This window comes from Lolium perenne, chromosome 7 (assembly GCF_019359855.2).
Source record: "Lolium perenne isolate Kyuss_39 chromosome 7, Kyuss_2.0, whole genome shotgun sequence".
NCBI lineage: Eukaryota > Viridiplantae > Streptophyta > Magnoliopsida > Poales > Poaceae > Lolium > Lolium perenne.
In genome coordinates this window covers 274,444,407-274,516,495 of record NC_067250.2, presented here as the reverse complement: position 1 = coordinate 274,516,495, position 72,089 = coordinate 274,444,407, and the positions used below count along the sequence as shown (strand labels likewise).

General features: G+C 44.7%; 1 protein-coding gene and 1 long non-coding RNA gene across 7 annotated transcripts; both read left to right on the top strand.

Annotated features, from left to right (window-relative positions):
- Positions 1–31,590: 31,590 nt before the first annotated feature.
- LOC127312666 (F-box protein SKIP31) lies at positions 31,591–35,124 on the top strand. 2 transcript variants are annotated; one of them, XM_051343205.2, is made up of 8 exons: positions 31,591–31,892; positions 31,975–32,276; positions 32,375–32,459; positions 32,783–32,893; positions 33,435–33,609; positions 33,693–33,817; positions 34,014–34,074; positions 34,708–35,124. In XM_051343205.2, the coding sequence occupies exons 1-8, from the start codon at positions 31,671–31,673 to the stop codon at positions 34,776–34,778; spliced, it is 1,152 nt and encodes a 383-aa protein (XP_051199165.1). In that variant the 5' UTR covers positions 31,591–31,670; the 3' UTR covers positions 34,779–35,124. The 2 variants fall into 2 exon arrangements, with proteins under 2 accessions (XP_051199165.1, XP_051199164.1); XM_051343204.2 differs by having other exon boundaries at positions 31,593–31,892; positions 31,969–32,276.
- Positions 35,125–35,936: 812 nt separating this feature from the next.
- LOC127312667 (uncharacterized) lies at positions 35,937–59,976 on the top strand. Of its 5 annotated transcripts, none has more exons than XR_007858499.2 (6): positions 35,939–36,718; positions 36,819–36,927; positions 37,447–37,519; positions 37,645–37,787; positions 37,856–37,996; positions 59,729–59,976. It is a non-coding gene; the product is annotated as an uncharacterized lncRNA (long non-coding RNA). The 5 variants fall into 5 exon arrangements; XR_007858500.2 differs by having other exon boundaries at positions 35,940–36,718; positions 37,454–37,519; XR_007858497.2 differs by having other exon boundaries at positions 35,941–36,718; positions 37,617–37,787.
- Positions 59,977–72,089: the final 12,113 nt, after the last annotated feature.

Below are 72,089 nucleotides of genomic sequence, written 5' to 3'. Positions count from 1 at the left end.
TGGCCACATATTCCTTCGTGTACATCCTTCAGAATTATTCTTCCTTCTTCGGGTGTAACACACCTTTGCAGGATGCCTGAAATACTTCGCTTGTATAATTCTCCTTTGATCACCGTGAAAGCTTTAGAGCGTCGAATTACTCGCCTTGCCTCAACTGGATCATCGGGTATTTCTTTCCTGAGGATGTATGATATATATGCTTGCATCCAAGGAACTTGTACCATCATTACAAGCTCTTGGTCCTCTACATCCTCCGTGGTTTCTGTGAGGGGTGTCGAAGTTTTCTCTTCTTTTGCTTTTTTCTGCACCTTTTTTGGCTTCGTGGATCTTTCCGCTATTTCTTCCCAAAATACTCCTGGCGGGATTGGGAGGCACTGCGACCCGATGTTTGCGAGGACGTCAGCTTCATCGTTGCTCAATCTACTGATGTGATTTACCTCGCATCCATCAAATAGCTTCTCGAGCTCATTATACACCTCCTTGTATGCTACCATGCTATCATTGACTGCGTCGCATTGGTTCATAACTTGCTGAGCCACCAATTGTGAGTCGCCAAAGATTTTTAGTCGAGTTGCACCGCAAGCTTTCGCCATCTTCATCCCGTGTATGAGGGCTTCATATTCTGCTTCATTGTTAGATGCGTTAGGGAACGTCATCCGAAGGATGTACTTCAACTTGTCGCCTTCAGGTGATATAAGTATTACTCCTGCGCCAGCTCCTTCTACTCTCTTGGACCCGTCAAAATTCATGGTCCAGGTTCTCGACAAGTCTGGGGGTCCTGTGTTTTGCAGCTCCATCCACTCTGCGATGAAGTCTGGCAGAACTTGCGATTTGATTGCTTTTCTTTTTTCATACGTGATGTCCCGAGGGGAAAGTTCTATTCCCCAAAGGGAGACACGACCCGTAGCTTCTGGATTGTTTAATATATTTGACAAGGGAGCTTCATTGACCACTATGATCGGGTGTGCCGAAAAATAGTGGCGCAATTTTTGTGCTGTTGTGAACACTCCATATGCTAGCTTTTGGTACTGAGGGTACCTTTGTTTTGAGGGCGATAAAACTTCGCTGACGAAGTATACTGGCCTCTGCACTCCGTGGAGTTTTCCTTCTTCCTCCCTTTCAATGACAAGGAATGTGCTTACTACCTGGGGTGTGGCCGCAATATACAGTAACAAAGGCTCCTTCTCTTTTGGCGCCACCAAGATGGGGGGTGTCGAGATTTTGCGTTTGAGGTCCTCAAAAGCTCTGTCCGCTTCTTCGTTCCACTGGAATTTATCTCCTTGCTTTATGAGGGCGTAAAATGGTAGCGCTTTTTCCCCTAGCCTGGCGACGAATCTGCTCAAGGCTGCGACTCGCTTGATTAAGCGCGTATTTCTTTCAACTTTGTTGGCTTCCTCATTGTTACGATAGCTTGTATTTTATCGGGATTTGCTTCAATCCCTCTTGCTGAAACTAGAAACCCCAGAAGTTCTCCTGCTGGGACACCGAAAGAACACTTCGTCGGGTTCAGTTTGAGGCAGAACTTGTCAAGGTTGTCGAAGGTTTCCTTGAGATCCTTGATCAACGTTGCCCCCTTTTTTGATGTTATGACGACATCATCGATGTATACTTGCACGTTTTTTCCAATCTGTGTCGCCAAACACTTCTGCATCATCCTCTGATATGTTGCTCCCGCATTTTTCAGACCAAAAGGCATTGTTCTGTAGCAAAACACGCCGTATGGTGTAATAAACGCGGTCTTTACTTCATCTTCTTCTTTCAATCTGATCTGGTTATAACCAGAGTATGCGTCCAGGAAGGAAAGACGTTCGCATCCAGCCGTGGAGTCGATAATTTGATCGATCCTCGGGAGGGGAAAGTGATCCTTTGGACAATGTTTATTGAGACACGTAAAGTCGACGTACATGCGAAGGACTGTCGTGTGTTTCTTCGGCACCATCATTTGGGTTAGCTACCCATGTGGCTTCGTAGATATCTCTTTGATAAAACCAGCATCCTTAAGTCGATTTATTTACGATAACATAGCTTTGCGGTTTGGTTCCGAAAACGCCGCAAGGGTTGTTTGATTGGTCTCGCGAGAGGATCTAAGTTGAGGTGGTGCTCGGCAAGTTCCCTGGGTACTCCTGGCATGTCAGCTGGACACCATGCGAAGATTTTCCAGTGCTCACGGAGGAACTTGACGAGCGCGCTTTCCTATGCGATATCCATATTTGTTGCAATGGACGTCGTCTTTTTCGGGTCTGTCGGGTGAATCTGCACCTCCTTAGAATTTTTCTCGGTATTGAAAGTTGATTCTTTATTTGGCCTTCCAACGTCTGGCAGCACGTCGTAATCAGTCATGCTTTTTGACGCCAAATACTCAGCTTGCATCCCGAAAGTTTCTGATAGCCGATGAAAATCCTTGTCGCACTTATCGGCTAAGGCGAAGCTTCCTTGATCGTGATTGGTCCCTTTGGTCCAGGCAATCTCCACAACAGGTATGTATAGTGTGGCACCGCCATAAATCTAGCATATGCTGGTCGTCCCAACAAAGCGTGGTATTGCGACGGAAAATCCACGACTTCAAATTCCAGCCTCTCGATTCTATAATTTTCTCGGGTTCCAAACTGAACGTCGAGATTGATCTTCCCCAATGGATAACTTGGTTTCTCTGGTGTGATGCCGTGGAACCTTGTGTCTGTTGGCTTCAAGTTTGCTAAGGATATGTTCATCTTCCTCAATGTATCTGCATACATAAGGTTTAGGCTGCTGCCGCCGTCTATGAACACTCGAGAGACATCAAATCCCGCAATAACTGCTGGCAGAATAAGTGCGGACTGCCCTGGTCGAGGAACTTGCTGCGGATGATCTGCTATGGTGAAGCCAATATCTTGTCCTGACCAATTAAGATACTCGACTGTTGGTGGAGGCATTTTTTCTGCCATAAACACCTGGCGTGAGATTACTTTCTGAGCTCTATTGGATGGCCTTCCCTTCTGAATCATCGACACCGCTCCGTTGGAGTTAGGATCGACATAAGGTGGTGGTGGAGGTGCTGCCGCTATTCTGAGCTGATGCCGATTGTCGTCTGTAATCGCGGGAGGTGGTGGCAAGTGAATCTCGCTCCTGGGTTCCCAAGGATTTCTCTGTGCTGCTCGAGCGTTAGCGTGCTCTGCATACCTTAACATTGCCTGAAAATTTCGACGAGGTCTTTTACTGCGGTGCCACATTTGTCTTTTCCGTTCTTTGTCGAGGAAAAAATGCATTTGGCACGGTCCGTTCATCATTTCTTCAGGGGACACGAAAGGCCTTGGGAACCTAGGCCCGCTATTTTGCCTGTTGTTGCGAGAATCATCCCTGTTATCACCTCGCTGTTCGCTGCTTCTCTGATAATCATCTCTGTTGTTTCCTCCTGTGTTTGCCCGAAAACCTGCCGAAATTTGCCCTGGAGCGTCATAGTTCGGCACGCCGAGGAAATCGTCGCCTCGGTTGATAATTTCGACCACGGTCCTCCTCTGGCGACCTGTGCCGTTTGTTGTGGACAGCATCTTCTCCATCTGCCCATCTGTTTGCTATCTCCATTAACGCAGACACTGTCTTTGGGTTGGTCCTTCCCAAGTCCTCGACGAAATCTCCGCGCCTGATTCCTGCGACAAACGCATCTATCGCTCTCTCGTCAGATATATTTTCTACCGAGTTTTTGATGATGTTCCACCTTTGGATGTATTTTCTCATTGGCTCGTCCGGCTTTTGTCGACATGCTCTCAACTCCTCCAACGACGCAGGTTTCTTGCATGTGGACCGGAAATTCTTGACGAACACATCCTCGAAGCTTTCCCAACTATCGATGGATCCTGGGGTAAGTTTCTTTATCCAAGATCGTGCTGCTCCACTCAGATGCACCTGGATGCTTTGCATAGCTGTTGCTCTGGTTCCTCCTGTGAGTTTCTTGTCTCGAGATAATCGATTAGCCAATCCTCTGGATCTTGAAGGCCGTCGAATTTCTTGAAGTTATCGGGTAACTTGAATCCCGAAGGGACTCGAGTTTTTCGGACTCTCCTCGTGAAACACGGCAAGCCGCACATATCTTCGTCGTTAAGCTCCGGGATTGCCGATGTTCCCTTCGCTTTGCCGCGCTCTATCGACCCTTGCTTGTGCCGCCGTGTCTCTTGCTCCGCTTGGTCCTTCGGGGGCTGCCGCCGTTGCTGCTGCAGGGTCGTGGACTATTTTGCCTTGCCGCTCCTTCGGGAGGCGTTGATACAAACGCTGTCCCCATAGCTCCAACTCCTGCTATCGCCATATTGTATAATGTTTCCCTTGGATCACCTGGAGGTGGTTTAGATGCGAGGATAAAAGCTTGTGTCGCCATATACCCAGCTTCTGGTGTCTTAGGGATAATGTTCCCTCTTGTATCTATCGACATAAAGGACATGTCGAGGTTTTGAACCAAGTGCTCTCTTTCTGCTTCGGGTATGTGTTGTAACCTTGATCTTCCTCTGTTTCGAGCCTCCCTGTGGCTATCACCCGAAGTTCTAGATTGTCGACTTAGATCTTCCCTTCTTCTGCTGGATGCAGAAGCTGCCTCCTTTCTCCTGTTTAACTCAGCTGTCTGTTTTTCCAATTCTCTGGCAGCTCGTGCGAGCCTATATTGATATGCTTGTAATTCCTCTGGTGTGGCCGTGGTAGCCATTGGTTCTGTACCGTTCATAGCTCTCGCGGCTCTGTCCCATGCTGCTTGCGAAAGTTGAACTCTGTCTCGCGGCTGTGGCCCGACGTATTTATTGCCCAGGCCTCGTCGCAGATCGGAGGGATCGACGTATGGATTTCCCAGATCATCGAAAGCCTCAGATGTTTCCTCTTGATCTTCAATAGCATAAATCTGATGATATTTTGTATTCAGATCTATGTTGGGTTTGGTGACATCATCGTTGAGATTGATGAAAACCTTGCCCACTGTAATAGATTTGTCGATGAAGTCATAACTGTCGACATCGCTTGAGCCATCGCTTATATATGAGTCCGCGGATGACTCAAACGACATGTCGCTGAAGATCTTGGCGAGTTTCTCTCTTGCCCTGGTGCTGATGTAGCGTGTCGACGAAGTTTCTTCTCCTGATTCGGTTGACGATGTATAGCTTGAAAAATCGGAATCGACCGCCGACGATCCCGACGAAATCGGAATTTCGACACGATACGATCCTTCCTTCTCGACGCGAAAGCGAAACCTTCCGAACGTCATCTCCATAGGCTCCGCCAAATACGCATATGCATCCAAACGGGAGGGTGGGTGAGGAACAAAATCGACAGGACCAGCAGCGATCTGTTTACCTCGATCCATTGCGTTGCTTGCGGTTGATGATGTCGAAGATCTTGAACGTGCCATCGAGATCAGATCCTTACGCCTCTAGTCCCCACAGACGGCGCCAATTGACAAGGTATCAACTTGTCAATGCCTATGGATTGAAGGCTAGGGTTTAGTTGGAAGTAGAGGGCAAGTAGATCTCGAAGGTTTCAGCCGAAAAGTACTCGACAATTATGAAAACTAGGGTTTGTAAACAATGATTCGATGATCTCTTCGTCCCTCGACTCCCCCTTTATATAGGAGGCGGAGCCGAGGGTTTCGTTTTATACAAGTTACAGAGTCCGGGACGGTTTCTAACTCATCCCGCCAGATTACAAATAACACTTTCTATTACAACTCTAACTTTCCTTAATATATCTTGGGCTCCCGAATCTTCTTATTCTTCGGGTAGTGGGCCTTCAGTAAACCCCGGGTACTATCTTCGGCAGGCCCATTTGGGATGCCTATGTCATCGATTGCTATATTTGTGCTAGAGCTTTGATTTTGAAAACATATAGAGAGCAATAAAAGTAAAATTTTGAGAGGTGTTTGTTGTTGTCAACGAATGGTAGTGGGCACTCTAACCCCCTTGCCAGACAAACCTTCAAAGAGCGGCTCCCATTTTATTTTTATTTTTGTGTGGCACTCCTTCCAACCTTTCTTTCACAAACCATGGCTAACCGAATCCTTCGGGTGCCTGCCAACAATCTCATACCATGAAGGAGTGCCTTTTTATTTTAGTTTTATTATGATGACATTCCTCCCCACCTTTGCTTTCACAAGCCATGGCTAACCGAATCCTTCGGGTGCCGTCCAACAATCACATACGATGGAGGAGTGTCTATTTTTATTAATTAATTTGGGACTGGGAATCCCATTGCCAGCTCTTTTTGCAAAATTATTGGATAAGCGGATGAAGCCACTAGTCCATTGGTGAAAGTTGCCCAACAAGATTGAAAGATAAACACCACATACTTCCTCATGAGCTATAAAACATTGACACAAATCAGAGGTGATAAATTTTGAATTGTTTAAAGGTAGCACTCAAGCAATATACTTTGGAATGGCGTAGAAATACCATGTAGTAGGTAGGTATGGTGGACACAGATGGCATAGTGGTTGGCTCAAGTATTTTGGATGCATGAGAAGTATTCCCTCTCGATATAAGGTTTAGGCTAGCAAGGCTATTTGAAACAAACACAAGGATGAACCGGTGCAGCAAAACTCACATAAAAGACATATTGAAAACATTATAAGACTCTACACCGTCTTCCTTGTTGTTCAAACTCAATACTAGAAATTATCTAGACCTTAGAGAGACCAATTATGCAAACCAAATTTTAGCATGCTCTATGTATTTCTTCATTAATGGGTGCAAAGTATATGATGCAAGAGCTTAAACATGAGCACAACAATTGCCAAGTATCACATTATCCAAGACATTATAGCAATTACTACATGTAGCATTTTCCGTTTCCAACCATATAACAATTAACGAAGCAGTTTCAACCTTCGCCATGAACATTAAAAGCTAAGAACACATGTGTTCATATGAACCAGCGGAGCGTGTCTCTCTCTCACACAAGCATTTATTCAAACAAAAACAAAAACAAAAACATACAGACGCTCCAAGTAAAGCACATAAGATGTGACCGAATAAAAATATAGTTTCAGGGGAGGAACCTGATAATTTGTCGATGAGGAAGGGGATGCCTTGGGCATCCCCAAGCTTAGATGCTTGAGTCTTCTTGAAATATGCAGGGATGAACCACCGGGGCATCCCCAAGCTTAGACTTTTCACTCTTCTTGATCGTAGTATATCATCCTCCTCTCTTGACCCTTGAAAACTTCCTCCACACCAAACTCGAAACAAACTCATTAGAGGGTTAGTGCATAATCAAAAACTCATATGTTCAGAGGTGACACAATCATTCTAACACTTCTGGACATTGCTCAAAGCTACTGGAAGTCAATGGAACAAAGAAATCCATCCCACATAGCAAAAGAAGCAATGCGAAATAAAAGGCAGAATCTGTCAAAACAGAACAGTCCGTAAAGACGAATTTTATTGAGGCACCAGACTTGCTCAAATGAAAATGCTCAAATTGAATGAAAGTTGCGTACATATCTGAGGATCACTCACGTAAATTGGCATAATTTTCAGAGTTACCTACAGAGAAGTTTGCCCAGATTCGTGACAGCAAAGAAATATGTTTCTGCGCAGTAATCCAAATCTAGTATGAACCTTACTATCAACGACTTTACTTGGCACAACAAAACACAAAACTAAGGTAAGGAGAGATTGCTACAGTAGTAAACAACTTCCAAGACACAAATATAAAACAAAGTACTGTAGCAAAATAACACATGGGTTATCTCCCAAAGAAGTTCTTTCTTTTTAGCCATTAAGATGGGCTCAGCAGTTTTAATGATGCACTCACAAGAAATAGTATTTGAAGCAAAAGAGAGCATCAAGAGGCAAATTCAAAACACATTTAAGTCTAACATGCTTCCTATGAAAAGGAATCTTGTACACAAATAAATTCATGAAGAGCAAAGTGACAAGATCAGGAAGATAAAACAAGTGTAGTTTCAAAAATTTCAGCACATAGAGAGGTGTTTTAGTAACATGAAAATTTCTACAACCATATTTTCCTCTCTCATAATAACTTTCAGTAGCATCATGAGCAAACTCAACAATATAACTATCACATAAAGCATTCTTATCATGAGTCTCATGCATAAAATTATTACTCTCCACATAAGCATAATCAATTTTATTAGTAATAGTGGGAGCAAATTCAACAAAGTAGCTATCATTGTTATTCTCATCATCAAATATAGGAGGCATATTGTAATCATAATCAATTTCATCCTCCATAACAGGTGGCACCATAAGACTACTATCATTATAATCATCATAAATAGGAGGCAAAGTATCATCAAAGAAAATTTCCTCCTCAATGCTTGGTGGACTAAAAAGATCATGCTCATCAAAACCAGCTTCCCCAAGCTTAGAATTTTCCATATCATTAGCAACAATGGTGTTCAATGTGTTCATGCTAATATGTTCCATGGGTTTTTTAATTTTCGGATCAAACCATCCATGTCTTCAATCAGGAAATAGAATAAGAAGCTCATTGTTGTCCATTATGCCTTACTAGTGTAAACAAGAAACAAAAAGATGCAATTACAGGATCTAAAGGAAATAGCTTCGAGCACAAACACAATGGCGCCAGAAAAGTACTGTTACCTGGAACCGGAGTATGAGTGCCTTTTACCTTTCCTCCCCGACAACGGCGCCAGAAAATAGCTTGACTGTCTACAACTGGCGCGTGGTTGACGTGGGAGGAAATCTCTGTGGTGTAGCTTTTCGTTCCCCGGCAACGGCGCCAGAAAATAGCTTGATGCCTACGCCCCCTCCTTTTCCTGTAGACAGTGTTGGGCCTCCAAGAGCAGAGGTTTGTAGAACAGCAGCAAGTTTTCCCTTAAGTGGATCACCCAAGGTTTATCGAACTCAGGGAGGAAGAGGTCAAAGATATCCCTCTCATGCAACCCTGCAACCACAAAGCAAGAAGTCTCTTGTGTCCCCAACACACCTAATAGGTGCACTAGTTCGGCGAAGAGATAGTGAAATACAGGTGGTATAAATAAGTAGTAGCAACGGCACCAGAAAAGTGCTTTGCCCAGGACAGTAAACAAGCAGTAGTAACGCAGCAGTAGTAACGCAGTGAAATAGTAAACAAGCAGCGATAGCAGTATTTAGGAACAAGGCTTAGGGATCATACTTTCACTAGTGGACACTCTCAACATTGATCACATAACAGAATAAATAAATGCATACTCTACACTCTTGTTGGATGATGAACACCATTGCGTAGGATTACACGAACCCTCAATGCCGGAGTTAACAAGCTCCACAATTAAATGTTCATATTTAAATAACCTTAGAGTGCATGAAAGATCAACACGACTAAACCAAGTACTAACATAGCATGCACACTGTCTCCTTCACACTATGTAGGAGGAATAGATCACATCAATACCATCATAGCAATAGTTAACTTCATAATCTACAAGAGATCATAATCATAGCCTACGCCAAGTACTAACACGGATGCACACACTGTCACCATTACACCGTGCAGGAGGAATAAAACTACTTTAATAACATCACTAGAGTAGCACACAGATAAATTGTGATACAAAACACATTGCAATCATAAAGAGATATAAATAAGCACTTCACTATGCCATCCATAACAGTGAATAAGTATTCTGTGAAATATAGCCTAAGAGACCCACACGGTGCACACACTGTCACCTTTACACACGTGGGACAAGGAGTCTCCGGAGATCACATAAGTAAAATTCACTTGACTAGCATAACGACATCTAGATTACAAGCATCATCATATGAATCTCAATCATGTAAGGCATCTCATGAGATTATTGTATTGAAGTACATAGGAGAGAGATGAACCACATAGCTACCGGTACAGCCCCGAGCCTCGATGGAGAACTACTCCCTCCTCTTGGGAGACAGCAGCGGTGATGAAGATGGCGGTGGAGATGGCAGCGGTGTCGATGGAGAAGCCTTCCGGGGGCACTTCCCCGTCCCGGCGGCGTGCCGGAACAGAGACTCCTGTCCCCCAGATCTTGGCTTCGCGATGGCGGCGGCTCTAGAAGGTTTCTCGTACCGTGGTTTTTCCGTATCGAGGTTTTAGGTCCAGGGGCTTTATATAGGCGAAGAGGCGGCGTCAGGAGGTCGAAGGGGCGCCGACACTATAGGGGGGCGCAGGCCCCCCCCTTGGCCACGCCGGCCTAGGGTTTGGTGGGCCTGTGCCCCCTCTCTGGTGGTTCTCGTGTGTTCTGGATGCTTCCGGGCAAAATAGGAACCTGGGCGTTGATTTCATCCGATTCCGAGAATATTTCGTTACTAGGATTTCTGAAACCAAAAACAGCAGAAAACAGCAACTGGCACTTCGGCATCTTGTCAATAGGTTAGTTCCAGAAAATGCATAAATATGACATAAAGTGTGCATAAAACATGTAGATATCATCAATAATGTGGCATGGAACACAAGAAATTATCGATACGTCGGAGACGTATCACCGCTCTTTGAAGGTTTGTCTGGCAAGGGGGTTAGAGTGCCCACTACCATTCGTTGACAACAACAAACACCTCTCAAAACTTTACTTTTATGATCTATATATGTTTTCAAAATCAAAGCTCTAGCACAAATATAGCAATCGATGCTTTCCTCTTTGAAGGACCATTCTTTTACTTTTATGTTGAGTCAGTTCACCTATTTCTCTCTGACATAGGCATCCCAAATGGGCCTGCCGAAGATAGTACCCGGGGTTTACTGAAGGCCCACTACCCGAAGAATAAGAAGATTCGGGAGCCCAAGATATATTAAGGAAAGTTAGAGTTGTAATAGAAAGTGCTATTTGTAGTCTGGCGGGATGAGTTAGAAACCGTCCCGGACTCTGTAACTTGTACAAAACGAAACCCTCGGCTCCGCCTCCTATATAAAGGGGGAGTCGAGGGACGAAGAGATCATCGAATCATTGTTTACAAACCCTAGTTTTCATAATCGTCGAGTACTTTTTGGCTGAAACCTTCGAGATCTACTTGCCCTCTACTTCCAACTAAACCCTAGCCTTCAATCCATAGGCATTGACAAGTTGATACCTTGTCAATTGGCGCCGTCTGTGGGGACTAGAGGCGTAAGGATCTGATCTCGATGGCACGTTCAAGATCTTCGACATCATCAACCGCAAGCAATGCAATGGATCGAGGTAAACAGATCGCTGCTGGTCCTGTCGATTTTGTTCCTCACCCACCCTCCCGTTTGGATGCATATGCATATTTGGCGGAGCCTATGGAGATGACGTTCGGAAGGTTTCGCTTTCGCGTCGAGAAGGAAGGATCGTATCGTGTCGAAATTCCGATTTCGTCGGGATCGTCGGCGGTCGATTCCGATTTTTCAAGCTATACATCGTCAACCGAATCAGGAGAAGAAACTTCGTCGACACGCTACATCAGCACCAGGGCAAGAGAGAAACTCGCCAAGATCTTCAGCGACATGTCGTTTGAGTCATCCGCGGACTCATATATAAGCGATGGCTCAAGCGATGTCGACAGTTATGACTTCATCGACAAATCTATTACAGTGGGCAAGGTTTTCATCAATCTCAACGATGATGTCACCAAACCCAACATAGATCTGAATACAAAATATCATCAGATTTATGCTATTGAAGATCAAGAGGAAACATCTGAGGCTTTCGACGATCTGGGAAATCCATACGTCGATCCCTCCGATCTGCGACGAGGCCTGGGCAATAAATACGTCGGGCCACAGCCGCGAGACAGAGTTCAACTTTCGCAAGCAGCATGGGACAGAGCCGCGAGAGCTATGAACGGTACAGAACCAATGGCTACCACGGCCACACCAGAGGAATTACAAGCATATCAATATAGGCTCGCACGAGCTGCCAGAGAATTGGAAAAACAGACAGCTGAGTTAAACAGGAGAAAGGAGGCAGCTTCTGCATCCAGCAGAAGAAGGGAAGATCTAAGTCGACAATCTAGAACTTCAGGTGATAGCCACAGGGAGGCTCGAAACAGAGGAAGATCAAGGTTACAACACATACCCGAAGCAGAAAGAGAGCACTTGGTTCAAAACCTCGACATGTCCTTTATGTCGATAGATACAAGAGGGAACATTATCCCTAAGACACCAGAAGCTGGGTATATGGCGACACAAGCTTTTATCCTCGCATCTAAACCACCTCCAGGTGATCCAAGGGAAACATTATACAATATGGCGATAGCAGGAGTTGGAGCTATGGGGACAGCGTTTGTATCAACGCCTCCCGAAGGAGCGGCAAGGCAAAATAGTCCACGACTGGCGGAAGAACGGCGGCAGCCCCTAAAGGACCAAGCGGAGCAAGAGACACGGCAGCACAAGCAAGGGTCGATAGAGCGCGGCAAAGCAGAAGGGAACATCGGCAATCCCCGGAGCTTAACGACGAAGATATGTGCGGCTTGCCGTGTTTCACGAGGAGAGTCCGAAAAACTCGAGTCCCTTCAGGATTCAAGTTACCCGATAACTTCAAGAAATTCGACGGCCTTCAAGATCCAGAGGATTGGCTAACTGATTATCTCGAGACAGTAAAACTCACAGGAGGAACCAGAGCAACAGCTATGCAAAGCATCCAGGTGCATCTGAGTGGAGCAGCACGATCTTGGATAAAGAAACTTACCCCAGGATCCATCGATAGTTGGGAAAGCTTCGAGGATGTGTTCGTCAAGAATTTCCGGTCCACATGCAAGAAACCTGCGTCGTTGGAGGAGTTGAGAGCATGTCGACAAAAGCCGGACGAGCCAATGAGAAAATACATCCAAAGGTGGAACATCATCAAAAACTCGGCAGAAAATATATCTGACGAGAGAGCGATAGATGCGTTTGTCGCAGGAATCAGGCGCGGAGATTTCGTCGAGGACTTGGGAAGGACCAACCCAAAGACAGTGTCCGCGTTAATGGAGATAGCAAACAGATGGGCAGATGGAGAAGATGTTGTCCACAACAAACGGCACAGGTCGCTAGAGGAGGACCGTGGTCGAAATTATCAACCGAGGCAACGATTTCCTCGGCAGTACCCGAACTATGACGCTCCAGGGCAAATTTCGGCAGGTTTTCGGGCAAACACAGGAGGAAACAACAGAGATGATTATCAGAGAAGCAGCGAACAGCGAGGTGATAACAGGGATGATTCTCGCAACAACAGGCAAAATAGCGGGCCTAGGTTCCCAAGGCCTTTCGTGTCCCCTGAAGAAATGATGAACGGACCGTGCCAAATGCATTTTTTCCTCGACAGCAACGGAAAAAGACAGTCAGGGCACCTGCAGAAAGACTTTCGAAATTTTCAGGCAATGTTAAGGTATGCAGAGCACGCTAACGCTCGAGCAGCACAGAGAAATCCTCGGGAACCCAGGAGCGAGATTCACTTGCCACCACCTCCCGCGATTACAGACGACAATCGGCATCAGCTCAGAATAGCGGCAGCACCTCCACCACCACCTTATGTCGATCCTAACTCCAACGGAGCGGTGTCGATGATTCAGAAGGGAAGGCCATCCAATAGAGCTCAGAAAGTAATCTCATGCCAGGTGTTTATGGCAGAAAAAATGCCTCCACCAACAGTCGAGTATCTTAATTGGTCAGGACAAGATATTGGCTTCACCATAGCAGATCATCCGCAGCAAGTTCCTCGACCAGGGCAGTCCGCACTTATTCTGCCAGCAGTTATTGCGGGATTTGATGTCTCTCGAGTGTTCATAGACGGCGGCAGCTGCCTAAACCTTATGTATGCAGATACATTGAGGAAGATGAACATATCCTTAGCAAACTTGAAGCCAACAGACACAAGGTTCCACGGCATCACACCAGAGAAACCAAGTTATCCATTGGGGAAGATCAATCTCGACGTTCAGTTTGGAACCCGAGAAAATTATAGAATCGAGAGGCTGGAATTTGAAGTCGTGGATTTTCCGTCGCAATACTACGCTTTGTTGGGACGACCAGCATATGCTAGATTTATGGCGGTGCCACACTATACATACCTGTTGTGGAGATTGCCTGGACCAAAGGGACCAATCACAGTCAAAGGAAGCTTCGCCTTAGCCGATAAGTGCGACAAGGATTTTCATCGGCTATCAGAAACTTTCGGGATGCAAGCTGAGTATTTGGCGTCAAAAAGCATGACTGATTACGACGTGCTGCCAGACGTTGGAAGGCCAAATAAAGAATCAACTTTCAATACCGAGAAAAATTCTAAGGAGGTGCAGATTCACCCGACAGACCCGAAAAAGACGACGTCCATTGCAACAAATATGGATATCGCATAGGAAAGCACGCTCGTCAAGTTCCTCCGTGAAACCTTTGGAAAATCTTCGCATGGTGTCCAGCTGACATGCCAGGAGTACCCAGGGAACTTGCCGAGCACCACCTCAACTTAGATCCTCTCGCGAGACCAATCAAACAACCCTTGCGGCGTTTTTCGGAACCAAACCGCAAAGCTATGTTATCAGAAATAAATCGACTTAAGGATGCTGGTTTTATCAAAGAGATATCTACAGAAGCCACATGGGTAGCTAACCCAGTGATGGTGCCGAAGAAACACACGACAGTCCTTCGCATGTGCGTCGACTTTACGTGTCTCAATAAACATTGTCCAAAGGATCACTTTCCCCTCCCGAGGATCGATCAAATTATCGACTCCACGGCTGGATGCGAACGTCTTTCCTTCCTGGACGCATACTCTGGTTATAACCAGATCAGATTGAAAGAAGAAGATGAAGTAAAGACCGCGTTTATTACACCATACGGCGTGTTTTGCTACAGAACAATGCCTTTTGGTCTGAAAAATGCGGGAGCAACATATCAGAGGATGATGCAGAAGTGTTTGGCGACACAGATTGGAAAAAACGTGCAAGTATACATCGATGATGTCGTCATAACATCAAAAAAGGGGGCAACGTTGATCGAGGATCTCAAGGAAACCTTCGACAACCTTGACAAGTTCTGCCTCAAACTGAACCCGACGAAGTGTTCTTTCGGCGTCCCGAGGAGAACTTACGGGGTTTCTAGTTTCAGCAAGAGGGATTGAAGCAAATCCCGATAAAATACAAGCTATCGTAACAATGAGGAAGCCAACAAAGTTGAAAGAAATACATCAGTTAACTGGGCGAGTCGCAGCCTTGAGCAGATTCGTCGCCAGGCTAGGAGAAAAAGCGCTACCATTTTACGCCCTCATAAAGCAAGGAGATAAATTCCAGTGGAACGAAGAAGCGGACAGAGCTTTTGAGGACCTCAAACGCAAAATCTCGACACCCCCCATCTTGGTGGCGCCAAAAGAGAAGGAGCCTTTGTTACTGTATATTGCAGCCACACCCTGTAGTAAGCACGGTCCTTGTCGTTGAAAGGGAGGAAGAAGGAAAACTCCACGGAGTACGGAGACGATATACTTCGTCAGCGAAGTTTTATCGCCCTCAAAACAAAGGTACCCTCAGTACCAAAAGCTAGCATATGGAGTGTTCACAACAGCACAAAAATTGCGCCACTATTTTTCGGCACACCCGATCATAGTGGTCAATGAAGCTCCCTTGTCAAATATATTAAACAATCCAGAAGCTACGGGTCGTGTCTCCCTTTGGGGAATAGAACTTTCCCCTCGGGACATCACGTGTGAAAAAAGAAAAGCAATCAAATCGCAAGTTCTGCCAGACTTCATCGCAGAGTGGATGGAGCTGCAAAACACAGGACCCCCAGACTTGTCGAGAACCTGGACCATGAATTTCGACGGGTCCAAGAGAGTAGAAGGAGCTGGCGCAGGAGTAATACTTATATCACCTGAAGGCGACAAGTTGAAGTACATCCTTCGGATGACGTTCCCTAACGCATCTAACAATGAAGCAGAACATGAAGCCCTCATACACGGGATGAAGATGGCGAAAGCTTGCGGTGCAACTCGACTAAAAATCTTTGGCGACTCACAATTGGTGGCTCAGCAAGTTATGAACCAATGCGACGCAGTCAATGATAGCATGGTAGCATACAAGGAGGTGTATAATGAGCTCGAGAAGCTATTTGATGGATGCGAGGTAAATCACATCAGTAGATTGAGCAACGATGAAGCTGATGTCCTCGCAAACATCGGGTCGCAGTGCCTCCCAATCCCGCCAGGAGTATTTTGGGAAGAAATAGCGGAAAGATCCACGAAGCCAAAAAAGGTGCAGAAAAAAGCAAAAGAAGAGAAAACTTCGACACCCCTCACAGAAACCACGGAGGATGAAGAGGACCAAGAGCTTGTAATGATGGTACAAGTTCCTTGGATGCAAGCATATATATCATACATCCTCAGGAAAGAAATACCCGATGATCCAGTTGAGGCAAGGTGAGTAATTCGACGCTCTAAAGCTTTCACGGTGATCAAAGGAGAATTATACAAGCGAAGTATTTCAGGCGTCCTGCAAAGGTGTGTTACACCCGAAGAAGGAAGAATAATTCTGAAGGATGTACATGAAGGAATATGTGGCCACCACGCGAGTAGTCGAGCTATTGCAGCCAAGGTTTTTCGGGCAGGATTCTATTGGTTGACAGCAATTGAGGACGCCAAGGAAATAGTAAGAACTTGCGACGCGTGTCAAAGGTTTGCCGCGAAACCTCATTCTCCAGCAGCAGAACTAACACCAATACCATTGTCGTGGCCCTTTGCCCAATGGGGACTTGATATGGTGGGCAAGTTACACAAATCCTGGCCAGGAGGAAAGGAGTACATGCTAGTAGCTGTCGACAAATTTACAAAGTGGATAGAAGCGAAGCCGATAAACTCACCAGACGGAGCATCCGCAGTAAAATTCATAAAAGGCCTCGTCTTCAGATTTGGAGTGCCCCATAGCATCGTCACAGACAATGGCAGCAACTTCACATCCCACGAATTCAAAGATTATTGCAAAGAAGTGGGTATCAAGTTACACTTTGCGTCAGTTGCGCACCCGCAGACCAACGGCCAAGTCGAGAAAGCTAATGGAATCATCTGCAACGGCATTAAGAAACACTTATTAGCGCCACTGGAGAAAGCTCGACACACCTGGCCAGAGGAGCTGCCCAGTGTATTATGGAGCATACGAACAACACCAAACACAGCAACACAAGAAACTCCGTTCTTCTTGGTTCATGGAGCAGAAGCAGTATTACCAATCGAGATAGAGCATGACTCTCCACGAGTCGTAGAATATGATGAAGAGGTGTCGAGAAAAGCGCTAGAAGATGACATCGATGCACTTGATGAAGCTAGAGATGAAGTACTGTCTCGGGTAACCAAATACCAACAGGACTTGAAGAATTACCACAGTCGACGTTTGCGGCCAAGATCTTTTCAGGTGGGAGACTTAGTTCTTCGGCTCACGCAAAAAAGTCATGAAAAACTCGAGTCACCATGGCTTGGCCCTTACATTGTCACGGAAGTAATCGGAGGAGGAGCATACAGGATAAAGGACAAGAAGACAGGGGTGGAGGAGCAAAACCCCTGGAACGTGGCGCAACTCAGGCGGTTCTACGCCTAGAGCTAAAATATAGTCCTTGTAAAACTTCAATGTAATGAAACGCCCGCGAGTTTTCAGACGCACTCTTTTCCTTTTTCGGGGCACCGAGTGGGGCCGGAAAAGGTTTTTAATGAGGCGGGCTCGCGGTGCTGCAATATAATAAAGATAATGTCAATATAACTTTTCTTCAGCGACACACCCAAAGTCTCCGACCCGACGAATTTCAATATAATTCCTCGAAAAAAGAAAAGCCTCGCCTTGGTATTAAAATACCTCGTGAGTCAATAAAAATACAAAATAGTACTCAACAAAGAAGCTCGGGGGCTGATATTCGCCAAAACTACATATTGAATAAATGCCTTGGTTCAAAACCTCGCAATACACAAATACAGTAAATAGCCACCGAAACACTCGGGGGCTAGACAAATATAGAAATATGATGATTGCTTCAAAATATAATCACAATTATGGGTTACAAAGAAGAGTTATCTACCAAAGGAAAATAATTAGTCATGATTCAATATGTCATCAAGGGTAATTCTGTTTTCTTCAGGAGCAGCGCCAAGAAAATCAGCATAATGACCATCTGCAAAAAAGTCGGCATCCATCCGAAGAAGGTCTTCAATCATTTCTTCGGCTATAGGCGAAACCTTCATGTTAATTCGGTCGACACCAACTCTTCGGCACCTTACCTTCTCATGAACTTTCGCAACAACTTGGGTCAGGTCAAGCTTTGAGTGGCAGATCTGAAGCATGATAAGGGCAAATTTGGCGCCAGCTACCAGTTGAGCTCTGACAAAATCATGGATCTTGTGGGCATCCTTAAATTTCCCCATTAACTCGGGAAGAGTTTGTGGTTGAACGTTCCAAGGAAACATGGAGTTATAAACCATGGACAGGGTCCTGGTACAGAAGTCAAGGAAGTCGCGAGTTTGAGAGGTGCGATCCTGAAATCTGACAATCTGGCGGGTCCTCTCTGGGGTAGCCCAAAACAGAGAACCATGGTCAAGGGCAAGGTTAACAAGGAGGTTCGTCCTAGTATTTACCCTCTCTTCTTCGGCAACAGCATCAGTAAAGGAACCTATTAAAACAACAGAGCAGAAAACTTTAAGAGACACAGCATGAAGACGGAAGATATCGGAGGATGAAACAAGCATACCCGACATATCCGCACTGGCTTCATTCATTAACTCGAGCATGAAATTTTCTCGAGTAGTCGCCTTTTCAGCCTCGGAAGCAGCGATTTCCTTAGCAGCCAAGGCCTCGCGAGCTTGTTGAAGTGCAATTCTTTCGGCTTCAGATGACTTATGAGACTTTTCCATCATCACAAGTGTTTGCTTCTTTGCATACTGAAGTTGCTGCCGAAGTTCATCCAATTCTTGCGGCAAGGAATCTTCGACAGGTGTAGTATCAGCAAGAGCTCTCCTTGAGCGAGAAGAAGAAGGCGAAACATTGGAAGGAGCGGAAGATGGAGTATAGTTATCAAATACCAACTGAAATTTAATAAAACAAGACAACATCAATCAACAAGCAAAAATAGAGTTTTTCATTAATCTTTCGGAATAGTTACAAAGGCCTTACAGTGGAGCTAATGAAGTACTTATTGCCAAATAACTACTTTGGCGACAAGAGCAAAAGAAACAGAGAAAGAAAAACAAAGAGGCATGCAACTAGACCTCCGGCCTTGATGAGCTAGGAGTTGAAGCTGGTTTGATCCCGAGATAGGCCAAGATTTTCTTCGTATTGGGCTTGGCTGCCTTAATCAGTGACCTCCATCTTGACTGCTCTATCTGATTGGTGTCGCCAACTTTCATCCAATCAACAGTTTGTTGGCTGTCAGCAACCAGGGCAACAGTGCTTTCGACAGCAATCTTCATATTTTCCTGGCGCATCTTCAGTCCAAGGTCCTCTGATGAATTGAAGCTCTTGGCAAGGGCAAGGAAAGTCAGGGGCTCCTCTTTCTTCGGGAAGAAGTAGGGGAACAGCGTCGACAATCTTGCACTAGCATTTGCCACGCCCTCACGAATTTCGGACCCATGAAGCTCCAGATAAGAAAGTGCGTCGAGGAGAGGATCATTGACGGGATTCTCCAGATCAAACTCTTGGTTTGTTTGGCCTGCCACAGGAAATAAACATTAATCAAAAAACAAGGAACAGGAAGTCCACTAAAAAATAGAAGGGATTGATAATATTACTTTGAGTGCGTCGACTTTGCGATTTCAGGCGCTTGAGAATTCCCTGTTCACGAGCAGCCTGTGCGGCTTTGTGCTCGTTTAAAGCAGTTTCAGCATCTCCAAGTTTCTTCTGCAGTTCCTCGGCACTAGCAGCTTTTGCTTTGGCTTCATTAGCCTCTGCTTTGGCTTCGCTAGCAACAAGTTCGGCTTTCTTGCGCGCCGCTTCACTTTGCTCCAGTTGTTGAGCAAGTGCGTCGGCACGTTTGTTGGCCTCTGCAAGTTTCTCTGTCGAAGTAAGAAAGAAAAAAGAAAGGTCAAAAAGGTTGCGACAAAGGACAGGAGCAAGAAGTCAAAAACAATGACAGCAAAAAAGTTATTACCTTCAGCTTTGTTGGCATACTCACGGTACCCAATGAATTGGGATCCGATGCGAATAAGCTCTTTGATCATGGGCTGTCAAAGAAGAACAAAGAAAGAGAAATATCGGTATGAAAAACGAGTGAAGGCGTGAAAAAGCAAAATAGAAGAAATATAGATATCGACAAACTTACATCATCCAAGAGCAAAGTAGAAGAGCCGCTTAATTGAGGGGCAGGCTCAACAATCGTTTCAATCCTTGTCCTTTTTGGTGAAGGTGCAAGGGGGCTTGCTGGCGGAGTTGTGGTGACGACGTTTCGTTGAGGAGGCGAGGATTTTTCTCCTTCAGCTGGTGTCTCTGAAACAACTAGAGTACGTGACGAGCTCGTTCGAGCAGCCACGTCAAGAGTTGGTGGTTCTTCCTCATCATCACTGCGAACAAAAGACGACAGCATAAAAAACAAGATAGACAAAAGAACTTCGAGTACAACGATAAGAAGAAGTAAAAGACAACTTACGAGCTGATGAGGGATTCAAGATATGGATCATAAGCCGCTTTTTGGCGTGAAGGATCGGCTTCTTCGGCTTTGGAGGTGCCAGAATCCTCGGCGTCATTCCTTTTCCTTTTGTTCCTTGGGGAAACAGCAGGAGGAAGGGATTGCGTCGACTCGCTGGCGTCAGATTCAACTTCTTTTTCATGGGAAGCCGCAGATTTGTGAGAACCTGCGACTTCACTTTCAGGAAGAGAAGAACCCTGGTTGTCTTCGGCGACGATAGCTAGTTCTTCGACTTCTCCATCCTCAGGAAGAGGAGGAAGGGAAGCCACAGTAGGATGGTTCTGCAGGAAAATAGCGACAAAAGAAAAATTAGAGAGATATCAATACAATGAGATGCAGGGAAAGTTCGGAACAAGACAAAAATTCGAGAAGACAAAATACCTCAGGGAGAGGATTGGCGGAGCTGTATGGTTCCACGCGGCAAGAGGAGGGAATAGGATCCTTCTTGTTAAGCGAGGAAATTCTTCGAATCAGCTTCTCCAAGTCCTTTACAGAAAGATCATTGGAGAGCCTATTGGCGTCATTTTCACCAAAGATACGTCCAAAGGGGATTTTTGCGAGCACGAAGAGGCTGCACTCTAATCCTAAGGAAGTAGGCAGTGATTTGAACACCCAGACAGCTCTTTGCCTCGAGTATTTTGAAGGCGATGAATACGAGACATAAGTGCTTCGTCGCCGTTTTCTCTTCTTCGGAAGCTTGACATCCGGGAGCGGCGGCACAGAATTTTGGCACTTCCGTCGAAAGGGACTATGTTGTGCTCAACAGAATTGGCACTTTCTTCGTGTATGTAGAGCCACCTTTTGCGCCACCCTTGGACAGAATCAGGAAATTTGACGTCGAAGTAATCAACGTCAGATCGGACACAGATAACAACGCCGCCTATGTTATAGGTGGCGTTGTGGGAGCCATTGCGGCGGAGGCAGAAAATGCGTTTCCACAGAGCCCAGTTAGGAGGGACTCCAAGGAAGCACTCGCAAAGAGTGATAAAAATGGAGACATGGAGGATGGAATTGGGGGTCAACTGGTGCAGCTGAATCCCATAAACAAAAAGAAGGCCGCGGAGGAAATCGTGAATTGGGGCAGAAAGGCCGCGGATGAGGTGATCAACGAAACTAACCCGGTACTCCATTGGAGGGGTTGGGTAGCTTTCTTCGCTGGGAAAGCGGATGGCGTCCTCTTTCTTCATCAGGCCTAGCCTCTTCAACATGTTGACGTCTTGATTGGAGATTTTAGATCTCTCCCACTCAAGATCTTCAGCGGCCATCTTGGACTACGAGTACTGTGGCGAGTGAGTCGCGTGCGCGGTGGCATCAACGGCACTGGAAAAGCAAAGTTCGTGCGTGTGTAAGATCAAAGAGAGTTGGGCGCAGTGGAAGTTTTTGCAAAGAGGAATAGATGTGCGGCGCAAACGAAGGTGCGAACGGAGGTTGAAGAAAGGTTTATATAGGAATTGGGCGAAGCAATGCACCGTTGGATGAAGAAATCGTGTGGTGAAAAAAGATCTTGTAGATAAAGGGTAAAAAGGTATTTTTATTGAGATGGAATAGAACAGGCGTTACAGTACGTGCGCCAGGAAAAGCGGAGGACGTGTGTCCCCCACTTGCACGACGTGTCAACGTGGTGGAAACAATGGACCCACAAGGCAGAAAAATCACGACTATTAACAGAGATGAAGTAAATTTGACTAAGGGAAGCATGCCGACAAGAAAAATAAAAGAAGATTGGCGACAGGAGAAGTTATTGAATACTTCGGGAGCCTTTGATCAAATACAAGTTTTTGCCCAAATGCTCGGGGGCTACTTCGACAAAAGTAAAATTTCGAGTATGGCAATATAGAAATTGTGGGAGCCTACAACCAAGCACAAGTCCTTGGCTGTAGCCTCGGGGGCTACTCCCATCGGGAGCGCTGTTCGCGCACCCGAGAGATGAAAAGAAGATCATATCGAGAAATAATGACAATATAGCGACAAGGTGGACTAAAATGTTGAGCCTACAACCAAGCACAAGTCCTTGGTTGTAGCCTCGGGGGCTACTCCCATCGGGAACGCTGTTCGCGTACCCGATGAAATTAAAAAAGAAAGATAGAAAAGCAAAAGAGTATATTTCGAGTTATAACTAACTCTACATATACTCCCATCGGGAGAGCAATATAAGTCATCTTTGACTCGATAAAATGTGCCATTCCAACAGCCGAAAAAGCACTCGACAATATATTCTCAGAACGCCAAAGTTGCGATCAATTTCTGAATGCCGCAAATTTGCGAAGGTAAGACCCCAGATCCGTTCTGCTGGGCGTGGCATCGCCGAAGACTGCGCTCTGCTACTTTTATCCGTATCAACAGATACGAAGAAAAATCCTAACGGACGCGTTAGGTACCCGATAAATTTTACTGGGACTCGATAGAATGGTAAGACCTTAAGCGGCGCCTGTCGAAGTTTGCACCAGTATCCCGAGGTCATGTCCAGGGACGTGATCTTGAAGTAGGTTTTTGCGGATTGCCACGAGAGCAGTTAACTAGTACCTGATCCGTCAGATGAACTAGCCCCAACTACCATTATCCCTGTACAATATAGAATTTTATGTGAAGAAATATAGGAAAGTTAAAGCTGTCGAATAAAAATAAATAGTGGAGATTTTCCCTGACTCTACGATTCAAGCAAAATCTCGGGGGCTACTGACATAGGCATCCCAAATGGGCCTGCCGAAGATAGTACCCGGGGTTTACTGAAGGCCCACTACCCGAAGAATAAGAAGATTCGGGAGCCCAAGATATATTAAGGAAAGTTAGAGTTGTAATAGAAAGTGTTATTTGTAATCTGGCGGGATGAGTTAGAAACCGTCCCGGACTCTGTAACTTGTACAAAACGAAACCCTCGGCTCCGCCTCCTATATAAAGGGGGAGTCGAGGGACGAAGAGATCATCGAATCATTGTTTACAAACCCTAGTTTTCATAATCGTCGAGTACTTTTCGGCTGAAACCTTCGAGATCTACTTGCCCTCTACTTCCAACTAAACCCTAGCCTTCAATCCATAGGCATTGACAAGTTGATACCTTGTCACTCTCCACCTCAAGAAGCAAACACTTGTGTGAACTGTGCATTGATTCCTACATACTTGCATATTGCATTTGTTATATTACTCTATGTTGACAATATCCATGAGATATATATGTTATAAGTTGAAAGCAACCGCTGAAACTTCATCTTCCTTTGTGTTGCTTCAATGCCTCTACTTTGAATTATTGCTTTATGAGTTAACTCTTATGCAAGACTTATTGATGCTTGTCTTGAAGTACTATTCATGAAAAGTCTTTGCTATATGATTCATTTGTTTACTCATGTCATTTACATTGTTTGGATCGCTGCATTCATTACATATGCTTACAATAGTATGATCAAGGTTATGATGGCATGTCACTCCAGAAATTATCTTTGTTATCGTTTACCTGCTCGGACGACGAAAGCTAAGCTTGGGGATGCTGATACGTCTCCGACGTATCGATAATTTCTTATGTTCCATGCCACATTATTGATGATATCTACATGTTTTATGCATACTTTATGTCATATTTATGCATTTTCCGGCACTAACCTATTAACGAGATGCCGAAGAGCCGATTCTTTGTTTCTGCTGTTTTTGGTTTCAGAAATCCTAGTAAGGAAATATTCTCGGAATTGGACGAAATCAACGCCCAGGGGCCTATTTTCACACGAAGCTTCCAGAAGACCGGAGAGTCAACGAAGTGGGGCCACGAGGCGGCCAGATGGTAGGGCGGTGCGGCCCAAGCCCTGGCCGCGCCGACCTGTCATCTGGGCCCCTCATGTGGCCCCCTGACCTGCCCTTCCGCCTACAAATAGCCTTCGTCGCGAAACCCCCAGTACCGAGAGCCACGATACGGAAAACCTTCCAGAGACGCCGCCGCCGCCAATCCCATCTCGGGGGATTCAGGAGATCGCCTCCGGCACCCTGCCGGAGAGGGGATTCATCTCCCGGAGGACTCTACACCGCCATGGTCGCCTCCGGAGTGATGAGTGAGTAGTCTACCCCTGGACTATGGGTCCATGGCAGTAGCTAGATGGTTGTCTTCTCCTTATGTGCTTCATTGTCGGATCTTGTGAGCTGCCGAACATGATCAAGATCATCTATCTGTAATGCTATATGTTGTGTTTGTTGGGATCCGATGGATAGAGAATACTATGTTATGTTGATTATCAATTTATATCTATGTGTTGTTTATGATCTTGCATGCTCTCCGTTATTAGTAGAGGCTCTGGCCAAGTTGATGCTATTAACTCCAAGAGGGAGTATTTATGCTCGATAGTGGATTCATGTCTCCGTGAATCTGGGGGAGTGAGAGAAACCTCTAAGATTATGGATGTGCAGTTGCCACTAGGGATAAAACATTGATGCTATGTCCGAGGATGTAGTTATTGATTACATTACGCACCATACTTAATGCAATTGTCTGTTGTTAGCAACTTAATACTGGAAGGGGTTCGGATGATAACCTGAAGGTGGACTTTTTAGGCATAGATGCATGCTGGATAGCGGTCTATGTACTTTGTCGTAATGCCCAATTAAATCTCACAATACTCATCATATCATGTATGTGCATGGTCATGCCCTCTCTATTTGTCAATTGCCCAACTGTAATTTGTTCACCCAACATGCTATTTATCTTATGGGAGAGACACCTCTAGTGAACTGTGGACCCCGGTCCATTCTTTACATCTGAAATACAATCTACTGCAATTGTTCTACTGTTCGCTGCAAACAATCATCATCCACACTATACATCTAATCCTTTGTTACAGCAAGCCGGTGAGATTGACAACCTCACTGTTTCGTTGGGGCAAAGTACTTTGGTTGTGTTGTGCAGGTTCCACGTTGGCGCCGGAATCCCTGGTTTTGCGCCGCACTACATCTCGCCGCCATCAACCTTCAACGTGCTTCTTGGCTCCTACTGGTTCGATTAAACCTTGGTTTCATACTGAGGGAAAACTTGCCGCTGTACGCATCACACCTTCCTCTTGGGGTTCCCAACGGTCGCGTGCTGTACGCGTATCACCCCCTAGTGTGTCACCGCCTCGTCGCCCTTCCGACTCCGCCTCTTCGCCTATAAAAAGGTCCCTGGCCTAAATCTTCGATACGGAAAAGCCACGGCACGAGAAACCTTCCAGAGCCGCCGCCATCGTGAAGCCAAGATCTGGGGGACAGGAGTCTCTGTTCCGGCACGCCGCCGGGACGGGGAAGTGCCCCCGGAAGGCTTCTCCATCGACACCGCTGCCATCTCCACCGCCATCTTCATCACCGCTGCTGTCTCCCATGAGGAGGGAGTAGTTCTCCATCGAGGCTAAGGGGCTGTACCGGTAGCTATGTGGTTAATCTCTCTCCCTATGTACTTCAATACAATAATCTCATGAGCTGCCTTACATGATTGAGATTCATATGATGATGCTTGTAATCTAGATGTCATTATGCCAGTCAAGTGGATTTTACTTATGTGATCTCCGGAGACTCCTTGTCCCACGTGTGTAAAGGTGACAGTGTGTGCACCGTGTGGGTCTCTTAGGCTATATTTCACAGAATACTTATTCACTGAGTTATGATTTGAGTTGGATGTCTCTATGAAATTGTGGTGTGTTAGTACCTCCTGTGAATGCTCAAAGTGACAGCGTGGGGTGTTCATTAGTACTTGGGAATACATCTTTAAGGTTTGCCTACATGATGAATTAGAGTTCGTTATCTTTCCAATGAGTAATTCAGAATAGCATAGTGAGGTGCTTATTTATATTCCTTTATGATTGCAATGTTGAGAGTTTCCACTAGTGAAAGTATGATCCCTAGGCCTTGCTCCTAAATACTGCTATCGCTGCTTGTTTACTGTTCTACTGCATATGTACTGCCTGCAATATTACCACCATCAACTACACGCCAGTCCTGGACAGCAAAGCACTTTTCTGGCGTTGTTGCTACTGCTCATACTTATTCATACCACCTGTATTTCACTATCTCTTCGCCGAACTAGTGCACCTATTAGGTGTGTTGGGGACACAAGAGACTTCTTGCTTTGTGGTTGCAGGGTTGCTTGAGAGGGATATCTTTGACCTCTTCCTCCCTGAGATCGATAAACCTTGGGTGATCCACTTAAGGGAAACTTGCTGCTGTTCTACAAACCTCTGCTCTTGGAGGCCCAACACTGTCTACAAGAATAGAAGCACCCGTAGACATCAGACGTCCTCTCCGTCAAGGAGTTCCCCAAGAAGCTCCTCCTCGCGCACCTCCCGGAGGACTTCGACATCATCTGCACGCACCCCATGTTCGGGCCGGAATTGGCGGGCGGCGGTTGGGCCGGCCACCCGTTCGTGTTTGACAGGGTCCGCGTTGGCGACTGCCTGGCCCGCCGCGCGCGCGCCGAGGCGTTCCTCGGTGTCTTCGCGCGCGAGGGGTGCCGCATGGAGGAGATGTCCTGCGCCAGGCACGACGAGCTCGCCGCCGCGACGCAGTTCCTCACGCACACCGTGGGGAGGATGCTTGCCTTGCTCGATCTCAAGCCGACGCCCATCGACACCAAGGGATATTGTTTCCAAAAGACAATTCTTTGTTGCCTTCATCGCTGGATGGAGCATAGCGACTTCTCCTGAGAATGGACCCACATTCCAGTTATATATGTGTTGGTTATCCTTACCTTTAGAGGTCTTCCTTTTCTTGTTTGATGGCATGTTTGCAATACCCATGGTTGTTCAAGGAATAAGCTACCCTAGAGAATGTAAAATTTAAGTTGTTGATTTCACACAATTACCAAATTACTTTTCATTAAGTTCTAACCGACCACCAAAATTGTAAAATAACAATTGATAACTGCTTGCATGTGCATCTACTCCTGTTTCCATATGACTCATTTTTTAAGGGTAAGTAAGTTTTTTCATATATGATACCTGAGAACTTAATTGCATTGGAATTGCAAGACCCGCTAAGCCATAGGTTTAGAGTATATACCATATGGGAAGTTTAAATCGCTTCCCAGCTTAGGATCACTTAACTGACTAGTTGTTATCTTCTATGGTGTCTTCGTGTGAGCCGGTTCTGCAGCGTAGCTGGTCGACGATTCTACGCTGGTTGGGCGGCTTCGTGTGAGGACGGCGTGGCTGGTGGGCAGTTCTGTAGTGGTTCGGCGGATTTGTGTGAGGGGGGCGCCGTTCCGCGGCGTGAGCGCGAAGGGGACATGTTCATGGAGGACTTGTTTAGTGCCCGATGATGACCACAATGAGCCGTTCAGCGGGCGGGCTGGCAATTGTTTTAACGTTGATGATGAACTGTTTTGATCCAGTGGATGTAAATTGTACGGTCAAGATCATTTGGATCGCCCCACTCAGGGTCTTTTTGTACTGGTATAGAAAACCAAAATGTTAATACAATGCTAATCATTTCCAACAAAGTCCATAAACCTGATATAGTTTACCAACACACACTTAAATAACCAATCATCGTATTTAACACCCGCACGACTAACATAAACCTAGTTGTCTTCTATGTCGGTCATGTATAGGGAAGCTTCTTGCTCTTTGCATTTCTGAATCACCTCAGAGCAAGAATAGTTAAAAATGACCACCCTAAACACATTTGGCTTCACTACTTGAAAGTGAGGAAGTACCCTATCATAACACGGTGATCAATGGCAAAATTTGTTTACTCGTTGGAATCCTTCAGCCTTATTTTCCACTCGTAGCCAGTTTTGGTCTTAGTGTGATTGTTATCGGGACATCCCTAACCTAGGTGTTATTAGCGCCTTGCGGAAGAGGGTAGGAGAAAGCTCCTCATGGAAGTGTACAATCTTTGCCGGCCTTGCTCCCTCTCAGCCTCTTGCTATAGCTTCTTTCTCTAGGAACCTCGACGAGGATCTCAACCTTCAGCTTCAAGTACTTCAAAAATTGAAAGGAGATAATCAGCAATGCAAATACATTTTAACAGGGAAAGCCTTATTCTGACCCTTGAGGCCTTGAACACACAGTGTGCAATAGTTTAATCATCAGCACTAGAACAATAAAGAACAATGAAGAACAGTTAGCCATAATTGATAGTTCAAAGCAATAAACATTAATAAAAAAACTACCTTATAATAATAAGCACAAAAAAAACCACAAAGATGGTCCTATCGTACCAAAATAATACATAGATAGTGTACTAGTACATGGTTTGTGGATCGCTTTAACTAAACTGTGCCACTGTTTAGTCATCCGCTAATGCAAAAAAGTAAACAACAAAATAATGTGTGTCATACTAGCAAGCACACATATTTCAATAGATGATCCCCCCTTAGCATAGGTAGCATGTGTGTTTGTAGATAAATCATAATTGGCATATACGACCAAATGAATCATCAAACCAAAAACAATAATTGTCCCCAAAATCAACAACAAATGAAACTCTATGCAGTCAAGTCCAATCAAATTAAGGGGACAATTCAAATACGAATCTGCACATTAACCTATCTTAGACTAGTGGTAAGTGAAAGCCGAATATTACGAAGAAAGAAATTTTTAGAATTGAGGGTGAAGGTGTGATAGCCGGTATGTGTGACAGGGAGAGAAGCACCATTGCCTACTATGATTATATGTGCTGAAAAGGGGACGGAGGAGGAGAGAATACCGTGATCGGATGCCATATGAGACGAGGCGCCGGAGTCCATGACCCACTCCTGGCCGCTAGGAAGCTGCATGTTCTGGAGAGCTGTAAGAAGAGCTGGGTCGATCTGTTGTTGCTGTTGCGGCTGGTGGGCGATCATCATGTTGTTGGCGGGCTGCTGGTAGCATGTGGCGGTGTAGGCCTGGTATGGTGGCAGAGCTGGTCGAGGCCCCAAGACGCCGGGGGTCGGGGCGCGCCAACGGGGCTGCCATGTGGAGGGCATCGCAGGCTGCTGCTGCTGTAGTTGATGAGCGCGCGTAGGGAGGCCGGTCCAGGGATTAAACATCTAAGGACTGTTGCTGTCACGGCCGCGGCCGCGGCCACCGCCACGTCCACGGCGGCCTCCGTTGCCACCACCCCGGCCAGGCTGGAAGGGCGAAGGAGCGCGCGGAGAAGGAGGACCGCTTCCATGGCCGGTGGGAGGAGGGGCGCCCCCGGCGTGCGGTATGTTGCCGTCGTTGGGAAGCACGCTGTTGCCGCTGGCCTAGAGCGCGGTAGATGCCGCGTGCTTGGCATCAGTCTTCTTTTGCGCCTCCTCGAGGACCAGGCGGAGCGCGTCTGCATGAACGTGGGGAACGGCACCTGGTAGGGAATGAAGGAGCGGAGGTGGTTGTATTGCTCGTTGAGGCTGCGTAGAACCGTGAGGACGAGGGTGTCATCCGAGATCTTCTCACCAACATCACCGAGAGCATCGGCAAGAGATTTTAGCTTGGCGCAGTAATCATGGACACTCATGTCGCCTTGTGGCGTGTTGCGAAATTCCGCGTCAAGGGCGAGGGCGCGGCTTTTCTTGTTGTCGTGGAAGAGGTTGGCGATGGAGTCCCAGATCTGTCGCGCCGTCGAGCCAGGGGATATGACGATGCCAAAGAGCTCGGGTGAGATCGAGCCGTAGATCCAGGAGAGGACGGTGAAGTCGTCAAGCGCCCAATCGGAGGTGGGGGAGGTGTCCGAAGGCGTGGCCTCGGCGTTACCGGTGACGTGGCTGGTGAGACCATAGCGGCCGAGGGCGACAAGGAAAGAGCTCGCGCCACTTGATGTAGTTGGAGTCCTGCAGATCAAGGGTGATGGCGACGATGGTCTTGACAGAGGAGACGTAGGTGGAGGGGTTTTGGGGAGGGTTGCTGTCGATGGCCTTGCCCATCTCGGCAGCACGGCGATCGAGCTCGTCCTTGCGCGTCTGAAGAAGGGATTCACGCTGCTTCAGCTCGGCTTCGAGCTTGGTGATCTCGTCCGGAGTCATCGCGACAGCGGGGTATGTGGTAGGGTTTCGAAAAATCTAGGGTTTAGAGGGGGGTAGGATCGGCTGGTGCTCTGAGACCATGAAAGCCGAATAGAACTTGAGGCTGCGTGATGAAAGTCACGGCCTCCCCCCTCATATATTTATATGCCAAAGAGATACAAGTACAAGGCAATTACAATACATATCCGTATGTAGCTAGGAGTCTTGGAGTCTACTCCAAGGCGGCGTGGACGCCGTGTCCTTCTCCTTATCTAACAGTAAGCACATATATAATACAAGTGCAGTCGAACTAATACACGCCGTATCAAACACTAAATAGTAAAGATTGGCCTAATTGGCAGATGAAACCTCATATAGTGAACTACAATCAAATCGATTCATACACATATCTACACATTATAACAACTTTTTAAAGAGCTAACCAACAAATACTTCTGTAGCTAGACTAACACATGCAAAATCAAACTAAAGACCACCGTTCGAGTTAGAGATCTACATGCATGTGATCCACAACCACTGAAACTAGCGTCCTAATAATTCTTCCACTCCAAATTAAGTGACTCGAATAAAGATTTGTATGTATCTACACACCAAAATGCCTTCTAGATGCATACAAATCTATATAAATCCGAGCCACTTAACTTAGGACGGAGGGAGTACATATCTACCATCCCAATGCTTCGTAAGTTAAGGAAGAAGTCTCACCGCCATGACGACGTAGTGCATTCCAACAATATGAGCAAAGGTCTTGTCCGAATCTTGCAGTATTAATGGTTGCGACATATCTTATGATGTGCTGATGATAGAAGAACCACCTTCCAAGTTGAAAAAGGAAACGATCGATTCGACTGTTCCTAGCAAATGTGACACGGAGGTGTTGAAAGAACCAATCCCCACATGCAAAAGGATACAATTTGCCCAGGTTTGGCTCCGGTGGCCCTGGTTGGCCTTTTTTTTTTAAATCATAGGCACAAGGAAAGCAGCGGACAGCCCAGGGTACATTCGGCCCATCCCAAGAACATTGGGCCCAATTTATCAATAATAGAGCCCACATTCTTACGTCACGTGCCGTCTTTGTGTACATTCGGCCCATGTTAGATTCGGCCCATCTAGCTCCGATCTGGTGGTTCACGCCACGCATCGTCCAACCGCACCAATATCTCCAGGGTAAGGGAGGAGCGGCGATCCGTCGGTGGCGAGCCGGACGGCGGAGAGGATGACGACCATGGCCAACGGGCAGGGGCTGCGCGAGGTGCCGGACGCGGAACCCGACCCCCTCTCCGACCCCGACGAAGCGCAGCCAGATCTGGAGTGGGAGGGCGAGCGCGAAACCGGCGCCGGCGGCAGCGACGAAGAAGAGGACGTCGACGTCGACGGCCTCGCCAGCTTCTTAGAGTTCGAGATCCTCTGCGGATCCAGCGACGAGGATCCTCTCGATGTAAGTTCCGCTCGACCCATCTCTCACTTGATTTTTCGATTTCCGTGTGCTGGTCGTGATTGGGAATCGACTGCAGGAGCAGGAGGAGGAGAAGGATATGCCGGTGATACATGATGCTAAGAAGGGTAAGAGGAAGTCGGACGGAGATGGCAGCGGTAGCGGCAGCGAGGATGAGCATCAGAAGAGGGCGAGGAGGGAGAAGGGAAAAGGGAAGGCTTTGCCTGCAGAGCATCCTCAGATCGACACGGGCATGTTCACAAATATCCCTGTAGAGCTGTTCCTGCAGATATTCAAGTTCCTCTCTTCCGAGGACCTCATCTCGTGTGCCCTCGTCTGCCGCTTCATGAACGCCGCTGCATCTGACGAAACCCTTTGGCGCCGTTTGTAAGCTCGCTAAAGATTGCTCCTTTTTATGAAAGTTTGCATCCTGTGCAGTTGGACTCAGACTAACATTTTCTTTACCTGTTTTCCATTTTGCAAAGGTATTGTATGAGGTGGGGCCTGTCATCTAATGCCACCTCTAACGCTAAACTCAGGGACTGCGCTTGGAAGAACCTCTACATTCAGGTAGCCTCATCTGTTTTTCATCACTAACATACAGCTCTTTTTTTTTTTGAGAGAGAACTAACATACAGTTTGACCTCACTGAGGGGTTGACAATCATATAACGGAAGCTAGCTTCAAAGTTCATTAGCTATATCCAATTAGTTTAATGTGAAACTTTCCATATAACTTGAACTACACTTTTCCAGAATAGATGCATGTACTACACGGGCAGCTGAATGTGTATAACTGAAATTTTTGTTTTTTCTAGTCATTTGAACTAAATATTGCCTTTTTCACATTATAACACATGCATTTGTTAATGATTTTGTTGTTCCTAATCCCAGCAAGACAGAGAAGATATGGTTGAATTCGTCAGGTATACACCTACTGAATTCAAGGAGTACTATATCCAGATGCAGGCTGCAAAAAGGAGTCAAGCTCCTCTTCCCTCAGAAGTATTCACTACTTTTATGCCTTTGTGCTATCTCTTCATATATGTGTAAATTTCACGAAGCTAGTTCAGTGCACTAGATTTGGAGGAATTACAAATTGAAGGAACGATTTCACTGTGCTACATAATTAGGGGCCTTTTATAATCACAATACAGCTTTTAGTGTGAACTTAAATTCCAAATAACCCTGATATCCCAGGCCAACAAGCAAGCCTCTCAAAATGAAGTCTTTATCTACGTAGTGAAGTACAAATATGAAATATTATTTACTTGTGTGAGCCGGCAACTTGTCATAACCATTTTGATGTGTGCATAGGAAGGTTTCAAAGTTAGACCCACCAAAAGCCTGTAGTTCTGTGATACCCTGCCTCCTAATCTTTAACACTGAAAATTTTCCTTAAACATGTAGCTCCAGCATATTTTGTGTATTGAATTTCTAGTGTTGTGAAGTTCAGTTTTCATTGATATATATTTTAGTTGACTTACATACCTGGAAGATTTTTTTGTTGGCCAAAACTTGACCTTTTCTTTTCTAAATTTTAAAGGTCAACGACGACAAGATTATTCTTGATAAGACAGTAGCTGATCAGGTGTCTAGTTGGAAAAGCAGAAGAGGCCTTACTGATGATGCAGTCAAGGGGCATTCTTGTTCAGGAAGTACTTGCTTGTACACCCAGATTGGTGATGCTTATATTTGTGAGAAGACTGGTCGTGTGCATGGTATATATTTTAATTTCCTCCCACACTGTCTGGTCACATGTGAACTGTGTATGCCTGAAATGGTTTGTTTCTTCTTTTTTCAGTATGCGATGATGCATGTCGTGAATTTGTCTTGGACCAATCTAGTGGGTTACTTGTCTGTACTATATCCGGGCACTGCTTCGAGAGGTTTCTGTGTCCTGATGATGAATGGGACACTTGTGATACTGTAAGTCCTAGTGCATGCCATATCTTATCTTTTTCTATACATATATTTAGCAATGGTAGACGGGTCCAGAATGAACTTGCCAGAGCGAAAAATTCTCTATAACCCTTACTTGATGATACCGACAATTCTTCAGTTCTATTTGATTTTCTATTCTGATCTTGTACCTGTTACTAAGCTTGCTTGTTTGTAATTATAGGATCAGCAGCAAGGTGGTGTGACTGATGAAGCAGAGCCATTCATGGGATCTGGACGATTTGGTACTAATTCGAGTTTTATTTCCTGAGTATTTTTTTCTTCAATCATGCATGTTGCATTTGATTATAAGAGCAAATCTAAATGTTATGGAGTTTCTAAGGGAGATTATGAACAATGTAGCTTTGGGCATTCCAAATAGATTCTAGGGATAACTCATAAAGCTGCGGCATTTCTAAATTGTACTATTTAGAAATTTAAGCGCTTGCTTCTGCTGCTATGAAGTACTCCCTCCGTCTATAAATAGATGTCTGAGGTTTTTCAAAATCTGGATGTATCTAGACACTAAATAGCATCTAGATACATCCAGATTTAGACAGATCTCAGACGTTTATTTATGGACTGAGGTAGTACTAGATAATGTTGCGGCTAGTTATTGTTTGATTATCTATAAATGTGCTTACACAGTAACAATTCCTATGTCCTATGTTACTGCATGACCAACTAAGTACTGGTAGTGGTAGAGATACTCGTCCTGAACTGTAAATGCAAATGTATCTGTTGTGCTTACTTTACATTTTATTTATCGGACACAGCAGCCCCATTCCGGGATGTCATCATAGGGTACTTAAAATAGAGACGTTCGTTGTCTTTTACAGCGAATTGAGTACTGATTCATGTTTTGATTCTATGAACAGCTCGCGCTTACCAGTTGGGTTATGACTGTGCCGATGAGAAGGAACTCGAACATGCCTTGCGATTCTGCTGATATGCTCACCCGTGTTGGCTTTGTGATACCAAGTTTTTTGCTTGGCAAGGGGAAGTAAGCAGCAGAAAGCTTTGGACTACGGTTTACTTACTTCCAAACACTGGGGAAAGTCTACACTTTGAGTGAAAACGTTGTCTGCTTCTTGGGTCAGTCGTTGTAGGTGTAGCTGATGTGTTGTTGTATATTAGTATCCTAAATTATCAAAGATGTATTCCCTAGTAATAAAATAAATGCTTGACCACTTGTAATCCTCACAACAGTATCACGGATGTGGTTGAGGCATGTAATAACTTGTATTTTTTTTATTTGGCATAGTAGAAATCAGGAAGTGTTTCACTTTCTGGTATCCGTATTCTTTCTGTTGTATGTTTGGTGTGTACTGGCATACTGGCGAAAGCAACAATTGAGAGGTGAAGAGGTGCAACTGGTATTCTCGGATCGCGACTCTTGCTGTACGTCTGGTTGCGCAGTTTTGATGCCTTGGTCAAAATGAGTTGTCTCAGTTTCATACGGTTTAATACTGGGAGAAATTCCAAGTGACACCGATTTAGTTTCATTAGTTTCATCATAAAGCAGATTTTAGTACTATATAGATTCGATGTTGTAGATATTTGGATTTGCATTATGGCAACAAAAAAAAAATACTTTTTTAATATTGTTCTTTGCACCGTTCATGGGGTCGCTTTAGCGCACGGTGGAATGTGACCTCTTTACGAAGGTGTCTACACGGTTGGTGCGGAAAACTTTATTACCGCTGCATAGTCGCGGATAGCAGCTCGTCATGTCTACTTTTACTTTCCGTAGTTCTGAACCATTTGTGTCGTCTTTCTTCGTGCTTGCCTTTTACTTTGGATATTTTGAGCAGGTTTGTTCATCTTAGCTACAGAGAGACTGGATATAATGCTTAAAGATTTTAGGTAGTAAAATGCTTAAAGATTTTAGGTAGTAAATTAATGCTTAAAGATTTTAGGTAGTAAATGCTTAAAGATTTTAATGGTATGAATACTTTTTTAGGTGCATCCCAACTTGTCTACACTATTTAAAAAGGAGGAACATGTTTCTTATTCTGCCAATACGTCAAGCTTTTGGTCGTTGTTCGTCGCTCCCCTTGCGCTCGCCCCGCACGCGCAGCTACTGGGCCAAGCCCAACTCTCACCGAAGAGCCATATTCGCTCCCCTATCTGTAACCGTGGAGGCAGAGAGGTTCACCTGCGCACCCCTGATCCCCAACACCGCCGGCGCCCCCTCTGGATCCCCATCTCCACTGTCCCCCTCTGGATCTCCGTCTCCACCGGCGCCCCCTTCATCCCCAACACCATTGCCGCCCCTTTGATCTCCGTCTCCACCGCCCCCTTGATCCACAACACTCCTTCTCACACAGACCCTATTTGAAGGCTGGAATCGAGTTTGCATGCCTGGGGAGGCCGTCGTGGTAGTGACGAGGTCGTCATTGATCTGCACCTGATGGTAGGTGGGCGACAAGGACGGCGCCGCGGCCTCCACCAGCTTCCACGGGAACGACGCCATCGGCAGCCCCTACGCATCCTTAGTCTGCGCCCGCGCCGGCGAAATCCACCGCTGCAACACCTCGTGCCTGCGCCGCCGCGTCCTCCAACTTCATCTCCTTGGTCTCCTCCCTCAAGTCCTGCCTCGCATCTCAGAGGCCCTCGCCTGGTGAGCAGCATCACGGAGGCCGTCGCCTGCCTCCACCCCTCGACGCCTTCCGTAACCTGCAGGGGTGTTCTCCAATTAGTGCCGGAATTATTTAGTTTCATAGACTCTAAATTTAGCAGGCTAATAAGTGTTGGTTCAGGATTGAGGTTCTATATTATTTAGGTGTGTTTATAGTACATATGGAAGCATACTGGAGGTCTGAAGTCTGAAACGCATTGTCAACAGTTTCCTTGATAACAAGCACACGATGTCCAATATATCATACGGTAGTGCCTACCCTGTTCTTAATAATAAGAGATATTATTTTCTCACTGTGTCTGTTGTACGAATAAATATTCATGTTTGTACTACTTTTTTTTTCTTCAGAATTAGGGTGAGTTATGCACCACCTGAAAGCACACCTTGCACCAAATGAACTGCTGGGATCAGGTTGGACATTTGAGTATAGTGTTGGCATGCATCCCAGCTACGAGAGGTATTATGTTTTTCCGTCAATGCAATATGGTTTGCCGGAGGATTTTTGTTACCCTCTGTTTGGATTTATATGGCCAGAGGGGCAAATTGCTGGCTCCTTGGCGCTTAGTTATTGGCAGGCTAAACAAATGCTCCAAAAACATGTTGATTCCATGTGTCTTCAATTAACAATGAGAGAACCATTACTTTCATGGTCAGATCGAGATATATTTTGTAGTGGATCTTCAGCTAGGATACATATGCATTTCCCATCTTCTGCAATGATGTTTTATTTTTATTTATTTCCTGTGGGAGCTACAAGGTCTTTGTAAAAAGGGGACATATTTGTTCTTATCATGGTGCGAGTCACCTCTTTAATTGTGCATCTATTTCTTTTAAATTTTGGGCAAGTACTATCGTACTAAAATATTTTGATGTCGCAGTCTGCATGATTTGTCCTAAAAAACCCTGCATCTATTTCTTTGTCCTAAAAAACCCTGCATCTATTTCTTTTACCTACGAGAATATTTTGCTGCTCTAGCTTTCAGGTACTGGACCAATGTGCTTGTATTGACCATCGACATATTCTCTCTGCTCACCACTTGGCATCCAATGTAAGAAATCTTGAAATATCATGAAATGCTAAATATTTGTTGCAATTAACTTTTGTTTTAGCATGTCTGTTAACAACTCATTTTCTACTCTTACGAGTTATGATCCCCACCATCGAGTCCGCCAGCGTCGACGCTGCCAGGTGGTGGATGCCTGCTTGCCAGGGCCACGTTGACGCGAAGCATATATGTCCACTGCCTGTCTTGCCGTAGGGGAGTTCCGCGAGGTCCTGATCCGGCATTGATCCGATGACGCCTTCATGGCTAAGAGGTGCGTTAGAACCTTATACTGCGATGTGTCCATACATTTGTGTCATATTTTAATGAATCATGCACCAGTTTGGTGCTCCCTACGGCCGGCGACGTAGCAGGCGGAGGTTCCTCTTGACTCGTCGTGCAACACCTTTGTCGATCTGGGTGACGCTGCAGTAAAGATAGAACTGTTGTTGTGCCAATTGTCTCCCTCCCACGCCAGTGAAGGTGCATGAATAAATATATCTGTTGCCCTGTGTATAAATTATACTTACGTGCCTTTTCAATTTAAACCATGAAATATATCATTATATTACTTTAGTTTTCTGCATCTACTTGACTAGAACGAGTATGCTTCAAACATAGCTAAAAGGGATGCTTTCCATGAGAAAGAGAGATTTTTCTAAATATCTGCACTCCAAATACACATCATGGCTCTTTTTGTTTGTGTAAATTTGTTCATAATGACTATCAAATGTCCATCCAGTACTCTGTTTTGGTTTACCAAGTACTAACATTATAGGATGTCGCATATTCCATCTCATATTTGCTTAAGTATTAGCATATGACTTGTTAGGCTGCAGGCTCATTCTCAGTTTTTAAAAGTATATACGAACCTTCAGATTTTTCAAATATTTGCAGAAGTTTCGGTACTAAAGAACATCAGTTTATTCAAATATTGTTCGAAATAAGGAGAATTAGCAAAGATGATTTGCAAATTAATGTGTGAAGAGCATCTTTTTTTATCTATTCATATGATTTAGCAGCTTGATTTGTGTCTGTCGGTACCGGTGCCCTCGGTGGGTTGGTAGGTGTGGCTTTGAATTTTGCAGAGATATTTTGGGGGCATATCTCCTATTTCCTCCCAATTAACTTGGATTGTGTTGTACCAGCTAAGATCTATGTCTTCCTTTGGTTGGTATTAAACAACACAATCGTTACTAGAAAATTTAGGGAAAATATAGGCATGTTAGTGATCCAACTTGTGTTCTATAATCAGAGATGTCTTTTTTTTAATCATTTCTTCCGTTACAATAGTCTGGACAATGTCGCTCAAATTATTCAGTTAACTGTGGGAGATGACCTTTTGTCAATTTTATGATCAAAGATGTTATTTTTTCTATCATTTGTTCGTTACAATCTTCGTGCCCAACAGGTCAGCTGTCGCTCAAATTATTCAGTTAACCGTGGGAGATTGTAAGGGTATTTCACCCTTATCCATTATTTTGGTAACGATGACACCGTGCTAAAGTATTTGGCCTAATATGTTATCAAGGTTAATCTCAGGTATTAGGCAATGAGGCATAAATGGTGTATCAAAGGAACAAGAAGGCTAAAGGAGACCCCCACTTCAACAACAATCAAAAAGGGGTCTACAGCAGAAATCCGGTCTGCAGCCCGGTCCAACCGGGCCAGCAACCGGCCTGTCCGGCGCACAGCTCGGTCCACCGGTCGCCAACCGGGGAAGTCCGGCGCACGACCCGGTCGGCCGGTCGCCAACCGGGCTCTTCACCAGAACGCAGCGAGTCCGGTTGCCGACCGGTCAACCGGCCTACGGACCGGCGAGTCCGGCGCACGGCCCGGTCGACCGGTCGCAAACCGGCCACCAACCGGCCGCTAACCGGAGGAGCTCCAGGACCAGCAAAAGGCGTCCGGTCACTGGCCCGGTCAGACCGGCCTCACCACCGGGCTGTCCGGTCTGTGGCCCGGTCAGACCGGGTTTGTCGAGGAGAAGCTGAGGTGGCAAGTGACAACGGCCATATTTCGAAGAACACTATAAATAGCCCTTCTCCTACCTCTAGACGGTTAGGCAACACATTACAAGCTGTTCTTGAGCTCTCTCTCTCTCACTCCATTGCTAGAAACACCAAAAGCCTCAGATCTCCCTCCTCCTCCACTCAAACTCAAATCCCTCCGGGGAATCATTAGAGGAGGACCCGATCTACCGTTCTACCAAGCCAAATCTCATTCCCCCTTGTATTCATTGAGAAGCTTGCTTCCTAGGGTTCCTTGGAAACCCTAGGTAGGCAAGAGGAGTCCGGAAGCATCCGGGCTGTGGATTTGCTCCGGGCAAGATTGTGAAGGTTTGGAGGCTACCTCAAAGTCTACCACAAGTGAGTGAGCTATTCCTTCGTGGGATAGGCTCCGGAGAATAGGGTGAGCCTTCGTGGCGCGGGGAATCCTTCGTGGGACCTCCACTCCTCCAAACGTGACGTACCTTGTTGCAAAGCAAGGGAACACGGGAATACATCCTCGTCTCCGCGTGCTATCGGTTATCTCTAACCGAACTCCTTACTTGTGATTTAACTGCCTGTGAGAGCCTTCGTGCTTGAGTTAGTTGTATCCTCATATAGGTTGCTTCACCTAGTTTGCATTAGGCTCATCTTTATATTCCACAAAGCCTAATATTGCAAAGAAAGAATTAAAATTTGTAGAAACCTATTCACCCCCCCTCTAGGTTTACCATCTCTATACTTTCAATTGGTATCAGAGCCTGGACTCTTATTAAGGGCTTCACCGCCTTAAGAGTGAGATGGATAAACTCTTCGAGGGTCTAGATGACGACTCTAACCTTTCGGTTAAAGAGATGAAATCTAGATTCTTGGCATATGAGGCCGAGAAGAAGAAAAAGGAGGATGAGTTACAAAACCAAATGACAGAAATGTCTGCCATGCTTAAGAACCTAACTGCGGGTGGAACTCCTAGTGGGGCTTCGGCCTCTAAGGAAACCTACCATGATGTTAACCATGACTATCCCAAAAACACTTCACCCATGCCTCATATAAACCATAGTGGGACCGTTCCCCATTATGATGGAACTCACTTTCCACATTGGAAATCTGCTATGGAATCTCATATTCGCATTGCCGGTGTGGAGCTATGGGAGCTCATTGTTCATGGACATCGGGAGCCACAAGATCCTACTCGGTTGACCTCCACCGAGTTCTACAACCGTCAACTCAATGCATCCGCACGTGACAAGATTAGAAGTGGCATCAACCGCAAGCTTCTTGATCAAGTCGATGACATTGTCTCCGCTAAAGAGTTGTGGGATCGGATCGTAGTACTCCAAGAGGGAACCGATTTGATCCAATCAGCTCTCTATGAGACCGCAAAGCAAGAGGCCCACCAGTTCATGATTCGAGATGGAGAATCCGTATCCGATGCCTATGCTAGGCTTGGTGCTCTGAAAGTAAGGGTCAAGGGACTTGGTCTTTGAGAAGTACAATGACGGCTTCGAGATGAACGAAGCCTTCATAAAATCCAAGGTCATTGCTATGATTGCCGTCAAACAAGAAGACACCAACCTTGCACTCAACTTGCAAATCATGACCAAGAGTGCCGATCTCAACTCCGATGATCTAGTCTCCTATGTGGCCGCCAATGAAAGCATGGCCAAAGCCGGAAAGAGGCTCAAGGCAATGAATCGTGTTGATGAAGCCTCACACAACCATGAAGCGTCACACAACCTTGCTCTCAAAGCTAGAGCCGACCATGGAAGCAAAGAAGACTATGAAATTGAAGAGGATGAAGAGATGACTTCAACTAGTGACATTGCTACCGACTTTGCTTTCTTTGCCAAGAAGTACAAGGCAAAGTTCCCAATGCTCCTCAATGACAAGAAGAAGAAGAGAACTTGCTACAATTGTGATGAAGATAACCACTTTGCAAATGAGTGCCCTTATGAGAAAAGGGTAGACAAGCCAAAGTTCATCAAAGGGGTCAAGCCAAGATTGAAGCCGAACCCAATCAACGATCGGTACAAGAAGAACAAGGAAGAGCTTTTGTTGGGGCCGAGTACTTGTCCGATGAAGAAGAGGAAGATGAGGAGAAGGAGGCCGGAGTGGCCGGTTTAGCTTACTCTAAGCCCGGGTCACTCTTCACATATGACTACTCCAAAGATTACTCCACGGAGAATGATGTTGGCTCTTCCTTCATGGCGAGAACAACTCAAGATGATGACTCCGATGACTCTCCCTCCTCTCCAATCATTGGCTCTTGTCTTATGGCAAGGGAAACCAAGGTAATGGAACCTCCACCTTCCCTATCTAGTGTTCTTGATGATGAAAACGAAGATCTAGAAGAATTAATAGTGCTTAAGGAACTCTATGATGTTAGATGCACCCTTCGTGGTGAAGCTCTTGTCAAGTTTGATTTCTTGATGGACTCACTCAAAGAAAAGGATGAGTCCATTGAGGAATTAGAATATCAATTGAATGAGAAGGAACGGAGATTCAATCTCCTAAGACAAGAGCTAAAAACCGAAAGGTGCATATCTCAAGGCCTTAAGCAACAAATTGAAACTTATGAACTTGATAAAGTTAAGGACCTAGAAACTATTGATAGGGCTCAATTATTGACCCAAGAGCTCAATGCCTCAAAGGAGGAACTTGAAGTTGCTCATGCTTCTCTCACTAGGGATCTTGACCACCTTGAAAGAGCTAACAAGCTTGTCAAGGATGAGCTCAAGAAACTTGGAGAGAACCATGATCTACTTCAAGAGTCCTACAAAAGGGCTCTTGGATCAATGAAGGATCCCATTGATGTTGAAAAGCTTGCTTGTCCCTCCATTTCCTTTACTAGTGAGCATGCTAAACTTGTTGAGGAACATATTCGTTTACAAGAGGAACTTTCTTTGCATGTTGAGACCAATGCATATCTTGAGTCCTTGGTGACCAAATATGGTCTTGACTATCATCCTAATGAATCTTCTTGTGAGCAAGCATCTATTCTTGAGGAAAATGTTAGGCTAACAAAGGAACTTGCAAAGTTCACCACCGCCAAGAACAAGATGGGATTGGATGACCTCTTGAGTAAGCAAAGGTCAAACAATCAAAAGTATGGACTTGGATATACTCCCAAGTCCCACAAGAAGAACAACTACAAGAAGGAGAAACCCGCTCAAGATAAGAACAAGAAGGTCACTAACAATGGCAAAGCCTCAAAGGGCAAAGCCACTAGTGGTGACCGCACGGGGCCAAACGATCACTATGCATTATTTGTTGATTATTATGGTGATGTCTATGCTAACTATGTTGGCCCTCCTAATGGCTATGCTTATAGAGTGTACTCAATTTGGGTACCAAAAGATATTGTTGCCATTGCAAAGGAACCCATTAATCGATGGGTTCCTAAATCCTCTACTTGATTTTGTAGGGGTATTCCTCCGGTGGTCCAAAATGGGTGTTTGATAGTGGATGCACCAATCATATGACCGGAGGAAAGGGTGTGCTTGATCAATTCATTGAAGATATCAACAAGAAGTCAAGCATTACCTTTGGTGACAACTCAAAGGGAAAGGTACTTGGGTATGGCAAGGTAGCAATCTCTAAGGACTTGTGCCTTGAGACGGTTATGCTTGTTGAACACCTTGGCTATAACTTACTTTCTATATATCATCTTGCCGATGCCGGTTACAATTCATATTTCACTAAATATTATGTGCAAGTCTTTAGGAGTGACAATCTCAAATTGGTCCTTGTTGGATATGTGGAGAACAATCTTTACGTGGTTGACCTCTCGAAAGAGAGCCCTTCCTTCTCCACATGTCTAATGGCGGCCAAGCATGACGAAGGATGGTTGTGGCATCGCCGCCTTGGTCATGTTAACATGAGGAATCTTAAACAACTCCTAAAGGGTGAGCATATTGTGGGACTAACCGGCGTTTCTTTTGAGAAAGATCGTGTTTGTAGTGCATGTGTAGCCGGAAAGCAACTCAAGAAGAAGCATCCCATCAAGAGTATTGTTACCACATCTAGGCCTTTGGAGCTCCTTCATTTGGACCTCTTTGGGCCATCACATTATGATACTCTTGGTGGGAGCAAGTATGGACTTGTCATTGTTGATGATTACTCAAGATACTCTTGGGTCTTTCTCCTTAAGTCTAAGGACGAGACTCATAGAGAGTTCATCACCTTTGCCAAGAAAGCTCAACGTATGTATGAATCCGAGATCAAGGCAATTAGGACCGACAATGGCACCGAGTTCAAGAACTACACTATGCAAGAGTTTGTGGATGATGAGGGCATCAAGCATGAGTTTTCGGCGCCATACACCCCTCAACAAAACGGTGTTGTTGAAAGGAAGAACCGGACTATCATTGAGATGGCAAGAACCATGTTGAGTGAATTCAACTCACCCCACAACTTTTGGGGAGAAGCCATCTCTACGGCCGTCCACTACTCCAACCGGCTCTTCCTCCGTCCCCTCCACAACAAAACTCCATACGAGCTCCTTACCGGTAACAAGCCTAATGTCATGTATATTAGTGTCTTTGGATGCAAATGTCTTGTTAAGAACAACAAAGGAAAGCTCGGTAAATTTGAAACTAGAACCATAGAAGGTATATTTGTTGGATATGCGGAGAACTCTCACGCCTATAGATACTACAACCGGTCCTCCGGGACTATTGAAGTATCTTGTGACGTGGTGTTCTTGGAGGATAATGGCTCCCAAGTGGAGCAAGTTGTTCCATGTGTTGCAGGTAATGATGATGATCCATCTAGTGCCATCAAGCATATGGGCATTGGACACATCCGGCCCATGGAGGTTCATAAAGATGATCAAGATGATGGAGTAGATGTCTCAAGCACGCCACAAGTGGAGCCCAGCTCAACTCAAGCCGAACCATCAAGTGCAACTCAAGAACCATCCTCTACTCAAGATGAGTCGCAATCCGAAGAACAAGAAGAAGATCCTCATTCCATGGAGCAAGATCATGATGACGATCAAGAAACATCCTCAACTCATGATCAAGCTCAAGTGGTCCCTCATGATCAAGTACTAGCAAGAGATGAATTCATTGATCATGAAGGAACCGTTCGGAAGATCAAGGCCGCTACAAGGGCAAGTGACATGAAAGTGGATCAAGTCCTTGGTAGCATCTCAAGAGGAGTGGTAACTCGTAGACACCATGCATTACTTATTACTTATTGTCAACATCATGCTTTTGTGTCTAGTTTTGAACCACTTAAGGTACATGAAGCCTTGGTCGATCCGGATTGGGTAATTGCCATGCAAGAAGAATTGGAGTGTTTCACTCGTAATGAAGTATGGTCTCTAGTTGAGAGACCCAAGGATCATCGCATCAATGTCATTGGGACCAAATGGGTATTCAAGAACAAGCAAGATGAGAATGGCATTGTTATACGAAACAAAGCAAGGTTAGTGGCGCAAGGGTTTGCCCAAATAGAAGGTATGGATTTTGAGGATACCTTTGCGCCGGTAGCCCGTCTTGAAGCTATTCGTCTCTTGCTTGCATTTGCATCTTTCCACAATTTCAAATTATATCAAATGGATGTGAAAAGTGCATTTTTGAATGGTCCCCTAAAAGAAACCGCATATGTGGCTCAACCCCCGGGTTTCGAAGACCCATGCCGACTCAACCACGTGTATTTACTCCATAAGGCACTCTATGGTCTCAAGCAAGCTCCACGTGCTTGGTATGAGTTCCTTAGGGATTTCTTACTACATGATGGGTTTTGCATGGGTACGGTCGATTCCACCCTTTTCTGTTGGAGATATGCCCTAGAGGCAATAATAAAGTGGTTATTATTTATATCTTTATGTTTATGATAAATGTTTATATATCATGCTATAATTGTATTAACCGAAACATTAGTACATGTGTGATATGTAGACAAACAAAGAGTCCCTAGTATGCCTCTTAACTAGCTTGTTGATTAATGGATGATTAGTTTCATAATCATGAACATTGGATGTTATTAATAACAAGGTTATGTCATTGTATGAATGATGTAATGGACACACCCAATTAAGCGTAGCATAAGATCTCGTCATTAAGTTATTTGCTATAAGCTTTCGATACATAGTTACCTAGTCCTTATGACCATGAGATCATGTAAATAACTTATACCGGAAAGGTACTTTGATTACACCAAACGCCACTGCGTAAATGGGTGGTTATAAAGGTGGGATTAAGTATCCGGAAAGTATGAGTTGAAGCATATGGATCAACAGTGGGATTTGTCCATCCCGATGACGGATAGATATACTCTGGGCCCTCTCGGTGGAATGTCGTCTAATGTCTTGCAAGCATATGAATGAGTTCATAAGAGACCACATACCACGGTACGAGTAAAGAGTACTTGTCAGGAGACGAGGTTGAACAAGGTATAGAGTGATACCGAAGATCAAACCTCGGACAAGTAAAATATCGCGTGACAAAGGGAATTGGTATCGTATGTGAATGGTTCATTCGATCACTAAAGTCATCGTTGAATATGTGGGAGCCATTATGGATCTCGGATCCCGCTATTGGTTATTGGTCGGAGTGAGTACTCAACCATGTCTGCATAGTTCACGAACCGTAGGGTGACACACTTAAAGTTGGATGTTGAAATGGTAGAACTTGAATATGGAATGGAGTTCGAATATTTGTTCGGAGTCCCGGATGAGATCCCGGACATCACGAGGAGTTCCGGAATGGTCCGGAGAATAAGATTCATATATAGGAAGTCATATTCCAAGTTTGGAAATGATCCGGTGCATTTATGGCAGGTTCTAGAAGGTTCTAGAAAAGTCCGGAAGAAATCACCATGGAAAGTAGAGTCCCGGAGGGACTCCACCTTGCATGGCCAGCCAACCCTAAAGGGGAGGAGTCCAAGGTGGACTCCCCTAGGGTGGCCGGCCAACCCCCCTCATGGAAGGGGGGAATCCCACCCCAAGTGGGATTCCCACCTTGGGTAGGTTTCCCTACATATGGGAGGTTTCATTGTTGGGGTCTTATTCGAAGACTTGGATACCAACACTTGGGGATTTCCACCTATATAATGAGGAGGAGAGGGAGGGGGCTGCCTACACTTGGCCGCACCACCTAGGGCTGCCCTTGGCCGGCGCCCTAGCCTCCCCCTCTCTCCCCAAACCCTAGCGGTCTCTCTCCTCCACCACATCCCGCATGCTTAAGCGAAGCTCCGCCGGATTTCTCCACCACCACCGACACCACGCCGTCGTGCTGTCGGATTCAAGAGGAGCTACTACTTCCACTGCCCGCTGGAACGGGGAGGTGGACGTCGTCTTCATCAACAACCGAACGTGTGACCGAGTACGGAGGTGCTGCCCGTTCGTGGCGCCGGAAGCGATCGTGATCAAGATCTTCTACGCGCTTTTGCAAGCGGCAAGTGAACGTCTACCGCAGCAACAAGAGCCTACTCTTGTAGGCTTTGGAATCTCTTCAAGGGTGAGACTCGATAAACCCCTCGTTGCTACCGTCTTCTAGATTGCATCTTGGCTTGGATTGCGTGTTCGCGGTAGGAAAATTTTTGTTTTCTATGCAACGTTATCCTACAGTGGTATCAGAGCCAGGTTTATGCATAGATGGTTGCACGAGTAGAACACAATGGTTTTTTGGGCGTTGATGCTCTTGTTATCTTTAGTTTGAGTACTTTGCATCTTTGTGGCATAGTGGGATGAAGCGGCTCGGACTAACTTTACATGACCGCGTTCATGAGACTTGTTCCTCGTTCGACATGCAACTTGTATTGCATAAGAGGCTTTGCGGGTGTCTGTCTCTCCTACTATAGTGAAGATTCAATTTACTCTTCTATTGAAAACATTAGTATCAACGTTGTGGTTCATGTTCGTAGGTAGATTAGATCTCTCTCGAAAACCCTAAACCACGTAAAATATGCAAACCAAATTAGAGACGTCTAACTTGTTTTTGCAGGGTTTGGTGATGTGATATGGCCATAATGTGATGATGAATATGTATGAGATGATCATTATTGTATTGTGGCAACCGGCAGGAGCCTTATGGTTGTCTTTAAATTTCATGTTGAGTAGTATTTCAAAGTAGTTGTAATAGTTGCTACATGAGGTGAACAACCATGAAGACGGCGCCATGAACCTTGACGCTACGCCAACGATGATGGAGATCATGCCCGTTAATGATGGAGATCATGTCCGTGCTTTGGAGATGAAGATCGAAGGTGCAACGACAAAAGGGCCATATCATATCACATATGAATTGCATGTGATGTTAATCCTTTATGCATCTTATTTTGCTTAGAACGCGACGGTAGCATTATAAGATGATCCCTCACATTAATATCAAGATAATAAAGTGTTCTCCCCTCGTATGCACCGTTGTAACAGTTCGTCGTTTCGAAGCATCTCGTGATGATCGGATGTGATAGATTCAACGATTCACATACAACGGGTGTAAGCCATGTTGCACACGCGGAATACTTGGGTTTGCTTGACGAGCCTAGCATGTACAGACATGGCCTCGGGACAACGGAAACCGAAAGGTTGAACACGAGTCATATGGATGATATGATCAACATGTTGATGTTCACCATTGAAGCTACATCATCTCACGTGATGATCGGTTTTTGGTGTAGTGAATTTGGATCGTGTACCACTTAATAACTATGAGGGATGTTGTATTAAGTGGGAGTTCATTAGTAATTAGATTAAAACATGAACTAATTATCATAAACATAGTCTGAGTAGTATTTTGAATTAATTTTGTAGTATTGGCATCCGTTTACTACTATGCGCTAGTCTTATTCTTGAGATAGAAATCTTTGTTAAAATCTGATTAGAAACTTTACGGATTGGTACCGTATTGTTAAAGAATCAAGAATTGATTAAGTCCTATTGCAAACTTTTAGTAAACCTCACATTGTTGATTCAAAGAGCTATGGTTTCAATTAGTACCTAATGTTATCTTGTCTCCGTGAAACTTGAAGTTCAAATTTGTTTGAAAAGTAAGGAGCTGAAAATTTAGTTTTCAGAAATAATCAAGGTATGAGATATAAGTGATATCTAAGACCTTATTGCAAGATGATAGAATATATTTTGGTGAGACTACATGAACTCATAAGTTTTATGGGAATGTATGAAGGTTGAAGACTCCAGGCGTCACAATCCTCCAACTATTGGGGCACTAATGATATTCGCATATCCATGAAGTTATCATCCTTAGTATGCACCGTTGCTAAGACTCGTCGTTTCGAAGCATCACGTGATGATCGGGTGTTATAGATTCTACGTGTGCTTACAACGGGTGCAAGCTAGATTTGCACATGCGAATACTAAGGTTAAACTTTATGAGCCTAGCATGTACAGACATGGTCTCAAAAAGTTGTCATGAATTGATGGATAAAATTATGAGTGAAATTATTCATCATATTACAAAGTTACTAATAAGTGAAATCTAGAACACTTGTCATATGATGATCAACTTCAAAGTAAGAACCTCAAGGTTATTGGTATTTGACCAACAAACCTAGAAGTTATTGATGTTGAAGTGTTTTTCTGAGGAAAGCTAAAAGAGAAACTGCAAAAGATATTCTGGCAAAAAGATAAGAAAAGACTAGAAAGTCTAGCTCAGGTGTATATAAATGATATACATGTTATGGTTGTATTCCTAGTTTAGTCTCACAATGAAATTCTTGGTTATTTGTTCTATCTTTGTTGTTATGAAGGGTCATACAATTCAACGCAATTCATGAATACAATGGCCTAAGTGGTGACAGGGAATATGATAAAAATGCACGCACTTTGGAACAAAATAAAGTGTTATTATGTTCGTCGTTAGCATTCTATCTAGCCCTTAGAATTTATAATAAAGAACTTAATAATTGTTATTTTGCTCTGGTCAAATGAAAACAATGAGTTGTTTAAATTATGACATTACTCCATGTACAATGGATAAGTTATTATAAATCTTAATGGTGAAACACACATACATAACACTGACGCTAAAAATGCCATAAGGCGAATGATTTGAATTCCACTTATTTGTGGAACCGCCATTTAGGTCATGTTAGAAAGGAACGCATGAAGGAACTCTATGCAAATGGATTTTTGGAGTCATTTGATTTTTGAATCATTTGGCGCTTGCAAATCTTTTCTAAAAGAGAATGATTAAAATACCGTTCATAGGCCAAAAGTTGAACGGGCAACTAACTTAGTGGAAAAATACATGATGATGTATGTGGTTCTTGGGCATAGTTGTGTGCGGGAGATTCTTCTGCTTCATGAAAACTTTCAACAATGAATTGAGTATATATATGTGGATATATTCAATAAGGAAGAAGTTTGAAACATTTGAATGGATTCAAATAAATTTCAGCATGAAGTGAAAATCATCGTAATAGAAAAGTCAAATATCTATGATTGGATCATGGTGAAAATATTTGAATTACGAGTTTTAGCGAACATCTAAGAGAGTCATGAAATTGTTCTACAACTCACATTTCTTGGAGCATCATAATGATGATATAGTATCCGAGAGATGTATCCAAGCCTTGTTGGATTAATGATGAGATAAAATATTATGACGCCATTATATTTTTGTGGATTATGCTTTAGTGACTACCGCTTTTACCTTTGAATAGAGCATCATCATGATCCGTAGAAATGACACCATACGAGTTATGGCATGGGTATAAACCCTAATAGTCCTTTCTTTAAATTTTGGTCTAAGAGTTTACAAACCAAAATCGGATGAATGTCTTTGTTGGTTATCCCAGAGATTTAATTGGGAATTCTTCCCACAAGACAAAGACAAAAGTGTTTGTCAATGTTTCTTATTTCCGAGAAATTGTTTCTAGTGAAGTATTTGAGTGGGAGGACAATATATTTTGATAAGGTTTATGAACACGAGCATAATGATCAGAGTAGCGCAGCATCGGAATTGGTTTCGGAAGCGGCCATGAAGATCATGGCTCCCATGACTACAAAAGTGTTTTAGCCATGGAGATCGAAGTACATATTGAACCTTGATTTTGAACAATGATAAACCAATTACAAACAAAGAAGTTATGATGGGCCCTGACTCCGTTAAAATGGCTATATGCCATGAAATCCAAGATAGATAAATACTTTTTGAAAGTAAATGGATCTATAAAATTTATAGACTTGGTTGGAATATCTTTAAAGAAGCTCGACTTGTCGAAAAATTGTTTACGACAAAGTTTAAAGAGTTGACTACGATAAGATTAGATCTTCCGTAGCAATGCTTATAGTCTATGTGGATTATTCTAGTAATCACTACATATTTCTTTTATGAGATATGCTAGTAGGATGGCAAAATACATTAATTATCAGAAGTATGTATTAAAAGGTGTATACAAGATACAACCAAGAGTTTTGCTGGTCCGTGGAATACTAGATATGTATACAAACTTCAATTTGATGAAGTAAATATAGCGGAGTTGGAATCTTCACCGGATGAAATAGTCAAAGAGTTTTTGATTTCATCAGAAACGATGAAGAGGCTTGCATTTGCAAGAAATTAAGTGGGAGCGCTGAGACATATTTATAATACTTTATGTAGATACATATAGTTGGTTATAAATGATGTAATTATATACTTGATTAAAAGGTTTCATTGAGAATTAACTTCAATGAAAGGATATGGACTGAAACAAATTTAGTGTCAAGATCTATGAAGATAGATTGAAACACATAAATAAGTTTAAGTCGAAGTACATATGATGGATATTGAAGTAGTTCAATATAGAAATATTAAGAAAATGTTCTTGTCATGTGAAGGTTTAACAAGACTTGAGTGTATCTGACACTCAATGAGTAAAAACACATGAGTGATTATAGATCACGAATAATATGTACACAATCAGATATCATGTGCTATAAAGTGTTATGAGCATATACCAGAATGATTCATATGATGATCATTGGACGACAGTAAGAATATCCTTGAGTACTTTAGAAGAACTAAGGATATATATATATTTTTGTATGAAGAAATGACAAACAAATCGCTGTAAGGTGTTACACCGATATTGGTTTTGTCACATATAAAATATAATTTCAATCTCAAATTAGACTAAGTGTTGTTTAAAAGGTAGCACAATGAGCTAGAAGTTGTCTATGCTAGATTTAGAAGAGTTCTAAATATTGTGACGGATTCTACAAAAGAAGGCAGAGTATGTCATTGTTTTGACAATGACAAAGGATGTTAAGTCAAGAGGTTCTTTGAGAACTTGGTGTAGTTCCGACAGAGTCAGAACTTTGAAGCTATATTGTGTGTGACAATATAAGTGACATATTTCAGACAAATGGAATTAAGGTTCCACCAGAAGATCAAACATATATAATGCCAACTCATTTGGAAATGAGTGATGCGTTGAGACGCAAATGAATTACAAAATACATACGTTTCTGAGCGTGTCAGATCCGTTGACTAAAAACCTCTCCCGTGAGCAATACATGATAAAGCACCATAAGGCCAAGGTGTTATATCTTTACAAATGTAAACTAGATTATTGACTCTAGTGCAAGTGGGAGACTGTTGGAGATATGCCCTAGAGGCAATAATAAAGTGGTTATTATTTATATCTTTATGTTTATGATAAATGTTTATATATCATGCTATAATTGTATTAACCGAAACATTAGTACATGTGTGATATGTAGACAAACAAAGAGTCCCTAGTATGCCTCTTAACTAGCTTGTTGATTAATGGATGATTAGTTTCATAATCATGAACATTGGATGTTATTAATAACAAGGTTATGTCATTGTATGAATGATGTAATGGACACACCCAATTAAGCGTAGCATAAGATCTCGTCATTAAGTTATTTGCTATAAGCTTTCGATACATAGTTACCTAGTCCTTATGACCATGAGATCATGTAAATCACTTATACCGGAAAGGTACTTTGATTACACCAAACGCCACTGCGTAAATGGGTGGTTATAAAGGTGGGATTAAGTATCCGGAAAGTATGAGTTGAAGCATATGGATCAACAGTGGGATTTGTCCATCCCGATGACGGATAGATATACTCTGGGCCCTCTCGGTGGAATGTCGTCTAATGTCTTGCAAGCATATGAATGAGTTCATAAGAGACCACATACCACGGTACGAGTAAAGAGTACTTGTCAGGAGACGAGGTTGAACAAGGTATAGAGTGATACCGAAGATCAAACGTCGGACAAGTAAAATATCGCGTGACAAAGGGAATTGGTATCGTATGTGAATGGTTCATTCGATCACTAAAGTCATCGTTGAATATGTGGGAGCCATTATGGATCTCCAGATCCCGCTATTGGTTATTGGTCGGAGTGAGTACTCAACCATGTCCGCATAGTTCACGAACCGTAGGGTGACACACTTAAAGTTGGATGTTGAAATGGTAGAACTTGAATATGGAATGGAGTTCGAATATTTGTTCTGAGTCCCGTATGAGATCCGGACATCACGAGGAGTTCCGGAATGGTCCGGAGAATAAGATTCATATATAGGAAGTCATATTCCAAGTTTGGAAATGATCCGGTGCATTTATGGCAGGTTCTAGAAGGTTCTAGAAAAGTCCGGAAGAAATCACCATGGAAAGTAGAGTCCCGGAGGGACTCCACCTTGCATGGCCAGCCAACCCTAAAGGGGAGGAGTCCAAGGTGGACTCCCCTAGGGTGGCCGGCCAACCCCCCTCATGGAAGGGGGGAATCCCACCCCAAGTGGGATTCCCACCTTGGGTAGGTTTCCCTACATATGGGAGGTTTCATTGTTGGGGTCTTATTCGAAGACTTGGATACCAACACTTGGGGATTTCCACCTATATAATGAGGAGGAGAGGGAGGGGGCTGCCTACACTTGGCCGCACCACCTAGGGCTGCCCTTGGCCGGCGCCCTAGCCTCCCCCTCTCTCCCCAAACCCTAGCGGTCTCTCTCCTCCACCACATCCCGCATGCTTAAGCGAAGCTCCGCCGGATTTCTCCACCACCACCGACACCACACCGTCGTGCTGTCGGATTCAAGAGGAGCTACTACTTCCACTGCCCGCTGGAACGGGGAGGTGGACGTCGTCTTCATCAACAACCGAACGTGTGACCGAGTACGGAGGTGCTGCCCGTTCGTGGCGCCGGAAGCGATCGTGATCAAGATCTTCTACGCGCTTTTGCAAGCGGCAAGTGAACGTCTACCGCAGCAACAAGAGCCTACTCTTGTAGGCTTTGGAATCTCTTCAAGGGTGAGACTCGATAAACCCCTCGTTGCTACCATCTTCTAGATTGCATCTTGGCTTGGATTGCGTGTTCGCGGTAGGAAATTTTTTGTTTTCTATGCAACGTTATCCTACATTTTCACCAAACGGGTTAAAGGGGGTGGCCTCTTTATATGTCAAATATATGTTGATGATATTATTTTTGGTGGAACTAACCCCAATCATAACAAAGCTTTTGAGCTATTGATGACTAGGAAATTTGAGATGTCCATGATGGGAGAGTTGAAGTTCTTTCTAGGCTTCCAAGTGAGGCAACTTGCAAAAGGCACCTTCATCTCTCAAGAAAAGTATGTGAAGGACATGCTCAAGAAATTCAACATGACCAATGCAAGCCCAATGAAGACACCCATGCCCGTAAAGGGGCAACTTGGTTCATGTGACGGTGAGAAGGATGTGGACATAAAGGTATACCGCTCCATGATAGGATCCTTGCTCTACCTTTGTGCCTCTAGGCCGGATATCATGCTAAGTGTAGGGATGTGTGCTCGTTTTCAATCCGCTCCCAAGGAGAGCCATTTAATGGCGGTCAAACGGATACTAAGATACCTTGTTCTCACTCCTACTCTCGGGCTATGGTATCCAAAGGGGTCAACCTTTGAACTCATTGGCTATTCGGATTCCGATTGGGCCGGTGATAAGGTTGATCGGAAGTCTACCTCCGGGGCTTGCCAATTTATTGGCCGGTCATTGGTGAGTTGGTCATCCAAGAAACAAAACTCCACCGCCCTATCCACCGCCGAAGCCGAATATATATCCGCGGCATCTTGTTGCACTCAATTGTTATGGATGAAGCAAACCTTGAAAGACTATGGTGTGTCTCTTGGTACGGTGCCTCTTCTTTGTGACAATGAAAGTGCAATAAAGATCGCCAATAACCCGGTTCAACATTGTCGCACCAAACATATTGACATTCGCCATCACTTCCTACGTGATCATGTTGCCAATAAGGATATTGATCTCACTCATGTGGGAACAACCTACCAATTGGCGGATATTTTCACTAAGCCTTTGGATGAAGCCCGCTTTGTTAACTTGAGAGGAGAACTTGGTATTCTTGATCCTAAAAACTTGGATTGATTAACTTCTTGCACTATATTCTTGCATTTATCTTGCTATCTAGCTTAGAGGCATAGCACATATGGGGATAGTCATCTTACCATGTCTTGGTATGATGCATACCTATGTGTGCAACATAAATAGACCCAATGTCATTATATGGACCCAAGCATGTCTCTTCGTGGTCACATGACATTTGCGCTTTCACATAGGGGGAGTAATCCCCCGCCCCTCATTGAGCCTTCATTACACTTCGATTTGACTATATAAGGCCCAATGATCTTATTGCGAGCATCATTTCCAAAATAACTTATGATTCTTGATATACACTTCGAATCATGCCCATTGTTGCTATTCACATCTTGTTTGGATTTTCTCTCCAATGGATATGCCTAGAGAACTTTGTGTCTCCAACCCCATGTCTATGCTCATCTCATCATCATCTATCTATCTATATGTACATGTCATCATTTGAGCACTCACACACATTTACACACAGCATAGGGGCAAAAACGAGGCAAAATTAGACAATTCTGGGCTGGCCGGTCCCTGGCCCGGTCAGACCGGGTCCCTGACCGGATGGTCCGGTGGACCGGGCGGCTACCGGAGTCTGGGCCGGGTCAGCCGGTCCTCAGCCCGGTCTGACCGGACACCTGACCGGTCGCGCAGCCTACTATATATTGGGGAAGGGATACCCCTTGGGGTCATCTTCCCCATTGTTCCCCAATCCCCAACCTCCATGGCCGGCGCCCTGACCATCTCCTCCATGATCTAGGCACTTCCCCCCACAAGATCTTCCCCAAACTCCACCACACCATAGATCGGGCCCCTTGGAACATCTCCACCGAAGGATTTGGTCCCTCTCCAACTAGTTTGGGAATTTTTGAAGTTCTTGGTGTTCAAGCCCTTCCTCGTGTTCTTCTTGCTCTTTGATCAAGAAGGACAATGTCTTCGGGTAATGTACTCTCCCTTCCTCCCTAATCTCTAGTCCTCTTCACACATTGCAAGTCCTTGCCAAAATTTGAGGAAATCTTAGGGTTAGGGTTAGGGTTTGCAAGTCCTCATGCCTTTAGAGTGTCTCTCAACACACAGCACATATTCCACTCTATTGCTATAGCATGTACTCAAGTTTTTCGAGTTTTTGCATGAATTTGTGGTAGAAAATCTGGGCAAACATCACAAATCGACAGACCCGGTCACCAGCCCGGTCGACCGGCCGCTCAACCGGCCGTCCCGGCGTGCGGCCCGGTCCACCGGTCGCCAACCGGATCGTCCGGTCTGCTGCCCGGTTGGACCGGCCTGTGCGCCGGGTTGCCCAGTTTTCGCACAATCTCATCACTACACTTGGATATATGCTATGCTTTTTGGATTCCCTCTTATTGATGACATGTACACTTACCCCACTGCTATCCTTGCTCTATTTTCTCATTCACAGGAAGTTGGAGTGGTGAGCCACCACGTGGTGGTGTTGCCAAGCGAGGTAGGACGGATCTTCCCCGCCGTTCTAGTAGTCGTGCACCCCCTCAAGCTCATCAAGGTACTGACACTAGCAGCTCAGCTCGGGGCAGAACCAAGTCTGTTGCTACCAAGCACAAGGATAAGAATATTGCCCAAGAGGATGATGAGGTAGTACCAACCATCAATGTTGGGGCTGCAAATCGTCTTGAGTGGCAGGAATGGAGGACAGTGAATCCCTATCGTTTTGAGAAGCCAACTTACACTCGTTCGGACAAGGCATTCTGGACCAACACACAAGCAGCCCTCTGGGAGGGTTTCTATGATTCTCATGAGTTTATGAAGCATGGTAATATTGTATCACCCAAGGCCATCAATCCTGACGAACTTGCCTTGCATGCAGCCACAAAGTATCGGTTTGTGGTTCAAACCTTGAAGAGTCTGGGATTGTATGACCTTGTGTGCCTCAAGCCTGATGATACTCAAGATGATCCTACCTTTTGTCCCCTTCTTGTCCGTCAGTTTCACTGTACTGTCTTCTTCCATGATGATGAAGCCCGCACCCTCACTTGGATGACCGGCAAGACAAAGTACTCATGCTCCTACTCTCAGTTCCGTGCAGCCATGGGTTGTGGTGATGACAGTGATCCAGGGTACAAGATTCATTCACGGTCCAGGCTTACTAGGGGTGACATCTCTTTCTGCTATCCTGCGAACCCTACGCCTGGACCTCCCACTATCTCTGGGATGTACTACTCCTATCTGGTACTTGCCAAGCTGTTCCGTGAGAATCTCATCAGCAAGTCTGGAGACCACAGTGAAGTCCGGAACTATCACCTCAACTTGATGTACTATTGCCATCCTGACAGGGTAAGGAAGATTGATGGCTGTGATCTTATCTACTGTGAACTGAAGAGAGCAATTATGGACCGCATGACTCCCAACTACGCCCAGTATGTTCAGCGGCTCATCAACTTCATTGTTCCCGCTCCTCGGAACGCTATTGGTGAAAAAGTCATCATGGATCCATTCAGGTTCCCCATTCAGGAGGCCACTCGTTCAGACGTTCCCTCCATGATGCCCACCACTGAGCGCCGCTCCAAGGCACACCATGATCATGATGCTAGCTCCAATCACTCTCGGCGCTCCCAGCATGGGGCCGCTCGATTCTTCACATGCATGTTCCAAATGTGCAAGAACAGCAATGATGTTGCACATCAGACCCTTACTATGACCCAGGAGACACGGAGGCGCCAGAATGACTTCATGGCCTCAAGGAACCACCCTGTTCCTCCTCCTGGACCTGAGATGGAGCCTGTGATAGCACCTCAGTGGGAGATGCCTCTTTTTACCGATGAGATGCTCCAGAACTTCGACTTCTCCGTGTACGCTCATGGTGCTCTCCCTACTAGGCCTGCTCGTGCTCCTCCTGCTGACTATGCTGCTGACTATGCTGATGATGATGCGGGTGATGATGATGCGGGTGATGATGATGCACGCGAGAGCTCCTCCTCGCTTGGGTTTGGTCACTACTGATGGGTGCGATAGCATCTCTCCTCTTTTCTTCGCCTTTTTGGTGTTCCGATGCCAACGGGGGAGAAGAGAGTAGAGTCTAGACCACGGGGTTCCTTGATTGCCACAAGCCATGGGAGTTGCTTTATTTGGATTTTATATGGCTTGTGCTTGTTTACTTTGAGTTTTTCAAGAACCATTTGCTATTTCCAATAAATCGTGTATGGATATGTATGGACGACTATTATGTGTGCTACTCTATGTTAGGATGATTATGCTATGCTTATATATCTTGATATGCACATCTCCATACCATGCTTGTTTCCTAAAGATATTGGGGGAGCTTCTCATGTTTCACAAAATGGTGCACTTTGCATTCAAACGCAAATTCTCCAAGTGCACACATTATGGGGGAGCTTTCGTAATATCTTATATGGAATCAAGGTTTAGAGCTTATCATAATATCTATTTGTGACTCTAGCTCGGTTTGTCATCGTATACCAAAAAGGGGGAGATTGTAAGGGTATTTCACCCTTATCCATTATTTTGGTAACGATGACACCGTGCTAAAGTATTTGGCCTAATATGTTATCAAGGTTAATCTCAGGTATTAGGCAATGAGGCATAAATGGTGTATCAAAGGAACAAGAAGGCTAAAGGAGACCCCCCACTTCAACAACAATCAAAAAGGGGTCTACAGCAGAAATCCGGTCTGCAGCCCGGTCCAACCGGGCCAGCAACCGGCCTGTCCGGCGCACAGCTCGGTCCACCGGTCGCCAACCGGGGAAGTCCGGCGCACGACCCGGTCGGCCGGTCACCAACCGGGCTCTTCACCAGAACGCAGCGAGTCCGGTTGCCGACCGGTCAACCGGCCTACGGACCGGCGAGTCCGGCGCACGGCCCGGTCGACCGGTCGCAAACCGGCCACCAACCGGCCGCTAACCGGAGGAGCTCCAGGACCAGCAAAAGGCGTCCGGTCACTGCCCGGCTGGGACCGGCCTCACCACCGGGCTGTCCGGTCTGTGGCCCGGTCAGACCGGGTTTGTCGAGGAGAAGCTGAGGTGGCAAGTGACAACGGCCATATTTCGAAGAACACTATAAATAGCCCTTCTCCTACCTCTAGACGGTTAGGCAACACATTACAAGCTGTTCTTGAGCTCTCTCTCTCTCACTCCATTGCTAGAAACACCAAAAGCCTCAGATCTCCCTCCTCCTCCACTCAAACTCAAATCCCTCCGGGGAATCATTAGAGGAGGACCCGATCTACCGTTCTACCAAGCCAAATCTCATTCCCCCTTGTATTCATTGAGAAGCTTGCTTCCTAGGGTTCCTTGGAAACCCTAGGTAGGCAAGAGGAGTCCGGAAGCATCCGGGCTGTGGATTTGCTCCGGGCAAGATTGTGAAGGTTTGGAGGCTACCTCAAAGTCTACCACAAGTGAGTGAGCTATTCCTTCGTGGGATAGGCTCCGGAGAATAGGGTGAGCCTTCGTGGCGCGGGGAATCCTTCGTGGGACCTCCACTCCTCCAAACGTGACGTACCTTGTTGCAAAGCAAGGGAACACGGGAATACATCGTCGTCTCCGCGTGCTATCGGTTATCTCTAACCGAACTCCTTACTTGTGATTTAACTGCCTGTGAGAGCCTTCGTGCTTGAGTTAGTTGTATCCTCATATAGGTTGCTTCACCTAGTTTGCATTAGGCTCATCTTTATATTCCGCAAAGCCTAATATTGCAAAGAAAGAATTAAAATTTGTAGAAACCTATTCACCCCCCCTCTAGGTTTACCATCTCTATACTTTCAGAGATGATGTTTTGTCAATTTTATCTCTCTAGGCTTAACCTACCCATGATATTAACATTTTTACTACTGCTGCTCTTTAGAGTATTTGGAATTTACATAATGAATGGAATTTGTTTTCTGTGGCTGACGATCAGATAGATATGGATGTCGATGATCAATCTGATGAAGAGGTTGAGTCTACTATGCAAAGACTCTCGAGCAACACATGCCTCCCCGACCTCGAGCACCACCGGCCTTCCTTCCCAACCACTGTACCGTGGAGCTGCCAAGGCGGTGGTTGCAGCTCATCCTCTTCCTCTTGCGAAGAACATGATGTGGGCAGAGAGGTGGAGTTCTTCCTCAACTGGATGAGCGAACCTGCTTGCCCTGCACCACCCACATCGCCGAGTAGGAGAAGGAGCTACAGAGTGTGGAGCAGGTCAAGATGGAGATGCAGGAGGACTATGTCGCGCTTGATTTCGTACGATTTGTCAATCTCCATAGTTATGCTCTTGAGGAACTGATATAGATTTATCTTGAGAAAGACATTAGGATGAAACGTTTTGATGGAGCATGCTAAATTTCCTATCTGAAGATTTTTCCGTAGGTATGTACCAATCATCATATTAGTAATAGCTTGTATTTTGTAGACGTTAGGAATTTAAGATGCTACATTGGTGCAAATTTTTCTATAGGTATTTACAATGTCTAAACTAAAGGTATCAGCTACATTTCATATTACCATTAATTGTTGCAAATTTCATAATATATTTGTATCATGATTGATATCTCAGCATAATATGTGGTTTTCACGCCGAGCTTGATTTATCTCTTGATTTATCTCATTGTTATATTCTCATCATTTGTAAATTTTTAAGTCTTTTGTTCACTAGGAACGATATTTTCTTTCCCGTAGCAACGCACGGGCATTTGTGCTAGTAACCGAAAAAAACTCAGCTACAATCCACATAAAACTTAACTACAAGCCAATTTGTAACTCATATACACAAATCACGATGCAATTGGAACCAAGCACTAATTTAGAGAACTAGCAAAACCAATAAGAAAAGATCTTGAAAATGCTTCCGTTCTCTACTGGATGAGAGCTTTTACACGCTTACAGCAAGTCAAGGTAAGATCAACTCATATCTCTGTTTCCAGTAGAGCACGGAAGCACTCATGGAAGATACGCCCAAACCGGCGAGGTGACGTCCGGCCGGGCGGCCGCGACGATGTCGCGTCATGCCCGACTACGGCGCCCGCCGGCCGACATGGTCTTCTGGTGGTTGATGGCCGAAAGAGTAGTACTGGTTCCACGGGGCCGACGGAGGGACGGGCGCGAATCTCAGGGTCCCAAAGAACTGCCTGGTGGTCATCGCCGCCGCCGCAGTACCAGCAGGAAGGTCGCCGCCATGGCTCCCCACGCGCGCGCCGGCGGTGAGCACCAGGAACAGGAAGGCGAGGGTGGCGACGAGGGCGAGGTGGGCATAGCCAACGGAAGGCATCGCCATGGGAGCAGAGCAGAGAAGACGGAGACACTGCAAATTGCGGCAGTGATTATGAAGACGAGCGAGGCGCGCGTGATGTTTGCGTGTATGGGTGCGTGCGTCCACGATATAAGATGCGCTCGGCCATTAATGGGGTTCTTGGATTCTTGCGCGCGCGCGGCTATCTCTCTCCATCGGCAAGAACTCGACGGCGCCGCAAGCGCAGCGCATGCACCATGACCCACCCGCAGACCCGCTCAATCGCTCGTTCCAGGGTCAAAAAGGTAGAGCTTGAGTGACAGCCAATCAGCCATAGCTTCGGCTCCGAGAGGCCGAGTGATCGGCTAGCTGACAGAAAGGCGGAATGGTTCCACTGAAAAGTCCAAAAAATGGCAAAGGCACGAGTACAAAATTAACCCAAGATCTTCCTTTGACAGTTCGTTTATTACTGATGTTTCCAAGTGTTCACCATTTGGGGGCAAAAGTAAACCGAAATAACCTTCGAAAGAGGTCCGACAGGGATTACGCTACAACAACAAAAGTCACTAGTCCCCACGCTGAATTCCAGTCGCATTGCTAACTCCTCCTAAATAAATTTGGCTAGCTAGCAAGAATAGAAGATATGAGAGCATCTCCAGTCGCGTCCCCCAAACCGTGCCGGATTGAGTGTTTAGGGGACGTGTTTCGTTCGTGCCGCGTTTGGGGGACGTCGCTCCCCAGTCGCGTCCCCCAAACGCCGCCCCCCAAACAATAAAAATATTTTTTTGGTATTTTTATTTTAATTTCCACAAACTAATACATAATTGAGAACGTGGTTTACACGAAGATATAGTTTGAAACATGGTTTTCCACAAACTAATACATAGTTTGAACCATGGTGGACACAAATATAAAATATTGCAAAAAACTAAACCTAACTAGGCCGTGCATCGAAGGTTTCGTGTGTTCGCTGCCAATAAAGAACACTCGAGGGCACACCCAGTCACCCAAACTGGAAAATCTAGCTGGTGACGGTGCCCTTGTTGGTTCTACCAAGGAAGAACAGACAGAGACCTCCGTGCACGAATTCGCTGCGAAGAAACAACACTAGTCGTCCTCCTCGTCGGTGATGTCGCCGTGGTAGTCCCGGCGGCAGCGCGTCTCGTCGAAGACCTTGACGCTCATGTCCCTATCGCCGAAGTAGGAGAACAGGAGGATGAAGCCGGCTTCGAGGCTGTGGTGGCGCGCAAACTTCTCCCAGCCGATGTTGAGGTACATCTTGCCGCGCGCGTCGTAGATCACGTCGACGATCCACCTGTAGTAGCCGCACGAAGCCTCCCGCAGATGCATCATGCGCGGGCGGTCGTCGCCGGCGACGTACTCGGCGAAGGAGTCCGGCAGCCTCTGGATGCCGCGTGGGTCGCCCTTGAGGATGAGGACGAACTCGAACAGCACGCCTGGCTCCACGTCCATCTCCGACGATGAAGACGACGACGTGGCAGGCGACGGCGAGCGTGCAGCTCTACCGCGGCCACGACCACGACCACAGACGCGAGCTTGGCCTCCGCCTCTACCAGACATGGCGTTGACTCTTGTTGAGATGGTGGCGGCTAGGGTTGGGGAGAGAGGTGCTAGGGTTTGTGTGTGAGAGAGACGATGAGAGGTGGCCCTTTTTATAGGCCGGAGGGAGGCGGGGGAGCGCTCATTAACGCCGGCACGCAGAGCTAGACACGACGAGACGCATCGCTGCGCCTCTGCGGGAACTGCACCGTCGCTGCGCGCCAATAACTACCGTCGTGAGGTAGGCGACGGTTAGGTTAAAATTTATTGTGCCGCTGACGGGTTGGCCCCGCCACTCCCCGCCTCGCTTTTCGGTGTGTCTGGCGTCTCCGGTGTGTCCACTGTGGGGCGGGGACGGGCTCGGGGCGCCGGACAAAATTGGGCTTTGGGGGACGCGGCTGGAACCTTTTTTCGGTCCGGCACGCCCCAAATTGCTTTGGGGGACGCGACTGGAGATGCTCTGATTGGAGCCTGCCAATGGCCCGCAGTGGGAGCACGCCCCATTTGAGGGTCCATGGCGCTTCGCCACATGCTTGCTGGATGGTAGTCGTCCACAGAAACACCTCAATTTTCGGAGGGAACACGATCACCACACCTCTTTACAGTGTGTGACAGTCGCACCGTTTGAAAGGCTAAGGAGAATGGATCTCTTCAAGTAAGGCCCCGAGGCTTCCAACAACCAAGAAATCACGTTTTCATGTGCCGACTCCGAAAGGGCCTAGATTTCCCTGTATGGGTTGTCCCATTCGTTAAGGCCAAACTGCCTATGGAAGTTAAGGCGCCACTCCCCCTAGGTGTGCTTCCGAGAGGGGATCCCTTCCACCGTGATGAAAGGCCTAGCACAACAACTAAACAATCAGGAATATTTGGCTCAGAAAGGGACCATTCCAATCCACCAATCAAGCCAGAAGAAGGTACGGTTCCCATTGCATGCCTTGTGTTTTGCACCAACTTAAAATACCATAAAAAAGGGATATATACAAGATTGAGCGGATCAGAGCGATACAATATGAAGGATAAAGATCAGCTAGCTACGGGCTAGCAAAGACGTTGGATTTTGGTCTTAGGATGTGGGCACCTACATGTTCTCCTATTAAGTGCAACGAGACACAAGTAGAGGAGCCTATGAGAATGAAGAAGGGGAGGAGGAAGAGGAAAAAAAGAGATGTCACATCGACACCAACGAGGTGATAACGTAGAGACCCAGACATGGATGCGACGAGGGAAGACATGTGGTGCACCGGTTTGTGTCCCCTTCCCAGGTCTAGTTAAATGCATGATTAGATACTAGTGCAAAATCCCCAAAAGGCAAGTTCACGAATAATGAACACTCCATATACGTGAAAGAAAGAAAGTATGTATTGTTGGAATTCGGTGGTAGAGGAAAGAGTGACGACATAGGTTTGGTTGTAATGGGTCGTGGCACAAGGTTGGTGGCGTGAAAAAGAGGCAGATACCGCATAAGGAGGGTGAGTGTCTCGCGCTTGAGGGTTAGAGCCTTCGAGGCTTATTCACGAGGTCTTGCATGTTTTACCTTCCTTAAAAATGACTGAAACAAATATATAGCTCGGAGCAAATGATGTGATTAGGATTAGTCGGTTCAAATTATTCAAACATTTTGACCGAGTACAAAAAAACATTTTGATTAGGACTAGCAATTCCTCCACCGGTCCCACCATTTGATCCGACGTGGGCAACACAAACGTACTATCTCTGTCCTATTTTATGTTGCGATTAATTTTGCGTGAAAATCAAATTTATAAAGTTTAAACAATTATAACAAAATGTATCAATTTTATAATATAAAATTAATATTATTAGAATCATGATGAAATATATTTTTATATTATACATATTTCATATCATGGATAATAATAACTTTTGCTATGTCGTTGGTCTAACTTTACAAAGTTTAACTTCAACTAAAATTTATAGGTAAGGGCATCTCCAGCGGCCCGCGCATTTTGGACACGATTTGTGTCCGTTTGCGTCGGGCACGGACACAAAAAAGAGAGAATTCCTTATTTAGCCCTGGTTTAAATTTGACTTCCTTTCTTGGCCCTGAAAATTTTCCTCTTCCCTTTTTGACACTATATTTTCGGTTGGTTCCTCATATGACCCTCTAGTGCAATCTGAGTGCTAACGGTGTTAACTAGGTACCTAAGATGACACTTTTACCCCTGGTGTAATATGTGAATTGGCTCAGATTTGGCCCGTATCTCCTTTGTGTGAGGCATTTGTCTTCCGAGACAGCACCCACCGCGTCGTCTTGTGTTCTTTGAGGGTTCCTGTTTCTCTCTGTGATTAGTAAATGCAGTTTACTTGCCGTGTCGCTTTACCGTAACCAACATTCGAGTTCTGCAGCTCGGTCAGCTCGCAGCGCCGCCGCACATCCCCGCTGTTGCATCGCTAATACATAGCCACTTCCGAGTTCTGCAGCTCGGCCAGCTCGCAGCGCCGCTGCACCTCGGCCAAGCCCGACCGCTCGGCTGTGCATGCCTGTTCTCAGGCCATCCCGCTCAGCCAGCTTGCTGCGCTCGCCGCTTTTACGAAGGTTGCTAGCTAGTGTGTGGCTGCACGATGGGCTATGGAGGCATGCATGCTAGCTCAACTAGCTAGCTGCCCGTGAATACATACGCTGTAGGCCTGCAGCAAGTGTGGTGCATGCGAGTCGAGAAGGTGGCGTGTGCATGCAGGCTATGAGGCGGTCTCGGCGAACTGGAATAAATTTGATCCGGGCTTGTTTTTTGCAAACAGCCACGGCCAACCGACTGAAACAGGGTTATATTGGTCCAAGAAAAATAAAGCTAACGGAAAGAGCTAACAGAGTTGACCGGAGGGCCATATAGGGAATCGAACGAAGTTTTAGTGTGAAAAAGGGAAGAATCTTTTTTGCAGGGCCAAGAAAGGAAGTCAAATTTCAACCAAGGCCAAATAAGGAATTCTCTCCACAAAAAATGGTCAAGTGTCCGTATGTGTCTGTCCCTCCTCCAGCAGCAAGGCTCATTTATTGACCGCATGTCGTCTGTTTTTTTTCTTCGAAATGGGGGTATACCCCGGCTTCTGCATCATGACGATGCACATGGCCATTTATTGAAAATATGGTTCGGAACAGTATTGTTTACAACTCACGCATCACCGAGGATTGATACAAAAATCAACCATCGAAAAAAACACATACTATGACTACATATCAACATATCCTTCTAGTATGTCGCAACCAGCCTGGCACAAGATATAATGAGCGACCATCAGGAGCCGTGTGCATCCAGAAGCCATGACATCCCGCTGCCCCTCCGTTGAGAGTAGGGTCTAAAGATGGACCCAATGGGAGACCATATGGATAACCTGCCAGAAATGAAAAGAGACTTTTTATTAAAAATTATATCATTTCTGACACTCCAAATAGACCAACATAAAGCAGAAACCTCAATACGAATAAAAGCCTTAGATTGTCTATCTACTACATTTAACCAATTATCAAACATATTAGTAATAATATTTGTCGGAGGTGGAAGATCATAAGTGAAATTAACCGTTTGCCATAAGAGCTTAGCCAAAGGACATTCAATAAAAATATGCTGAATGGTCTCCCGTTCCCCACATAAAACGCATTTTGTACACCCATTCCAATGACGCTTGGCTAGATTATCCTTAGTTAACAGTACCTTATTACTCAAAAACCACATGAAAATCTTAATCTTAAGAGGAATTTTAACCTTCCAGAGGTACTTCCTGAGAAAAGGAGTATGGTCACACATAAGATCCTCATACATCGACTTCACTGTAAACAAACCATTCGGTGTCAAGTTCCAAACAAAACAATCATCTTCTTCATTCAAGTTTACCATCATGAGTTTCCGACATAATTGCAACCATGCAATCCATTTGTTACCACTTAACACCCTTCGGAAAGTAATAGTCAATGGTGTTTGGGCTAACACCTGTGCAACTATGACATTCTTATGGTGTACAATATTATACAAAGACGGATATTGGTGAGCCAAAGAAGTATTTCCTAACCATGTGTCTTCCCAAAAGCGGGTACTCATACAATTACCCACTTTGAAAAAATCCTAGAAAAAAACTCCTGTTTGATTCCCATGAATCCGCATGTGGTCTGCTATGCATTTATTACAGAGGGGAGAGAGTAGAAAATTCTTTTTGGATGGCTACCATTGGCCAGCACATGGGCAGTAAAGAGGGAGAGAGAGTGGCAGTGCATGCAAAACGGATGCGTGGACGCATCCGCACGACGCATTCTTGACGTAAATTTGGGCCAGGTTTCCGTCTGAACGGACGCTGCGGTCATTTTGCGTCTAGCCGCTGGAACTACTTTTTTATCCGTGCAGGCGCAAATGGACCAAAAACGTCCATTTACGTCGCCCTGTTGGAGATGCCCTAACATATTTTTGGAATGGAGGGAGTAAGTCAAAACCTGGAGCGGCAGTGGCATGACGATCATCCGGTCAGCTTATTGAATATTGATCGAATTGAGGCACTGGCCACTGGACTATCTGCGTTACTGGACCGCACTGACATCAGACATGGGCTCAGTCTCAGATTAAGAGACCGACGCGACGATGATATCTCGGAAAGACGTCGATGTAGACGGCCGTGTTGGGAATGCACGATGCCTGCCGTCCAACGACCAGTGGTGTTACCGGAAACACACACCAAACCAAACGTAACACGCAGTACTATCTATGATTTGATATTAGATTAGATAGAAAGATGATGAGGTATGCACGCATATATCTGAACTCTGGACACAGAGATAGCGCAATTCTATTTTTCTTTTGAGAAACAGACAACGGTACTGTGTCCAGAGTTTTAGAAACAAAGAGTCCATGGTATTGTGTCCCAAGTTTCCACTTAGACACACAACGAGCACGAGCACGACATAGACTAACAGTAGCACATAGATGCACACACAACGTCTACTGAAGATCGGTATCATGGAGCACTAAGATTGACAAGCTCATCTTTAACGTCTCGCTATCGATCGGAAGGCGTCATCACCTAGTCAAAGGATATTTTACATGGTGCACCCAAGGGATGGGGGCAACAACACCTAACCATGAACACGAATATCACGTCCTGTTGAAATGACAATCTGCTTCAGTGAGACCCACACATCAATTCGAGCCTTCCGTCTTAAAAAAGACCCACACATCGGTACCCTAATAAGCATATTCAACAAAATAAATTGACAATCTATAAAAACATAACTAGGAAACTGTTGAAGACGTAGAACCAAAAATATTACCATTTTTTGATAAACCTAAAAATATTTTATACATAATTGGTGCAAAAAGGAGATACAAAGCTAGCTTGCTAACGACATTTTAGCATATTTTCGAGCTTACGGTACTTCAAATTAGTGTGAGTTTTCTTGAATTTTCCAATAATTTCATAATAACATTTTTTAAGGAAAGCAAAGTGGAAGAACCCAACATTAAGTTTTTATTCTTCAAAAAGTAAGAACCCAAACTGAAGTCCGTGAGTACCTTAACCTAAGTGACTGGGTTGCATATCCCCTTCCCTAGCTAAGCTGACTTCTTCTTTTATGATAGTATTGAATATGCAATTATATCGATAACAATTTATACTGACCGCCTAGCAATAGTTCAAAAATTAAATACAACTAGTTTCAAGAACTGGTGGCATGCAAAGTTGTATGATACCAAAATTTAGTGAAGAAGTCCAAACTCATTTGATGCTGATGAAAATTTGAGCATGTCCATTTGTTTGAACCTAAACATCTGATGCACTCCTGTAGCATGATACTTTTTCCACTCAGAAATATAAGGAGCTTTGATTTTTGTATGGTCTATAGTGCACGATTTTGACTATATTTTTATCCAATAATATGCTTAAAGATAGAAATGATAGATAACATAAAATATATATGTTTATCTCATTTGATGTTGATGGAAATTTGAGCATATTCATTTGTTTGAACAAACAGCCGATGCAGTCCTGTAGCATGATACTTCTTCCACTCCCTAGTGCACGATTTCGACTATATTTTTATCTAATAATATGCTTAAAGATAGAAATGATAGATAACATAAAATAATTTATAATTATATAATTCTAATATGCTTAGTCCATATAGTTTCATTAATGATCAGAGTTTGAAACACTGATTACGTGCATAATTTTGTGTTTTATATGTCTGAACAGAGTGAGTAGTATTAGGTTCAGATGCACACACAGATGCTACCGAAAAGCAGCAGCTTTGTCACGACACGGAAGGCGTATCTGCAGAATGCATTCAAGCTAGCGATTTGATTCTTTAATTCACATGCTCGCAGTGACCTGACCACCAGAAAATAAAGCAAAGGCGCGCTTGTTAAGAATAACTGGTTAGTGTATAGTCTAGTGCTTAGTCACTCACATGCATGGCTTAGTCTGATCAGGAAGCTGCTTTGCCGAGGCACTAGCTCCTGCTAGCCAGGATTTGGAAACAATGAGGTTTCTTTTGCTGTAAAGGTCTAAAGGAGACACATTGTGGCCTCACAACTGAGTGATATGATCTCTGCCTGCAGATGCTCTGCTGTTTTAGTTCCACGGTTTGACTCACCCCGAGCTCAAGGCATCCTCCACTAGTAACCGTAGAATGGCGGTGAAACTGAAATTACACATACACCCTGGAATATGCTCAACGGATCTGGTATATATGCAGATTTTCAGAAATTAGTGCAAACCATATTTCTAAATTTGTAAAATTACGAAATTTATAGATATTTAGTAGAAACTTACCCTACATAATCTGGCCTGTAGCATTCACATTTTCTCATTCTTCACTCACAAATGGTCATGTTTACCTTGTCCTTTTCTGATTTTCACACAGGCTGCAAATGGACATATTATTTTATACAAATTTACATACACAATTTTGTACCCAATATCTACGTGTTTATTCTAATTTTGATGTACCAAGTTCTGAAGATTTGCTCTCCACACACCTCTGGAGTTTTGAAAGTTAACATTTCAGACAACTGCACGATATATGAAGTATAATGTTGTCCACTTATTTGTATTATATAACATACTTAGCCACTTCTAAGTATATTTTAAGACATATCTACCAAGATACTTTTGAAGTATCAAACGTAACAAAATATCCATTTTCAACACTGGACTCAGTGGTTGGTCGAACAAGAACCATGGACTATAACCCGTTTATACTAAATTCTAAAAGTTCTAATACCTTTCCGACTAAACCGGCCCTCAGTTTTCGATACCGATTTCACATTTCAGGGTTTTCAATTGATGTGAAAAAGAATACCCCATCAATGAACGTTGAGATATTATAATTATTATTCAAAAATACACAAATTATGTCATAGGCGCAAATGACAAAATATATGATTCCTCTTGCCTTCTGTACATACGAGAAGTTGTAAAGAAGAACAGGATTATATTTGGCCATTTCTCAATCGACTGCATTCTCTAAGTTCATGATAATTATCACTTCATATTCTCAATAGACTGGTTTGTGAGATTTTGGTCGTTCTCACTTTATGGAATCATCACATTTCCTACACCTATGATTTTGACAAAAAAAATAGTATTATCACTTCATAGAAACCCCTACAAACTTTTTTCACAAGTTTTGTTCATGGTTTGTTTGAAGAACATTCAGAAGACCAGAATACAGTATCTATCTAAAACATGGCTAGGGCTGAGTTAAATGGTTTTAGAAAGTTTTGTGTTCATCATAAATGATTTTTACTGTATAGCCCACGGAACATCATACTTCAGGATTCATAAGTCTTTCCTTTTCAATATATGTGGAGCCAGAAAGTCTAGAATGCTTGATTTTACCTATGTTCACAACATCAGCTTTTCAAGGACCAGGGGGGACAATTAACTAGATGCAGGTACTAATGGTTAAATGAATCAGTGAGAGTAATTTTTTATTCCATACTAGGACTGGAAAATATATATGTGGGGTCCAGTCTTGAAACCCTGGCAGCAAGTGAAATACACACTTTGGATCAAAGAAGTGCGTGCAATTGGGTGAGTCTACCCTAAGCATCATATATGAGGGTTGTCATAGTACTGATTGATGTGGAGACACATAGGACTGGCATAGTGCCATGCATCACCATGAATTTTTCATGCAGTTAACTGGTAAAGCCTATGACATTATACCTCCCACTAATGGCCAATAGGAACTTTATAACCACACGCGAAGGTAAAACATTATTTTCTACAAAAGCAAAGTGTTTTTTTTTCAGCAACTCAGGGCATCTCGCACCAGCTGCTCTCCCATAGAAAAGCAGCGTTGATGGAGATTCCAACCGACCTGAAAAAATAAATAAAGCAAACAAGATGTGTTAGAAATAACCTATCACAACTCACACATGCCTTAATCAGGAAATATCTTTCTCAGTCACTACCTCTTGCTGGGACATTTTTAGCAGCAACTAGGTTTCCTTTTTCAAAAGTGAGGTGCGCAAGCATGCAGTAATACCTAGTACACCGTGATTTGTTTATAAACTGGGACCATCAAGTGATTTGTGCACTTACTTCATATTCTAATACTATCATAGTACCACTACTGATGCGTGCAATCTTTGGCTCTCAACCAATGGATCCAAGAAGAAAAAAAAAGTGTATTATACAGCCATGATCTTTAGAAGTATGAAGTCAAAGAAAATTGAAAAAGCATATAAGTTTAAAAGTGTACAGCACAGCCAAACTATACAATCACAGAAAATACTGTACAATTAAGCCAAGTCCTTCAGAGTTGTTAAGTGTAACCAAACTCTATAAGTACAGCAAAATATCTGATCCAGTCAAATCCTTCAGATGTGCAACTCAGTAACACGTTCAGAGAAAAGACTCAGTGCAAACAATTCTTATACAGATACCAGACCACTTCCAAGACTGAGCATACTTGCTGGTTATTTTACACAATTATATGCAACTCTAATGCAGACAAAACGATGGAACATGTTAGAAAATAAATGCTTGACTACGCAAAGCTTCTGCCTCCTAGGGTTGCAACCACATATTTCGGAAAAAAATACAACCACAGATTATTATAAGAGTTCTGCCACCAAAAGTTTTAGTAGATGATGCTGCAGTTTGTAGTAGTAATAGTGTACTGTCATGTAGTAGTACCTAGTACACTGTGATTTGATCATGGACTGGGACCAGCAAGTGATCTGTGAACATTTCGTTGGGTCACATATTTAAAGATCATAGTGCCACTACTGGTGCATGCTTTGCCCCTGAACCAAAGAGAAAAAGGTGTACAACATATCCATGTTCTTTTGAACTGTACAATACAACCAACTTGTCTCCCACTTTGGGCTCCTTTGATTCAAAAGATTTGCATAGGAATTGTGTAGGATTTGGTTCCTATGGGAAAATTTCCTATACATGTTGTTTGATTTATAGGAACATATCCTATAGGAAAAATTCCCATAGGAATCTTGTAGTGTAATTCCTATAGGAAAAAAACATTAAC

Excerpts from the sequence above, each read along its gene's own strand:
- LOC127312666 (XM_051343204.2), top strand. The coding sequence starts at position 31,671 with ATGACGACCATGGCCAACGGGCAGGGGCTGCGCGAGGTGCCGGACGCG. Across the intron at positions 32,460-32,782 it reads GGAAGAACCTCTACATTCAG|CAAGACAGAGAAGATATGGT; the intron begins GTAGCCTCATCT and ends TCCTAATCCCAG. Across the intron at positions 33,818-34,013 it reads AATGGGACACTTGTGATACT|GATCAGCAGCAAGGTGGTGT; the intron begins GTAAGTCCTAGT and ends TTGTAATTATAG.